The following is a 72,089-nucleotide window of genomic DNA, read 5'->3' as shown; positions in this document are numbered from 1 at the left end:
CGCAGAACCGCATATGATGGGCAGGGCCGCCATCAGGGCATTACTGGCATTACTGCCATTACTGGTGTATGGGGCCCGATGAGCAGAAGCAAAGAGGGGGGCTTGGACTCAGTGAGACACTGTATAAACAGCTTTGCAGACTGTGTGGTACATTGGGGTCTGGGCTAATTAATTTACTTTGCTTTTATAAGCCTCATGGCCCCTGTCTTTCACTGCCGCAGCAGCTTACATTGTAAGACAGCAGCTGAGTGGGTTGGCCGCATCTGACATCTGTACCAAAGCTGCCAGCGCCCTCGTGGCCATTGTGGCATATTATATACAGGAGTTGATGGCCCAAAATAAAATTAAAAATATACCTAAAAAGAGTATTAGGTATTTTAAGAATTGTTTAATAGCTTAGAGTAGGGCCCAGCCAAAAGAGTCTCATTGTCATGGTGGTGGCTTAAAAAATATTTTGGTATGTGATTTGGTGTTCGATGGGAACTGTCAATGTGTGATTGGTTAGGATGTGGTGCAGAAGTGGAGTTTTTCCAAAAGTAGGCAGTAGAACTGTAAAAATTTCAAGGGGTGGAGGTGGAACTGAGGTGGAGGAATTGCTGGGACAGAGCTTGAACTGAGTCTCAATGGATGCACCATTTCTGGGGCAGCTTAGTCTGGGAGGGGCCCATTTCCTTGGCCCTTTCTCAGCCTTAAAATTAGAGAGGAACCCATGTCATTTTATTGGGGGGGTCCCCTTTTTAATAACCAATAAAGACTACACAGACAGCTGTCTACTTTCCTTTAGTTGGTCAGTAAAAATAATGGAGATCCCACACCATTTTTTGGTTCATTTATTTATTACCTAAATACATGTACAGAAAGCTACACACGCACTGCACTAATTCTAGATCACAATGAGTTTTTTCTTACTATGCACAGGTGCTGGCTGGTGAATACTCTCATCAGTGACTCCTGCGCTTGCTGCTATCAGTGTGATCATGCGTATGCTGGTAAGAGTAGAACTCATCAGCTGATGACTGACCGGTGGTGACCCTGTCACTGCCAGTCACAGCTGCTGGCTGACACGCTGGGTGACAGAATTGGAATACAGCACTGTGACCGGCACTAACGTCAGTAAGGTTACCACCAATCAGAGTCGGTGTTTCCTGCACTGTTACACAGATGACAGCATGTTAACCGTTGGGTGTTCGGGCCCCTCATTCATTTGATTGGGGTCCGGGTTCAGGATCAAGTTTGTGATCAACTTTTTTATACAGTGCGGGGAACCCAAAGGACTCAAACAACTATGGATCCACCCATTCCTTATGAAGGACAGACTACTGAAAACCAATGAACATACTGCAGCCGTGTAAGTAAAGATGGGTGATTTTGAAGACAAAATAACCTCTATAAGTCACAACTTCCGTCAACTCAAGTTATCTTATTTCTGTTACCCAAGACGGATGTGTTGGAGAATACATTACAGAGGAACAATGTACAAGTGATAGGTACAGTGGGTACGAAAAGCATTCAGACCCCTTTAAATTTTTCACTCTTTGTTTCATTGCAGCCATTTGATAAATTCAAAAAAGTTCATTTTTTTCTCATTAATGTACACTCTGCACCCCATCTTGACTGAAAAAAACAGAAATGTATACATTTTTGCAAAGTTATTAAAAAAGAAAAGCTGAAATATCACATGGTCATAAGTATTCAGACCCTGTGCTCAGTATTGAGTAGAAGTGCCCTTTTAAACTAGTACAGCCATGAGTCTTCTTGGGAATGATGCAACATGTTTTTCACACCTGGATTTGGGGATCCTCTGTCATTCTTCCTTGAAGATCCTCTCCAGTTCCGTCGGTTTGGATGGTGAATGTTGGTGGACAGCCATTTTCAGGTCTCTCCAGAGATGCTCAATTGGGTTTAGGTCCAGCCTCTGGCTGCGCCAGTTAAGAATGATCACAGAGTTGTTCTGAAGCCTCTCCTTTGTTATTTTAGCTGTGCGCTTAGGGTCATTGTCTTGTTGGAAGGTGAAACTTCGGCCAAGTCTGAGGTCCAGAGCACTCTGGAAGAGGTTTTCATCCAGGATATCTCCATACTTGGCCGCATTCATGCTTCCTTCAATTGCAACCAGCCATCCTGTCCCTGCAGCTGAAAAACACCCCCATAGCATGATGCTGCCACCACCATGTTTCACTGTTGGGATTGTATTGGGCAGGTGATGAGCAGTGCCTGGTTTTCTCCACACATACCGCATAGAATTATCACCAAAAAGTTCTATCTTCATCTCATCAGAACAGAGAATCTTATTTCTCATAGTCTGGGAGTCCTTCATGTGTGTTGTTATGATGCCAGTGCAGGTTTCGACCTACGCGTCAGGGGTTAATGTCTTGAGCTCAGTGCAGGCTTTGACCTGCACGCCTGGGGTTAATTATTGTGGCCTCTCTTTGGTTCAATGAGAGCTTCTTATAGCCCTGGGAAACTCCAATCCCCGTCAGTTATACTTTTGCCTTTGGCCGAGTGTGGTGACCCCGGTGTGCCTGTGCCTTCTGATTGTCTTCTAGCTTGCTTATATGGTTCTGACCCGGTTCTGTTCCCTTTTGTGAGTTTGTCTCTTGATTCTGTACTGTGTATCTGCTTCTCTGGTTTCTGACTGCTGCTACGTCCTGACTATCTGTTCTGTCTAATCCTTTGGTATTGTCATGCTATCTCGTGCTTTGACCCCGGCCTGTTCTGTTTACGTCTCTGTCTATGCCCCTTGGTAACTTTATCCTGTAGTTACCTTTCTAGGAGTTTTCCTGCAGCTCCTATCTCTCTGGAGTTTAGGCCACACCCATAGTAGTCACGTGCTTCAGGTCCTGCTTGTCTGAAGCACGCATCTTCACTGCTGCTGCCCGCTCCACAGGTATCTTAGAGCACAGTTTATCTTACTCTGTACATGCGCACAGGGCTCTTTGCAGGCTTTCATATGTCTTGCACTGAGAAGAGGCTTCCATCGGGCCACTCTGCCATAAAGGCCCGACTGGTGGAGGGCTGCAGTGATAATTGACTTTGTGGAACTTTCTCCCTTCTCCCTACTGCATCTGTGGAGCTCAGCTACAGTGATCTTGGGGTTCTTTACCTCTCTCACCAGGGCTCTTCTTCCATGATTGCTCAGTTTGGCTGGACAGCCAGGTCTAGGAAGACTTCTGGTGGTCCCAAACTTCTTCCATTTAAGGATTATGGAGGCCACTGTGCTCTTAGGAACCTTGAGTACTACAGAAATTCTTTTGTAACCTTGGCCAGATCTGTGCCTTGCCACAATTCTGTCTCTGAGCTCCTTGGCCAGTTCCTTTGACCTCATGATTCACATTTGGTCAGACATGCACTGTGAGCTGTGAGGTCTTACAGTCATATGTTAAAGTTTGGGCACCCCTATTAATGTTAACCTTTTTTCTTTATAACAATTTTGGTTTTTGCAACAGCTATTTCAGTTTCATATATCTAATAACTGATGGACTCAGTTATATTTCTGGATTCAAATGAGGTTTATTGTACTAACAGAAAATGTGCAATCTGCATTTTAACAAAATTTGACTGGTGCAAAAGTATGGGCACCCTTATCATTTTCTTGATTTGAACACTCCTAACTACTTTTTACTGACTTCCTGAAGCACTAAATTGGTTTTGTAACCTTATTGAGCTTTGAACTTCATAGCCAGGTGTATCAAATCATGAGAAAAGGTATTTAAGGTGGCCACTTGCAAGTAGTTCTCCTATTTGATTCTCCTATGAAGAGTGGCATCATTGGCTCCGCAAAACAACTCTCAAATGACCTGAAAAGAAAGATTATTCAACATAGCTTTTCAGGGGAAGGATACAAAAAGTTGTCTCAGAGATTTAACCTGTCAGTTTCCACTGTGAGGAACATAGTAAGGAAATGGAAGAACACAGGTACAGTTCTTGTTAAGCCCAGAAGTGGCAAGCCAAGAAAAATATCAGAAAGGCAGAGAAGAAGAATGGTGAGAACAGTCAAGGACAAGCCACAGACCACCTCCAAAGACCTGCAGCATCATCTTGCTGCAGATGGTGTCACTGTGCATCGGTCAACAATACAGCACACTTTGCACAAGGAGAAGCTGTATGGGAGAGTGATGCGAAAGAAGCCATTTCTGCAAGCACGCCACAAACAGAGTCACCTGAGGTATGCAAAAGCACATTTGGACAAGCCAGTTACTTTTTGGAAGTAGGTCCTGTGGACTAATGAAACAAAGATTGAGTTGTTTGGTCATACAAAAAGGCATTATGCATAGAGGCTAGAAAACACAGCATTCCAAGAAAAACACTTGCTACCCACAGTAAAATTAGGTGGAGGTTCCATCATGCTTTGGGGCTGTGTGGCCAATGCCGGCACCGGGAATCTTGTTAAAGTTGAGGGTCGCATGGATTCAACTCAGTATCAGCAGATTCTTGACAATAATGTGCAAGAATCAGTGACGAAGTTGAAGTTACGCAGGGGATGGATATTTCAGCAAGACAATGATCCAAAACACCGCTCCAAATCTACTCAGGCATTCATGCAGAGGAACAATTACAATGTTCTGGAATGGCCATCCCAGTCCCCAGACCTGAATATCATTGAACATCTGTGGGATGATTTGAAGCGGGCTGTCCATGCTCGGCGACCATCAAACTTAACTGAACTGGAATTGTTTTGTAAACAGGAATGGTCACAAATACCTTCATCCAGGATCCAGGAACTCATTAATAGCTACAGGAAGCGACTAGAGGCTGTTATTTTTGCAAAAGGAGGATCTACGAAATATTAATGTCACTTTTATGTTGAGGTGCCCATACTTTTGCACCGGTCAAATTTTGTTTAAATGCAGATTGCACATTTTCTGTTAGTACAATAAACCTCATTTGAATCCAGAAATATAACTGAGTCTATCAGTTATTAGATATATGAAACTGAAATAGCTGTTGCAAAAATCAAAATTGTTATAAAGAAAAAAGGTTAACATTAATAGAGGTGCCCAAACTTTAACATATGACTGTATATAGACAGGTGTGTGCTTTTACAAATCGAGTCCTATCAGTTTAATTAAACACAGCTAGTCTCCAGTGAAGGAGTAGAACCATCTCAAGGAGGATCACAAGGAAATGGACAGCATGTGATTTAAATATGATTGTCTGAGCAAAGGGTCTGAATACTTATGACCATGCATGTGATATTTCAGATTTCATTTTTAATAAATTTGTAAAAATTTCTACATTTCTGTTTTTTCAGTCAAGATGGGGTGCAGAGTGTACATTAACCCCTTCACCCCCAAGGGTGGTTTGCACGTTCATGACCGGGCCAATTTTTACAATTCTGACCACTGTACCTTTATGAGGTCATAACTCTGGAACGCTTCCATGGATCCCGGTGATTCTGACATTGTTTTCTCGTGACATATTGTACTTCATGTTAGTGGTAAAATTTCATTCAAATAACTTGCGTTTATTTGTGAAAAAAATGGAAATTTGGCAAAAATTTTGAAAATTTCGCAATTTTCCAACTTTGAAGTTTTATGCCCTTAAATCACAGAGATACGGCACACAAAAAACTTGATAAGTAACATTTCCCACATGTTTACTTTACATCAGCACAATTTTGGAACCAAAATTTTTTTTTGTTAGGAAGTTATAAGGGTTAAAAGTTGACCAGCGATTTCTCATTTTTACAACACCATTTTATTTTTAGGACCACATCACATTTGAAGCCACTTTGAGGGGTCTATATGATAGAAAATACCCAAAAGTGACACCATTCTAAAAACTTCACCCCTTAAGGTGCTCAAAACCACATTCAAGAAGTTTATTAACCCTTTAGGTGCGTCACAGGAATTTTTTTGAATATTTAAAAAAAATGAACATCTAACTTTTTTTCATAAAAAAAATAATTCAGGTTCAATTTTTTTTATTTTACCAAGGGTAACAGGAGAAATTTGACTGCAAAAGTTATTGTGCAATTTGTCCTGAGTACGCAGATACCTGATATGTGGGGGGGAACGACTGTTTCGGCGCATGGCAGAGCTCAGAATGGAAGGAGCGCCGTTTGACTTTTTCAATGCAAAATTGGCTGGAATTCAGATTGGACGCCATGTCACGTTTGGAGAGTCCCTGATGTACCTAAACAGTGGAAACCCCCTACAAGTGACCCCATTTTGGAAACTAGACCCCCTAAGGAACTTATCTAGATGTGTGGTGAGAACTTTGAACCCCCATGGGCTTCACAGAAGTTTATAACATAAAGCCATACAATTAAAAAATCATATTTTTTCCACAAAAATGATCTTTTCACCCTCAATTCTTATTTTTCCAAGGGTAACAGGACCCTAAAAGTTATTGTGCAATTTGTCCTGAGTACGCTGATACCCCACATGTGGGGGTAAACCACTATTTGGGCGCATGGCAGAGCTCGGAAGGGAAGCAGCGCCATTTGACGTTTTGGGCTGGAATTGAGATCGGACTCCATGTCGCGTTTGGAAAACCCCTGATGTACCAAAACAGTGGAAACCCCCCACAAATGACACCATTTTGGAAACTAGACCCCCTAAGGAACTTATCTAGATGTGTGGTGAGAACTTTGAACCCCCATGGGCTTCACAGAAGTTTATAACATAAAGCCATACAATTAAAAAATCATATTTTTTCCACAAAAATGATCTTTTCACCCTCAATTCTTATTTTTCCAAGGGTAACAGGACCCTAAAAGTTATTGTGCAATTTGTCCTGAGTACGCTGATACCCCACATGTGGGGGTAAACCACTATTTGGGCGCATGGCAGAGCTCGGAAGGGAAGCAGCGCCATTTGACGTTTTTGGCTGGAATTGAGATCGGACACCATGTCGCGTTTGGAAAACCCCTGATGTACCAAAACAGTGGAAACCCCCGACAAATGACACCATTTTGGAAACTAGACCCCCTAAGGAACTTATCTAGATGTTTGGTGAGAACTTTGAACCCCCATGGGCTTCACAGAAGTTTATAACATAAAGCCATACAATTAAAAAATCATATTTTTTCCACAAAAATGATCTTTTCACCCTCAATTCTTATTTTTCCAAGGGTAACAGGACCCTAAAAGTTATTGTGCAATTTGTCCTGAGTACGCTGATACCCCACATGTGGGGGTAAACCACTATTTGGGCGAATGGCAGAGCTCGGAAGGGAAGCAGCGCCATTTGACGTTTTTGGCTGGAATTGAGATCGGACACCATGTCGCGTTTGGAAAACCCCTGATGTACCAAAACAGTGGAAACCCCCCACAAATGACACCATTTTGGAAACTAGACCCCCGAAGGAACTTATCTAGATGTGTGGTGAGCACTTTGAACCCCCCAGTGCTTCACAGAAGTTTATAACGCCGGGCGTGAAAATAAAAAATTTGTATTTTTTCCACAAACATGATCTTTTAGTCACCATTTTTTTATTTTCCCAAGGGTACCAGGAGAAATTGGACCTTAAAAGTTGTTGTCCAATTTGTCCTGAGTATGCTGATACCCCATATGTGGGAGAAAACTACTGTATTGGCACACGTCGGGGCTCGGAAGGGAAGTAGTGACGTTTTGGAATGCAGACTTTGATGGAATGGTCTGCGGGTGTCATGTTGCCTTTGGAGAGCCCCTAATGTACCTAAACAGTGGAAACCCCCCACAAATGACACCATTTTGTAAACTAGACTCCCCAAGGAACTTATCTACATGTGTGGTGAGCACTTTGAACCCCCCAGTGCTTCACAGAAGTTTATAATGCCCGGGCGTGAAAATAAAAAATTCGTATTTTTTCCACAAACATGATCTTTTAGTCACCATTTTTTTATTTTCCCAAGGGTACCAGGAGAAATTGGACCCCAAAAGTTGTTGTCCAATTTGTCCTGAGTATGCTGATACCCCATATGTGGGAGAAAACTACTGTATGGGCATACGTCGGGGCTCGGAAGGGAAGTAGTGACGTTTTGGAATGCAGACTTTGATGGAATGGTCTGCGGGTGTCATGTTGCCTTTGGAGAGCCCCTAATGTACCTAAACAGTGGAAACCCCCCACAAATGACCCCATTTTGAAAACTAGACCCACTAAGGAACTTATCTAGATGTGAGGTGAGCACTTTGAACCCCCAAGGGCTTCACTGAAGTTTATAATGCCAGGGCATGAAAATAAAAAAATCGTATTTTTTCCAGAAACATGATCAATTAGTCCCCAATTTTTCCATTTTCCCAAGGGTAACAGGAGAAATTGGACCCCAAAAGTTGTTTTCCAATTTGGCCTGAGTACGCTGACACCCCATATGTGGGAGAAAACTACTGTATGGACACACGTCTGGGCTCGGAAGGGAAGCAGTGACGTTTTGGAATGCAGACTTTGATGGAATGGTCTGCGGGTGTCATGTGCGTTTGGAGAGCCCCTGATGTACCTAAACTATTGAAACTCCCCACATGTGACCCCATTTTGGACACTAGACCCCCCACGGAACTTATCTAGATGTGTGGTGAGCACTTTGAACCCCCAAGTGTTTCACAGAAGTTTATAACACTCGGACGTGAAAATAAAAAAATCATTTTTTTCCACAAAAATGATATTTTTGCCCCCAATTTTTTATTTTCCTAAGGGTAACAGGAGAAATTGGACCCCAAAAATTGTTTTGCAATTTGTCCTGAGCAGGCTGATACCCTACATGTGGGGGTAAAACACTGTTTGGGCGCATGGCAGAGCTTGGAAGGGAAGGAGCACCATTTGACTTTTTCAACTCAGAATTGGCTGGAATTGAGATCAGACGCCATGTTGCATTTGGAGAGCCCCTGATGTGCCCAAACAGTGGAAACTCCCAATTATAACTCCAACCCTAACCCCAACACACCCCTAACCCTAATCTGAGCCCTAACCCTAGCCCTAACCCTAGCCCTAACCCTAGCCCTAACCCTAGCCCTAACCCTAGCCCTAACCCTAAGGCTGTGTGCACACGCTGCGGATTTTGCTGCGGTTCCGCAGCAGTTTTGGCCGCTGCGGACCAGCAGCAGTTTTTGCTGCGGTGTACAGTACCATGATTCCCTATGGGAATCAAAAACCGCAGTGCAGACGGTGCGGAATTTTCCGCGCGGATTATCTGCGGTTTTCAATCCGCAGAAAGAATTGACATGTCAATTCTTTCTGCGGATTCTCCTGCGGTTTGCCATCTCCTCTATTGAGGAGATGAAAAACCGCAGGACAAAACCGCAGAGCAATCCGCAGGTAAAACCGCAGGTCTTTTGACCTGCGGTTTCACCTGCGGATTTTACAAAATCTGCGCGGGTGAATCCGCACCTAATCCGCAGCGTGTGCACACAGCCTTACCCTAACGGGAAAATGGAGATAAATACTTTTTTTTTAGTTTTATTATTTTTCCCTAACTAAGGGGGTGATAACGGGGGGTTTGACTTACTATTTATGGCGGTTTTTATGTTTGGCGGCTGTCAGACGCTAAAAGACGCTTTTTATTGTAAAATAGTTTTTGCATCACCACATATTGAGAGCTATAATTTTTCCGTATTTTGACCCACTGAGTCATGTGAGGTCTTATTTTTTGCGGGACGAGTTGACGTTTTTATTGGTACCATTTTCGGGCACGTGACATTTTTTGATCGCTTTTTATTCCTATTTTTGGGACGCAGAATGAACAAAAACCAGCATTTCATGAATTTCTTTTGGGGGGGTGCGTTTACACCGTTCCGCGTGCGGTAAAATTGATAAAGCGGTTTTATTCTTCGGGTCAGTACGGTTACAGCGATACCTCATTTAGGTCATTTTTTTATGTTTTTGTCGGTTTTATGCAATGAAAACTATTTTATATAAAAAATAATTATTTTTGCATCGCTTTATTCTGTGAGCTATAACTTTTTTATTTTTTCGCTGATGATGCTGTATTGTGGCTCGTTTTTTGCGGGACAAGATGACGTTTTCAGCGGTACTATTGATATTTATATGCGTCTTTTTGATCGCGCGTTATTACACTTTTTGTTTGGCGGTATGATAATAAATCATTATTTTTTGCTTCGTTTTTTATTTTTATTTTTTAAGGGGTTCGCTTAAAAGGTTAACTAATGGGACAGTTTTATAGGGCTGGTCATTACGGACGCGGCGATACCTTATATGTGTACTTTTATTGTTTTTTTTTTTATTATTTCAAAAAAATGGATTTATTGGGGGAATTTTTTTTTTTTTTTCTAATTTATTTGGCGATTTTTTTTAATTTATTTTTACATTTTTTTTTAATTTTTTTTTTACTTTATTACATAGTCCCAGGTGGGACATCACTGTCCTGTGACAGATCGCTGATCTGTCACATCACAGATCACTGTGACAGATCAGCAATCTGTCACAGGCATTGAAGCAGACTTCCTCTTGCCTGCGCTTTGCAGGCACTAAGGAAGCCAGCTTCCTCAGGTCCCCGAAGGCCCCCGTCGCCATCTTGGATTCGGGGGCCTGGAGGATAGGAGCCCCCCGCAGCAGCGCTGCACTTTGCGCTGCCGTGGGGGGCTCAGGGAAGCACGGAGGGAGCCCCCTCCCTCCCGATGCTTCCCTTTAACTCCCGGTACACCGCGATCATGTTTGATCGCGGTGTGCAAGGGGTTAACGTGTCGGGGGCGGTCCGTGACCGCCCCTGACACATAGTGCCGGGTGTCAGCTGTGATAATCAGCTGACACCCGGCCGCGATCAGCGGCGCTCACCACGTGGGCGCCGCTGATCGCGGTAGACGTACTATCCCGTCCACGGTCATACGGGCCCGGGTACCGTGGACGGGATAGTACGTCGGATGTCAGGAAGGGGTTAATGACAAAAAAAATCAACTTTTTTGAATTTACCAAGTGGCTGCAATGAAACAGTGAAAAATGTAAAGGGGTCTGAATACTTTCCGTTACCACTGTATACCCGAGGAGAGTGAACAGAGCATCTCAACAGAGTAGTTTGAGACCTGGCTTAATAACACGTGCGCTATAGAGACTCTGTCCCCGTTGTATACAGTCGAAAGAGCACATAGAGTGCCTGCTTGTCTGCTAACTCCTGGGGCACTTTTGCATCCATTACTTTTAAAGCTGCTACATTATACAACCCAAGACGTTATCTTCCATGCAAGGTCGGTGTAACCACTCAGCGCACCTGGACAAATGTTGGGGCTCTAGGTGAACAGGGTGTCCACTCGTCGTCTGGGACACCAACACACTATGAGGCCCATGAGTCAGGGGAGTCCAGTGCCAGCGCTGGCACCACTCCTCTCTCCTCGTTCCCCACAGCTGCAGTGTCTTCAGCATCTTCTGACTCTCTGTGATGTATGGAGGACTAGGTGGTGCCCATAATACTGTATGAAGTACTGTACTGTCCGGTGTAAAAGGATGTCTGCAATCACTCTGTGTTGTGTGCTGCGAGTATTTGCTGGTTTCTGAGATATTGTAGAATTTACAACAGATATGAAGTAAATGAAATTTTTGGCATTGTACTATAACTACATTTCTTATCTGTGCATCATGAAGCATGGTATGTTTTAAAGGGGCCCACTGAGACTCTTTCACCAGGGGCCCACGAAAACCTGGAGCCGGCCCTGCATCCATGCAAGGAACAAGGATGACCTCTCCATCACCGGCCAGGAGATTACATTCTTTTCCAACTACTTCATGTAGGTCCAGAAGTGTAATTTCTGGATGTGAAATGATGATTGTGTAAACTACAAGTATCCTACACAAGACTGTATCCAGCAAAGTTCAAAATGATGGCCCTAGGAGACCTTCACTTCTTTGAGAGTCCCAAAGATGCTGCCTGCTGGACAGATCTCAACGAACTGTGGCTACGACTGGTGAACCAACAATGATTTTGTCCAAGCTAAGTGTTGTACACCTGGACACTATATAGTAAAGTGCTATTTTTGAATCTATTTATTGTGACCTTTTTGCCCAATAGTTATGTGTCACCTAGAGTCTCCGTAATATGGTGAGCCGATGGTTTGTGGGTGATTGTTCGTCTTGTGCTAGTTTAAGATTTTCTGCCCGTCTTCATGGAAAAGTAGTGCCCTAATCTGTCTGTTGCCTACAGGAATAACTACATATTTTAAGTTCTTAAGTTTATGTTCTCAGGAGAGTTACCTGCTTAACTTGCAAATGCTGGAGAGACTGTACAAGCAGCAGCAGGCGATAGTGGAGTTTCAGCTGCAGCACGCACCGGTGAGTTGCTCTGCGGAACAACATCACTTCACAACCAACGTGTGGGACTCCATGCAAGATGTGTGTGTCTGTTGCACTGGTCCGAGTACTCCACGAACATGGCCAGGGCTGATGACGCTAACATCAGCGTTACTATTCCACTTCTATGCCTCCTTAAAAAAATGCTTCAGGCGATGATGGATGAGATTGTGGCCCAGGAGGAAAAGAAGGAGGAACAGGGACCATTCACACCATTATCAGGCCAGTGGTCCACACATGGCTCGCAGGGTGGGTTCTTGTACCAACAGCAACCAGGTACACAACTGTCCAGCCAGGGGACAGTTTAGGAGGATAAGGAGGAGGAGAAGGAGAAACTGGGTTCACAGCAGGGAGGCACTCAAAGCAGCTCACTGGCATCACTGGTGCGTGGCTGGTGGGAAAACAGAGGACATGTATACATTACATCTCCCATCGAGGACAGCATGTCATTGCTTCTGGGCGCCCTGACACACATGTACAAATACATGCTGCAGTGCCTGCGCAATGACTGCCGAGTTGGCCAGATTGTTACCAGTGCTTATTAGTGGGTGGCCATCCTGTTGGATCCCCGCTACAAGCACAACATGCTGTCACTGGAGCGGTATCGGAAAATGCATGAATACAAGCTTAGGCTGGTAGATGTACTACTGACAGCATCCTCATTGGACAGAAGGGGATCAGTGAAAGCACAATGAAGAGGAGGAAGTCACCAACGCAACGGGGCCATCGGCACCAACTCAGTAGGAAGGGTTAGCATGACTAAAATGTGGAAAACCTTCCTCGGCACGTCAAAATATTTATAACCACCATCTGATGCAGTCCGTATTAGCAGGAGGCAGTGTTTCAACAACATGGTGGAAGAGTATGTGTCCAATTCGTCTCCATTTACTGAGTGATGGGTCTGCCCCATTTAGTTTCTGGATCTCCAAATTGGACACTTGGCCTGAGCTTTCCCCTTACATCTTGGTAATGCTGGCCTTCACTGCAGTAAATGAACTGTCGGAATGTGTGTTTAGCACGCCAGGGGGTGTGATCATAGAGAGGCGCATCCACCTGTCCACAGCCAACATGAGCAAGCTCACATTCATTAAAATGTACCAGGCGTGGATCTCACAGGACTTGTCCAGTGTTATACTCCACCACAGTTTGTTTGTTCTATTTGGCATTCCTAATGTTTTGAGGCCACTCCAAATTTTTTTTTAAAAAAAGAGCGTTGGCTACCTCCTCCTCTACTTACACCTCCACCGCAACCTCCTCCTCCACTTGGACCTCCGCCTCCTGGTTCAACATTATTGCTATCATTTTTATTTTATGTTATTTTAAGTCATTTAACATTTCAACAGTTGTTTGCAGGGCAATTGTCCTGCTCTTACCCCCATTTTGTAGCCCCTTAGCCCTTACTGCAACTATTTTACAGCACAAAAGTTTGGGTTCCTCGGTGACTTCTATGGGGTTCGGGTATAGTTCTCGTACCCGAATCGAACTTTGGACTTCAGTTAGGTCGAACCCCGAACATCAACAGGTCCGCTCAGCCCTAGTTGTAGAACTTCAATTACTATGTGCACTGTTGTGTATGTGCTAATGGTGCTTTTTTATTTGTATGATTGCACTGCCCTCTACTGATGGAAAGGCATATTACAGCTAATGTTAAATTCATGTCCAGAATTTGTCAATGACTCCCAGCAATACTGAGATCAGACAGTCTGAGGACAGGGCTCTGCGGCTCCATCCTGTATGGAGCAATGGTGTGCCTGGCATCCCCTCTATTCATTGTCTATGGACCTGTCATAAATAGCTGACTTCAGAAGCTTCATAGAGAATGATCCGATTTTCTTGGATGAGGAGAAGGTAGAAAAAAAAATTACTCCATCTTCTCCATTTTGTCAGTCCATGAAAATCGGACTCGACTCAGGTCTTCCGAGTGCAGTCCAATTGTTTTCACAGACTCATTTTGGACCGAAAATACACAAACCCTTTTAGGAACATATTTGAGGTGACACACTGTCGGGTCGCCCATCACTGCCCTATACTAACAGTGTGTGGTCAAGAGGTGGAGACTGAACTCTGTAGGGACATATGCCTAGTGGTACCACTGTCACTGAACCCTCTGGGCACCAATATACTGCAATATTTACACAGTATACAAATACTGCAATCAGGTGGAATACAGATTTTATCAAAATTGTAAAAAAAAAAAAAAAGTAAATCACATACACAAAGAGTTATTTCTCAAAATGTTTATTGATCAAAAAGTACAAACGTAGAAATTCACAGCATTTAATACTCTGTTTTTGGAAAGCACCAGACTCTTAGGTAAAATACACATACATTAATTAGATCATATAGTGTTTATTGTGACTATAAAATCTTATAATGGTGACTTCATACAGCAATAAGCAAAAGAGAACACACTAAAAGAAGGCTTATGTGACCTTTCAATTGGAGATTACTTTCATGTGTGCCTTCTATTTACAAGTTGGCCCCCAGTAAATGAGTCAGAGGCTCTTGTCAGAGTCATTCCTGGTGGAGCAAACTAGCACATTAATGAATAATATGATATCCTCTCAGTTCAAAGGTCTAAACCAGAGTTTCCCAATCTTCCGTCCTCCCCGCATCGGATCACTCTTTCAGGATTTCCCTAGTGTTGCACAGGTGAGAGATCCCATGGCAATTTCTGATGCCTTGTTAAAAATTCCATCATACAGTATGTGCAAAACTAGGGAAATACTGGAAACATGATCTGTTGAGGACTGTGAGGATTGGAGGTTGGAGGGCTGTGAGAACTGGAGGTTGGGAGGCAATGAGGACTGTAGGTTGGAGATCGGTGAGGACTGGAGGTTGGTGGACTGTGAGAACTGGAGATTGGGAGGCAATGAGGACTGGAGGTTGGGGATCAGTGAGGATTGGAGGTTGGGGCATGAAGGGCTGAAAGTTGGGGGGCTGCGAGGACTGGGGTTTGGAGGGTTGCAAGGACTGGAAGTTGGGGGGCTGTGTGGACTGGAGGTTGGGGGACTGTAAGGATGGGAAGATGGGGCTATGAGGACTAAAAGTTGGGGGACTATGAGGACTGGAGGTTGGGGGGCTGTGAGGAGTGGGGGTTGGTGGAACCCTGGTCTAAACAGTGGTAAAGAACAAACTAGACAAATCAGACAGATGCTGAGTTTTCATGTGCCTTTGGGACCTACGTTTTCATTCTTGGTTTGGAGAGGTTCCTAATTTTCTTTATTTATTATTGTGTATTTTAAGTCTATTTTTTATTCCTGGATAGACAATCTTGTTTCTGGACTGAAATATGTTGTGTTGGGGCAGAATTTGATGCTGGGGGCTGCTCCTCACTACGCCTCTCTTCTGGGAGTCTTCTTAGGTCACAGCTTCTAGTAGCAGCCAACCCCCTGACTATGTCTCCTTGTGTGCAGGCCAAGATGGGGGGTGTGGTCTGTAGCAGCCAGTCCCCTGATAATGTCTTCCTGTCTGCAGTCTGAGGATGAGGGGGCCTGGTCTGCTTCCTGCTAGTAGCCCTGCAGTGAAGGAGACATTATCAGGGGCTGGCTGCTACTAGATGTCGGGAGCAGGTCGCGCCCCCTGATCTATGATGTAATGTCCCAGAAGGGAAGGGGAGCAGTGAGGAGCAACACCAGTGTCTCACAGAATTGCAGGTACTGTCTGTGAGGGTTACTTTAAAGGGAACCGGTCACGTCATTTTTAGCAACTAAACTGTCCCCAGTGTGTAAGTGATGGAATGTGCAACACTAACACTTTGTATAGTTATATAGTCTCTCTTCATTCAGTCATAGGGGTGGTGCTTCATTTTATTTTAGTCACTGGCTCGTTATATTGTTGCCTTCCACACATTCTGCTTGATGTTCAGGGGTGTGCCAACGTCACAGGAATATGCTCTAAAATCCTGCGCTTGCGCGGTGTCGAGTGGCTCTTTGCATTTGTGCAGTGTCGTGTAGATCCCCACGCATGAGCAGTCACGAGTGCGTTCAGAGTCCGTGACTTGCAGTGGCTCCAGCACTTGTGCATACAGTAAGTGAAGCTTGGTACGTATACACAGATTCAGTGCATCTGCGCGGGGAGATACTCGTCACTATGCATGCGTTGGGAGACGCTCGACACGGTGCAAGTTCTCCAAACAATTTTATGATTATCGTAAAATTTGATATTCGAGAGGTCATGGTCAACATTCACAAATTGTAGGAGGTGTAGAAATCTATTTCCAATGTGCTTCCCTGGTGGCAGCAGCAGGCAACTAGAATTTCATAATTTATAAAGTTATTCACAAAAAAATAAATACACATTATTCTACCTGTCAGATAAGGAATAGCTTGATCACTTTAGATTTAAAGGATAACAATGAACCAATATTCATAGGTGAATATCCATTTTAAGGCTCTAAAAAGTGCACGTGCAGGATACACTCCGAAATCAAATCATTTGTGTCTGATTTATCCAGATCTGCATACCCTCACAATTCCCGGAAGGGGAAGATAAGGCTTATGTATACAGCTGACAGCGAGGCTTTAGTCTATGTTGTTATTATTCAACCAGCACAATACAGAGCATTGGACCAGTCATTACGATATGCAGCACTTGATCAGGATCCAGCTTATTTTACTGACTGATCGGCTCTAAAATATATTACAAAAATGTCCTATTTTACAGTTGCTGACTATACACTATACACTGACTATAGTCAGTGTCAGTCAAAGCTTACTATATACCACTTCTGTGCTATTTGTATACCAGCACATATCACCTCGTCATGGGTCTGGAACAATGGAAAGCTTTAAGGTTCGCTTACTGCAAAGTGTAATACTTAACCCCTAACTTCATTTGAGTGTAAATCTAAGTCAAATCTAAGTTTTTTTGACATCCAATAACTGCTTCTTAGTATTTTTATTCTGAAATGGGTTACGGGAAGTCATGGACAAGTCGCCTTAGTCCACGTTCACACGGTCAGTATTTTATATCAGTATTTAGAAGCCAAAATCAGGAGTGGAACAATCAGAGGAAAAGTATAATACTGTACAGGTAGGGTTTTCACTGAATCACTGTGGGGTCAGAGAAAACATGGTTTGAAAATCTGGTGGGACTATAGAGAGATGTGACTAGTCCAGTGCAGTCAATGGTTGGATTCTATCCATCTTGCTCCTGTTGATTGACAGGTGTATCCCATGTGTGTGTACATAGGGAGGAACCTATTAATCATCGGGAGAGGAGAAGCCGGCTGTTGGATCACCCTATGATCCCCGGCTGGCTTTTCAAGCTATATTTTCTCTGAAACTCTTTGGGATTTTAAAGAGAATCTGTCACGCTTTTTTTCCCCTATTAGCTGCCGGCATAGACATCGGGGGCTTATGTACAGCATTCTGTAGTGCTGTAGATAAGCCTCCGATGTAACCTGAAAGTGAAGAAAAACACGTTATATTATACTCACGGAGGTGGGCGGTCCGGTCCGATGGGTGTCGCCGTCCCGTCCGGCGCCTCCCTTCTTGCGATGTCGTCCTCTTCTCCCGTCCTGTAATGGCTGCGGCTGTTGAGGGCAGAGCAGAATTCTGCAGTGCGCAGGCGCCAGAACTCTCCCGACGCCTGCGCACTGCAGGACTCTGCTCTGCCCTCAACAGGCCAGAGCAGTGCGCTTGCGCCGGAGCCATTACAGGACGGGAGAAGAGGACGTCATCGCATGAAGAAGGGAGGCGCCGGACGGGACGGTAACACCCATCGGACCGGACCGCCCACCTCCGTGAGTATAATATAACGTGTTTTTCTTCACTTTCAGGTTACATCGGAGGCTTATCTACAGCATTACAGAATGCTGTAGATAAGCCCCCGATGTCTATGCTGGAAGCTAATAGGGGGAAAAAAGCGTGACAGATTCCCTTTAATACCTGGCTGCAATTGTGCACTCAGACTGATTCATGTTTCATGTGGTTCAGAAAGTATGAATTATAGATTGTTAGAGTTGGAAGGGACCTCCAGGGTCATCGTGTCCCACCCCCTGCTCAATGCAGGATTCACTACATCATCTCAGACAGATGTCTGTCCAGCCTCTGTTTGAAGACTTCCATTGAAGGAGAACTCACCACCTCTCGTGACAGCATGTTCCACTCATTGATCACCCTCACTGTCAAAAAGTCTTTAATTTCTCCCTTTCAGTTTCATTCCATTTCTTCTCATGTTTCCATGTGCAAATGAGAATAATGATGATTCCTCTACACTGTGACAACCCTTCAGATATTTGTAGACAACCATTAAGTCTCCTCTAAGCCTTCTTTTTTGCAAGCTATACATTCCCAGATCTTCTAAGGCTAGGTGCACACGTAGCAGAAAATTTCTGCTCAAAAACCTGACTCCCTTCCCAGAAACCGCATCTTTTTTGTCTGCGCGTTTTTTGCGCGTTTTTTTCCGGAGCGTTTTCAAAATGCATTGAACAAGCCAGAAACGCGGAAAAATCCGCAAAATTAATGAGCATGCTGCATTTTTTACCGCAATGCGGTTTTTTCACGGTAAGAAACGCATCAATGTGCACAAAAAGTGCAAAATGCATAGAAATGAATGGGAAGCATCTTTTTCACGTTTTTCCCACGGATTTTTTGGCAAATACGCGGGAAAAAACGCGAAAAAAAACGCTGTGTGTGAACACAGCCTAACCGTTCCTTGTAGGAAACACTTTGTAGTCCGCTCACCATCTTGATGGCTCTTCTCTCAACTTACTCCATGTACCAGTTAAGCATTAGAGCTGTTTAAATTCCCACCTGCATACTGACAACTTTCAGGCAACCTTAGCATGCTCTTTAATTAATTGTGGTGCCATTTACTGTAATGTGAAGAGCCTTTGGATCTTTAGCTGGACGCCAGGCTGTCAGTCTCCAACTTTTAGAAATTGTGATCCTACAACTCCAACCTCACACTAAATCGGAACTATAGGGTACTGCTACTAAACTCATACAGCCACCCAGGTTAGGCAGAATCAAAATCCGGAAGAACTGGTAGCACCTTTACTTTATTGCCTTTTACCTGCCTTTTGCCTTTGCCTTTGTATTTAAAGAAACACCACATCATTACATGTAGAAAATGTTTGTAGGCAAAATAGTTCTTTATTTTCAATTACTTAGTAAAAAAAAATAATAAAAATAGATGTGATCCACTCATTTCCAGGCAGTAATGACATAATTGTCACCACTGTTTAGGTTCCACTAAAATCTCCTTTAATCACAGGGCAAAGCACCTTTTTCCCCAGAATCTGCACCGATCATAAAACTCACATTATCATTATGGTTCTTTTACAAAAATCAATATAAAAGTACATTAGTGTTGTTCACAATATAGCAATAAAACACACTCCAAATAAACATCAGTAAACTAAATAGTCATTCACATTTTGACAATGAAGGTCTGAGGTACTTTGGAGAACACATGAAGCACCACTGACGTTGTCCGATCCACCATGGACAGATTTCACACAAAAAGCCACTCAGAACCCTAAAGGAGGAAATGTATGGGAATTATCGATAGGGGAACACAGATCAGCAAAGTGACCAACACTGACCTATAGCTCGTCCTCTGATGGGAGGACAGAATGCATAAAATCTAGCAAAGCATTTCTCTCTTTACCACCATGAATACAATATACTGTATATGTGTGTGTGTATATTATACAGTATATATATATAATGAATTTATTTTTCTGAGATCAGCCACAGATAAATAAGATGCACGCTTTCAGCTTTTCAGGGGTTTATTGTGTTTTCAGCTACATCCTTGTTCCTTCAGCTCCTTCGTTTGTTGATGCCGTGTCTTTATGTACTTAACATTGATGGAGCAAGATGCTGACTATCATTTAACTTACTTGGGGTTCCACTTCTTCTTGGGGATGGGCTACGGCTTCTAGATGCCTTGAAGAAGAAAAATAGAGAAGAAAAATTGAAAAACATTTGCTTAAAAATGTTCCACACATTTCTTCAAAATGTAGTTAAAATTAGTTTTAGACAGTTAATATTACAGTAAAGAGTAGACTTTAAAGGGCCGCGGCGAGTGATAAAGCCGATGATCCAGAAGTGATATCAGGATTGGCGCATATGCAAAAGGAAGTTGATTCCTCTGCCCAAAACAGGATACAACGTACTGTGCGTGCCCAGTGCTATGCTGTGATATGGAGATCACAAAAATAACCAAAGGTAGGTTGTTCACTTCAAAGAAAGTAACAGGGGCTGGCTGAGCTTGATCTCAACAGGCAGCTGTATAGCCTGTGGTGGACAATTCGGCATATGGCTCCGGAGGTCTGAAAACTACTTCTCTTAAAGGAGCATTCAGATGAGTTGATCTCAAGGTGATTGGCGCTTGTTTACTGGCCTGACTGAACAGGTGAAAAGGACTGATGGGATGTTTTAATAAAACCATTCTGTGTCCATGTTATTGACATCACACCGCCTGAGTACTGCCGGCAATAATGATTTGTATACCGATATAAATGATCCAATCGCTCAAGCATTGGGCGGGTTTACACATTCCAATAATTGGCAACGCAATTCCTACAAACACTCGTCCACCAATTCTCATCCTGTCTAACAGCAACTTAAAGGGACTATCAGCACAGAATGACTGTTCAAACCAAGTACAGGCGCTCAGTGCACCATGGCGGGGCCAATCATTTATATACACCTTCCCAACTGCTTGGTTTCCATCTGTCTCCACTCTTCTTTGCTCTATGAAGCTGGAGCTGTCCAGAGGAGAGGGAGGAGATAGAGCAAAAACAAGGTGGGAAGGTGTATATAAAGGTTTGGCCATGCCATGATGCGCAGAGTGGCGGGAATTAGTTTGAACAGTCATCCTCCGTTGACAGAATCCCTTTAAGTTATGCGGGTCTACTGTGCTTTAACTAACAGATGGTTTTAAAGCTGTTTTCAAGCTAGAAAGGGTGATGAGATCAAATTAATAACAGTTTATCAAGCACCAACCCTCCTTGCCCTTTCTTTGTCTCCAGCTTGGTGCCAATGCAGTAAATGAAAGAATGTAAAACAGAGTGTTTGTGAGAAAACACCATCTAACTAGTTTAAAGGGATTGTTTCCTTTCAATTAAATTTTTCCACAGTTTGCTATTAAAAAACAAACACACAAACAAACTGCGCTGTACTCACCTTCCCCAGGTCCACCAGCGCGTTTCTGCCACTAGCACTGGCTGCAGCGCTGATATCACAGCGACACAGCCAATAAGTGAGCTTTGCGTTTCTGCTGTGTCTTTTTACGTTTTCTCATTTATCTGATGGATTTTTGGTCTAGATTGGATGCACTTCTTGAAAGCATTTTTTTTAGTACAGAAAAGCTTTGATTTTGCACTTGAGATCGCAACTGTGTTTTAGATGCATTTTTTCAGGCTCCTCATTGAAGCCTACAGAAAAAAGACCCACCAAGACACGCACAGTTCAACAATGTCTTAAATGCATAATGGTCAGGAGTCCTCAAGAAATCACATCCACTTTTGCAGGGACAGATAAAACACAGCAGGTTTTTACACTATGTGGGAACATGGCCTTAGTGTCTGAAGACGTTAAGCAGTTTATCCATAGCAACTCATCTATGTGACATGAACATGAAGAATATCAACTTGGTCCAGTTACACAATGCATATGTTGTCTGAGGCATAATTGTAGGTGCCGTGACAAATTTTTACTCTTTACCCAAGAAAAATCTGATAAAATAAAAATGTAGGCGTCAGTATGCATGTCCCCAATGAACTGCAGGAATATTTGTGATGAAAATATTTAATATGGATCCTAAATACAGTTGTGTGTATGAGGACTAAGGAAATGCCAAATCTAAGCCACTTTATTGAGTGTCACTACATTTACCTTATACGTGGGAAGCTTTTCATTGTGACCAATGTCAGTATTATATTCTAGCAGTCACATTTCTTGAAGTTGTGATCTTGGATACTTACCAAGGTGTGGCCTGGGCTGACTGATCGAGAACGTAGAGGGCTGCAGCTCCTACTTCGGCTTTTGCGGGGGCTCCACTGAAAATTAATTATACAAGAAACTTCAATATTACATATGCTACATAGTTATACCCATGAAGTCTCACCATTTATGAATATGTATATGTCTTTATAATGAGCGTATTGGATTTTACACCATTTAGTGCAGTGCTATGGTCCAGATTCATTACGGCTTTTACTCCAGAAAACTGGTGGAAAATGTTTTGAAAGGTTTAAAAATTTCTGTGCAATACGATAATGAGCAGAAATTTTGCAACTTTTGCTGTTTCCTCACCAGTTTCGGCCAGCTCTAATTCATGGCCAAAACAAATTTTTTCTAATTGATAGAGAAAGATTTGTGGCGAAACACTATTACGACGCGCTTCATTTGTTAAGAGGCGTGCAACTTTCAATGAATCAGGCGCCCCTGACTCATGAATTCCCCTTCAGCAAGACTAATATGAACAATCCCGGCCTTGGTAAATTGAAGCCTAAATACCATAGGAGCATTATGTCCAATGATGTTTGGTATCTCACCGTATCATGGTGGAAGGAGCGGAGACCAATTTTGAAGAACTTTAGCCTTACCAGTGCACCTCTCTTTGTCACAGCTTCTCCCTTCATAACAACAATGTCATTTTCCATCAGAGACGGCCACACGTGGTAAAATACCAAAGGAGCAGTGAGCGCAGAGTCATATGTCCGACGATATCTAAATGCAAAAAAGTGTACTATAAAACTCTGCTCAGGGCCATAGCTATAAGGGGGCACAGACATAAAGAAATATAACAGGTCCTGGAGCTAGATGATCTCTGCCAGGAAAAAACGAAGAACCTGGTACACATATGGCATCTATAAGTATCTATACACAATAGGGGCGAATCATTAAGACTGACGTAGCGTATGCCGGCTTTAACGACTCACTCACTAGAGTACACTGCCCGGATGTAACTTAATGAATCGGGTGCGCCTGACACCCAGCGTGCGTCGTAACCAGAAAGGTATGCCAGCCGGGGGCTTACGTACATTTCTGGATTAAGTTACGCCACTTTAGTGTTGTAGCTTATAATGAATTTGAGAGCTGGACATCACCATGCCCTGTCCCACCCATGCTATGTCCATATTGATGCAGCTTGACCAGGACTGGCGGGTTAACGCCAAAAGTCGCAATATTTTTTAGCAATTGTCAAGTTGCACATCAATATTACTTATTAAGGTGTTTACACCAGATATCTGGTGTAAGCACCTTAATGATTTGCGCCCAATATCTACTGCATTATCTGAAGTGCAAGGACTGTTATTTGCCCTGAAGTGGGCATGTCATGTAGACAAACCATATTCAGTCAGATGGACATAAAATCACTTCAGATCCCCCTCTATGAGCCAGAACGTGGGCCTCTCTGTGAGGGCCCAGACAACCGTATAATTCAGACAAGGATCGCAAGGAAATGCTCGGACTGGCCATCCTATGCAGCTGTCACGTTCGGGTCGGGAGAGCTGATGGCCAGTCAGCTCATTGCGATCCTCATCCAAGTGATATGGCCCCATCTGACTGCTCCCTAAGACCAGTTCTTGCCCTGGCTGCCCATGTATGAAACAGGCTCCTTTCATCTGAATAGTCACCATGTACAGTAATGCTACAAATCTCTGGTTGTCCATAGCTACCCCTGACAAAATCAGTAGTTTGTCAAACTAGCGGGCAGCTCCTTTATTTGCTGCATGTGACTAAGATAGTGCTAGAATGCAGCTGTAAACTGAAATATGCACCCAGTGTCGTAGAATGACAGTGAGGCATGCTTAAGATTTCTCCTTACTTGGTTTCACTGAACAGCTCTCCATCAACAGCAAATGCAATGTCTAGTGGGGCCTCAAGGGTTTGCATGGCAAATGCAACCCGGCACACCTCCCGGATAAAGCCACTGATCAGAATGAAGTCCACCTCTGCTGGGAACGAGATTTTAGGATTGACATTCATAGTACCGATCACCTCCTAAAATAACAAAAATATACAAGATAAAAGTGAAGCGTCACCTTAGTTTATTCTAACATTACAGCATATGTAAAGTCTACTATGAATGTAAGACTTGTTTATATTATTTTCATTGTGTTTTACAATTTCAGCTTATTTTAAGTAACAGATCCAATATGGGAAAAAAAAAAAACAAAGGATACTTTACAAACGGAGCAAAAACAGGTGCAAAAAGGAAACAAAAATTTCCATTTTTGAATGGATCCATCTTTTTTAAAATGAGAAAATACATCTGTTTAGAAAAGGAAACTGTTTACCATTTTGCATCTGTATTTGTTCTGTTAGGAACAGATCCATTTTTACTAGAGGAGGTGTCACATAAAAAAAAAATCCATTAATGGATAAGATAATGAATGATCATCCGTTATGATCTGTTTCCCATAGACTTCAATGATGAAAAAAAAAAATATTTGCTATCACTTAACGTGGAAGGACAAAGCAGTTGGAGAATACTGGGGTAAAATACCTTTAAAAGTTGTGACCTTGTGTTTTCACGCTAGTTTGAAGCAGCATCGGGCAGGGCTATTCCCGCCTTCAAATACATTAAGGCTGTGTGTCCATGATGAGTTTTGGATGCTGTGTATTTTATTTATAGAAATGTAGGTTTTTAGGATTTCTAGAAATCTTATTTATTTTTTACTTAGCATAAACTCACCTGCGGTGTGGATTTCAAACCCACAATATGTCAATTTCTCTTGTGGGTATGTAAGGGTGCTGGACAATGGCTACTGTGTTCCTACCTCTGAAGACACCAATCGCATTATTGTTATGTTATGTGAACTGTGCTGAACAATGTATAGGGTGTAGTTATGTAATATATTATGAGAATTGTAATGTATTGTGATATTGTAATGCGTATGTTAGCAGTGTACAGTGTAGGATAGCATAGGATAAGACATAGGTTAGCATTTAGGACATAAAATAGGTAGGATAAGATAGTTAATATAGATAGGTAGTGACGTTAGGGCAAGTGTTAATATTCTGGACTAGCCCATAGATGGGCTTAGTGCTAGGCCTAGTGACTTCTTCCTGTAGGTAGTTAGATAGGGACAAGTTCAAGTATCAGTAGGTAGTTTCTATGAGAAGTGTTGCTGTTGGGTGAACTGCTAAGGAAAGAATAAGGAAATGAGGGAGTAGCGTGACCTGGAATTGACTGAAGAATTAGAGACCTTCAACTATAAAAGGGGTCCTTGGATAGGACGAAGTGTCACGAGAAACCCTGAGTTTGCTAAACGCTGAAGGTAAGGGACCTAAACAGGACTGAGTTCGTGAGACTAGTGGAGGTCCCGAGCTGTAGATCCGGTCGCGGAACCTCTGAGCAGGTAGAGAGATTTGCTGATCAGGACTGTGGCAATAAGCTAGCTGTGACAAAGTAGGGTGAAACAGTGTACTTCACCGGCCCTGGTGTAGACTACAGTGGAAGGAAAAGAAAAAGATGTGTGTGAAAATGTTTCACTGTGAAGGAAACGCCCAAATGTCTCTGTACCCCCCCTGTACATAACCCTTAGGCCAGGGTCACACTAGCAATGAATACGGATGAGTGCTTTGTGATAAAACATCGCATAGCACTCAGACCAGTATTCATCTATGGGGCAGCTCCCATCACCGTTTTTTTTTCTCGGCCGTATTCTACGTGCAAGTGAAATTGCAGCATGCTGCGATTGTCACCAACACTGGGCCGAGTCGCGGCTCACTCACACCCATATAGGTCTATGGGTGCGAGTGACACTGCGCACATCACTCGGATATCATCCGAGTGCTGTGCAATATACGCTGACCCCAGCAATGGAGGAGATGGAGAAATTACTTTCTCTGCCTCCTCCGCAGTTGTTCTCTGATCCTGTCTGTTCAAGAGGCTCGGAGCACAGTCGCATGACACTCGGCTCCTGCTCGCAGCAGAGCAGGAGCCGAGGGTCATTAGCATATTGCATCCGATGCCATGTGCTAGTGTGACCCCGGCCTTATCGAGTTACTATTCAGTAAAGACTGTTTTAGAATGGGATTCTCCTTTATTGAACTTTGAAACCTATGGTCCTGACCGGCCAACAGTATCGGCTACAGGCAGCCTGCACGGTTGTAAGGCCCTCACAGCACCAACACAAATACCCAGCCAGGACCCACTGTTTCATGTAGCACGCCGGGGCATCATAGGAGAAGACCAGTGTCTCGCCCGCGGCTACCACCCCGCGCTACCCTCCAGGTACACTTAATTTTATGTACAAACATAAAAATCAAGGTTTGGGTTTTTTGCAACATTTTTTTAAATTGTGGCCAAGCACACATGGCTATAAACTAGTGTTAAGGTCCCATTCACATGTTTGTATTTCATGTCTATAGCCATATCCACATGCCTGTTTTAGGGATTTTTTTCTGACTGTCTGGAAAAAAATAAAACACATATCTATATTTGACCTGAAATTCAGATCACTCTTGCCCATTCAAGTCTATGGGTCCGAGAAAAATCTGATGCCACACAGATTGTAAAAAAAGAAACACAGACCACAATTGGCTGCAAATTGGACGCAGCATGCTGATAAATAAAAAATATGTCTGAATGAGGTGTTATCTGGTCTTAATAACTATAATATGTAAGAAATAGAAACAAAAATAAGATGCATCACATTGCAGTGAATGAGACTGAAAACTAAATCTGTAGTGGGGCTTCTGATCTCCTGGCAACTTAAAGGCACTCTGTCAGCAGGTTTTTGCTATGTTATCTGAATACAGCATGATGTTGGGTGTTAACACGCAGATTTCAGTGATGCCTTGCTTATCAAACTAGTGGGTTTTTTGCCTGTAATTATTGTTTTAGCACCAGGCGCTTATTATTGCTGGGACACAGCAGGCCTATCTCCTGGTCCAGCAACGCCCCCCCTCCTGTGATAAGCAGCTCACTGTCTATGGACATTGTATATATAGAACCTGGTGTAGGCGGGGTTATCTTCCTCAGCTCTGCTTCACTGTGTGAGAATGGCTGCACCCAGTAACCAAAGTGATACATCGTTGGATTCAGCTTCTCTTTGCCTACATCAGACTGCTCTCAGATGAGGTAGAAAAAGCTGCTTACAGATGCCATTTAAGGCTGGATTCACACATTCATGTTTCACAGTCAGGAGACGGGCCTTGATTTTCCTGACCCAAACTTAACAGCCTCATCTATGACAAACAAGCTGTCAAGTTTGGGTCACAAAACCTGAGTTCGGTCTTTGTATTGTGGTCTGTACTCGGACCACAAAACACAGATGTGTAAATCCGGCATAGTGCTGAGTAAGACAGGCCATTATCAACCAAGAAGTTGAAAAAAACCTCTGGAAGAGGTCGAAGCCGCTAAGAAATATTCAGATATCTTACAGAAAAGTCCTTTCTGCAAAATGCTCAACATTTATTACTAGTGCACACCAGTTTTTAGGTGTAACATACTGGTGTAAAGTATGCAACCCATGAGAAAATCGAGCCTAACGTGTGCCAGATCTATCAAACACACCATGGTGATAGATTGGGCGCACCTTCTCAATGTCTCCTCTGCGAATATTACACGCGAATAGTAAATCTGCCCCAATGTTTAGTCAGTCAGAAATAGATATATTTTGGGGGTATATCCTCAATGCCTTATTATTAAAAGGAAAACATACATTAACACTGGACTGCACATCGTAGAGATCCAGATTGCGGACAATGTAGTCAATCACAGCATCCTCCAGAGATTCTGGTCCCATGTGAGACGGAGACAACGACTTTCGTACTCTTAGCTTAAACTGTCTGAACGCCATCTTGGCAGCATGGAAGGATTCCTTTATGCAACAGAAATAGAAGAAATGTGGTATAATAAAAAATACTGTTTTTTATCACAATATTAAAGATATGTGCACAGATTAGATGGTGGTTTTGAGTGATGCAGCCCAACCACGAGTGATCGCACATGCAGAGCCTCTGTACCCTTGGTGACAAGTACTAGAATCCAGGACTTTTCATTTACATATAAAACCTACAAGAGAAAAAGTGAGCAAAAACCCTGCTGTAAATAAGTAAATAAAAAGCAAAAAGTGCATTTAAATAACATAGTTTTTAGTAACTTTTTTTTTTTATCAAAAAATAGCATAAAAGCCATCCCACAAAGACAAGGTAAATCTGATCAGGACAGTCCTACACTGTCTAATATTAAAATCTTACCATGTGTCAATGTTGACGTCAGTGTGTGAATAAGTGCAGACAAAAGGACCAGGCCCAACCAGTGAAACACCAGTCTGGTGAAGCCTTATATAAAGTTTCCAGCTCAGGAGAGGGAGCGTTTATATTCTGCATGTATACCAACTTAAGTCAGGCTCAATTTTTGTGTTTTTTCCTTGTATTATTGCATTCTGTGCAAGCCGGGGTGTGGCCTCCCTCTCCTGAGCTGGAAATTGTATATAGGGCTTCACCAGACTGGTGTTCACTGGTTGGGCCCAGTCCTTTTGTCTGCCCTTATTTACACACTGACACATGGTAAGGTTTTAATATTAGACAGTGTAGGACTGTCCTGATCAGAGTTACCTTGTCGTGGTGGGATAGCTTTTATGTTGTTTTTTGATCAAAAAAGTATTACTAAAAACTGTTATTTAAATGCACTCTTTGCTTTTTATTTACTTAGCTACAGCAGGGTTTATTCGGACTCCCATGACAGCACCACGAGAGAGGGGATCCGCCCTTCAGGAACAGGAAACCTACAGATACAAAAGGGCAGCACCTCTCCCACGCATCTGTTGGTTTCCTGTTCCTGAGGGGACAGGATCCAACAGATGAAATTCCAGATGCCCAGGCCGGCTCCTGGAAGACGCCACGGTGGTCCTGGATGGGTGCACGGTGGTGGCATGGATGGCAGGGAGCAGCGTCCGGAGGATGGCTGTCTCCAGTCAAGATACCGGCACCGCCGGTGAGTATGCCCTCCGGGTCCCCCGGTCAGCGGCGCGGTCGCAGGGTCGGTGGGCGGCGTGGCTGCATGGTGCTGGGCGGGGAGCGCTGTGTAAGGATCGCCTGGGTGTCCCGCGTCACTTCCGGTCACGTGCAGGGGTCGCGGTGACGTCGGGGGCGGAACCTGGCAGCGCTTCCGGGTCGTGGCGCTACTGCGCAGGCGCGGAGGCCCAAGATGGCGGCGCCCAACAGGAAGGGCGCCGGTAAGCGCTGGACCACCGACCGGTGGCTGGGCAAGCTGGGAGGGGGCCCAATTAAGGGGGGTGCGGCTGGTAGCTGCTATCCGAAGGAGGAGGGGTATATAAGCAGGCCCCTACATGGGTTCCGTGCTTTGGCCACATTATTGCACGCAGTAATGGAGAGCAATCAGGAGAAGCAGCAGCAACGACAATCATTGCTGCCCCTTGAGGACCTTCGGCAGGTCAAACAGAAGAAAAAGGAGTCCTGCGACAGTAAGGAGCGTGCGGGACGAAGTGACCAACACAGTCATAAAAGCTCCTCTAGACAGACAGGAGCAGCGACTGAGAAAAACCCCCTTCATTCTCCGGTACTTAATTGCGGCACTGGTAAGTGATCTTCGTGAATGTTCACTAAGTGACGAGGCCTCCTTCTGTGTTTTATTCTAGGGAAAGAAAGCTACGAGTAAAAACAAACACAGGGAATGCGCACTCTGTGCATGCCCGTTACCAGACTCATGCCCCAAAAGGTTGTGTCCCCCCTGTATCCAGCAGACAGTGGCGGAGGAGTCGCCTGCGGTAGCTGCGACTTTAAAGGACATAGGGCAGAGATGAAGGAAACTCTGAAATCCATGTCCCAACCAGAAAGTCTAAGGGGTTGGGACCCTGTGGAGCCTGATTCTTCGGCAGAATGGAGGAGAAGCAAGGGCTCCCATGTTTCATCTCCCTCGTCCTCCTCAGAAGATGAGGACTCGGGTCGGTTTTGCCTGCCGCTTGACCGAGTAGACAAGCTAGTAAAAGCAGTCAGAGGGACAATGGAAGTGGAGGAGCCTAAGCCCCAGTTATCCATGCAGGATGTCATGTTCGGGGGGCTGGAGCAGAGGAAGCGAAGAGTCTTCCCACTGAATGAAAAAATTCAGGATCTGATCCGCAGAGAGTGGAAAAAAACAGATAAAAGAGGGTCGCTACCACCAGCCCTCAAGCGTAGATATCCCTTTGACGATCCGACAGTGAATACTTGGGACAAGGCCCCCAAATTAGATGCAGCCATTGCGAAGGCATCAAAAAGGTCCTCACTACCCTTTGAGGACATGGGGTCCCTTAAAGATCTTCTAGACAGGAAGGCATTAGATGTTAGGAGATGCTTACTTAAATATTTATCAGCCACGGATCCTTGGAAAAAGGAGAATGCATTATTCTATCCTTCCAAGGTCCCAGGAAAGGTTGTAGAGTATCAAAACGCACGTTAGCAAGGTGGATTAGGGAGGCTATCTCTCTTGCCTTCACAGCAGGTGGCGGTCCGGCTCCACAGAATTTGAAGGCGCATTCCACTCGTGCCATGGCATCATCTTGGGCAGAGAGATCGGGAGTGTCAATTGACCAGATATGTAAGGCGGCCACCTGGTCATCTCCTTCCACCTTTTTTAACCACTATCGGTTAGACATGGGTGCCTCCTCAGATCTCACCTTTGGGCTAAGGGTGCTGCAGGCTGTAGTCCCTCCCTAAATTAGTTTTACATCTCTGTAATTCTCTCGTGGTGCTGTCATGGGAGTCCGAATAAAGTATTAAGTTACGTACCGGTAGCGGTATTTTTCGGAAGCCCATGACAGCACCCTTAGTTCCCTCCCTTTTTCACATATAGGGGTGCACTCCTTTAGAAGTTTGTTCACGAAATTATCTTATGTGGGAGATGGTGTAAAAAAAAAAAAAAAAATGATTTGGTAAATAGGATAGGTTGTATATATTATATGCTGGGTACTAACCATGGTAGCCTCTCAAGCTCTGTAATCCAACTGATGCGTGGGAGAGGTGCCGCCCTTTTGTATCTGTAGGTTTCCTGTTCCTGAAGGGCGGATCCCCTCTCTCGTGGTGCTGTCATGGGCTTCCGAAAAATACCGTTACCGGTATGTAACTTAATACTTTTTGCTCCCTTATTTTCTTGTAGGTTTTATATATTTTGTGGCCAGTGTGAACATGCGTTTATTTTCTGCATGAGTACCAACTTAAGTCAGGCTCAATTTTTGTATTTTTACATTACATTTACAGTAGATATTACTAAGAGGTTAAATAAAGGAGAGACTGGGGCATTTACATTGCAGAATTGCTGCAGTTAAGCAACATGTTTCAAGGCAAATCTGCAGCAAAAATTGATATTTATTGGATTTCATACTCACAATGTGGGTCAAATTATGCTGCTGATATTCTCTGCATACAACTCTGCTACCGTAAGACATAGTCACCACATAGAAAGGTTTGTCATAAGTACTGATCACAAATCCTGAGGCATCACTAAAATGTCACTTACCACAGTCGCAATAAAAATGATCCTCTGCACCATCTCTAAGTCTTCGATGTAACGTCTCAGCAGGTTCTGAGCATCTAGACGGTCATTGGCGTAGACGTCATTGAAGCGGGATATCAACCGGCTGTGGCGAGAGGCATTGGTGAGTTGTGCAGCAGTAGGTGACTCGCTTCTGGTGAATGGACTGGTCGATCTGCTGGAGTGGTGGATTGGACTCGGAGAACGGCTTCTGGAAAGTCTGTAAGAAGGTATACACACAAATAATGACTACATGGCAATGTAGAGCTGTTCATTTATAAAAATGGTGACAGATACTGAATTTCTTCTCAATCTAGCGGTGTCATATGATAATTCTGTTTTCCGTATAGGATCCTATATCTGATGACTAATTCTGATCTCCACTATGATTTTGTTATAGTTCTCAATCTGTGCTGTTCCATGCATGTTTCTAGTTAAAGAAATGTATTTATGTTTTTTCGCTTGTCTCTGCTGCCATCTACTGGCCAGACCATTTAGTTCCTCGGTCTTTCCTTGTTCAGCCTATGGGGAGGGGCTTCTCTTCAGCCTCTTCTCTTCCTGTTTGCTCAGTCATCGGCAGACATCTTACCTGAGAGAACTGTTCTCCCTCATGAGCTGAGGAAGCAAAGTCTTTTGACCCGCAAGTAGCGACTCCAGAGACAAGCTCCATGCAAGAGACTCAGTGTAATGTTTGAATCGTTATCTACGGAATAAACCAACATTGTTCTTCATCACAACGCGTGTATGCTTATCTGAGAAGCTGCTAAGGGTCATGTCTGCCTCGCTTATTGGATACACAAAGGTAGGAACTTCTCTCACTTACATGTCTGCATACCTTTAATCGCCATTAAGTGGGGACAGAACAGTCAAAAGACTAGCTTGTCGGCCCATACAAGTCAGAAGACTACTTTTAAAGCTCATAAGCAGCTAGAAAACCTCCTTATAGCCCAGCACCCCAGCTACAGATCTCCATCTGCCCCGTCTCCCTATGTGTAATCTGCCCAGCAACAAGCCTCGCACACCAGTCTGCCTGCAGCAGTGCACGTCTGGACAAGCCTAGAAGTAGCTCCACCACCTGCCACATCTTGCAATAACTCTGCTCGTACTGTTAATGAGGACTGTCTATGCACCTGCTGTTTCCTTCTGGCCACATCGCTCCTAAAGGCCTGCAGTACTCCATACCTCATTACCGCGCATCAGCGATCCGCGAACCCCCAAGTTTCGCCAAAGCCACTCTGGGAATCTCATCCGGGACCTCCCGCAGAGCCGCACAGCGATTTTCGGACCCCGATTCAAAAGTTGAATTTTTTAAAGAGACAGTACACCTTTATTCAAAATGGCCGAAAAAGACCTCGGACAGGTCCCTACTGATGAAACAGTGCAAATACAACCTGATACCGTCCACGATGAAGCCCAGGAGGCAGACCCCACATCTCAAGCAGACCAAGTCACCCGACCAAAACGTTCTGCCAAACCAACTATAAAGGTGCTTGAAAACTATCACAATATGAAAGATGAGCTATGTGATCACCTGGAAGAACAGTGGGAATGCGTCACCTCTTATATGTCAAGACTCGAATCCTCATCAGGCAACGCCGCAAGCTTGCAATCCGTCATGGAGCGGCTGAACACCACCCGTGAAAGGTACAAGAGACTATCAGCAAAGTACATCGCTCTTCTAAAAGATTTTAATTCTGATGAAGCTCTTCCAGACCTCAGTGAGGCGCTAGAGACGGACAAGGAGAGAGACGCCAAGGTCCAACATGCCATAAACAAGGCTGAACACCGTATCTCTCACCTGCAAGAAACCAGGTCACACCGATCGACCTCATCTAAACGTTCCTCTCGGTCATCCAGGGCATCGTCCTCAAGAAGTTCAACCATGAGCGACAGGATACTAGAGGCCCGCATAAAGGCAGAGGAATCCAGAGTGAGACGTTCTTTCACTGAGAGAGAAGCTAAGGCAGAGGCAAAAAGGGCAGAAGCAGACATGGAAGCAAAAAGGGCAGAAGTGGAAGCAAAAAGGGCAGAAGTGGAAGCCAAGAGAGCAGAAGCAGAAGCGGAGGCTCAGCTGAAGATTCTTCGGTCACAGATGGAAGAGGAGGTCGCACTAGCTAAAGTGAGACTACTTGAGCAGGCGTTGATCCAAGGTCCTGATGCAGCTAACTTGCCACCACTGGAATCAGACGATCCAGTCAATCGCACGAAAGACTATGTACTAAACCAGCTACCTGTAGCAACCCCGGTCTACAGTACCGTCCAAGTCGACGACACCAAAACCTCCAACGTACTCCCAGAGATACCTTCTCAAACACAGTCACCACAAGATGGCAACCAAGTGTTTCCTGACCCACCTTTACAGCTCAAGCGGTATTCGTCAGATTCTTCAAGGGCTAAACCACAGCTCAACCCTGCAGCAACATCATTCTATCCGGGAACAGCTCATTCATTCACACCAGGCGGCCCATACGCCCCAGGGGCATCACGAGTCGTCGTGGCAACGAGTGGTGAGAAGTCGGATATGTCCGAGTTCGCCAGGTTCATGGTGAGCAGAGAGCTAATCAACACCAGTCTTACGTGATGATCGTGCAGAGAGCTACAGGGCCTGGAAAGCAACCTTTAAGGCAGCCATCGCCAATCTCAACCTAACTGAAGAACAGGAACTTGACCTCCTGATAAAGTGGTTAGGTCCAAGCTCTTCAACCCGCGTCAGGAGCCTCAGAGCGGTCCACGTGGGACAAGCAGAAGCAGGTCTCGCTGCCGCATGGCAAAGGCTGGAACGCACCTTTGGCAGCGCAGAGGCAATAGAGAAAGCCCTATTCAAGAGACTGCAGGATTTCCAAAAGATCAACCTTAAAGACGTCCACAAGCTGCAAGACCTAAGTGACCTGCTAATGGAGCTGGAGCTCGCCAAAAGAGACCCTCGTCTGTCTGGGCTGTGCTATCTGGATTCAGCCCATGGAGTAAACCCGATCGTGGTGAAGCTGCCATACAGCCTGCAGGAAAAGTGGGCAATGTCAGTATCAAGATACAAAGGAGTGAACGACGTTACCTTCCCTCCATTCATCCACTTCTGCAGGTTCATCGATGAACAGGCCCAGATGAGGAATGACCCCAGCCTCGACTTCCTAGAGTCCAACGCTTCGACAGCCGCACCAACTCCTGCGCCAAGGTATGAAAACACCACAAACAAACGCAGAGACACTAAGAGAGCTGTGAGCGTTAGGAAGACCGAGCTACCGTCACCTGCAACGCCCACAGACGAACAGAACATCGTCTCAACACGAGATAAATCCTTTAATCGTGAATGTCCCATCCACAAGAAGCCACACTCGTTGACCAAGTGCAAAGGGTTTAGATCCAAAACCCTACAGGAGCGCAAGGAGATCCTCACAGAGCTCGGGGTTTGCTTCAAATGCTGCGCATCACTTGAGCACATGGCCAAGGACTGCAAATCCACAGTCAAGTGTGGGGAGTGCCACAGCGAAAAGCATGTTTCAGCCATGCACTCAACCCGAATAGCTAGAGACACACCGGCTGCAGTCACCACTGCTCCCGCTCCAAGTCATGGCGGGGAGCCACAGAATCAGACCGACACCGCCACAACTGTCTCCTGCTCATGCTCAGAAGTATGTGGAGAGGGCCGCATGGAGAAATGTTGCGCCCGAATATGCCTCATCAAGGTTTACCCCGAAGGACATCCAGAAAAGGCAATGAAGGTGTATGCCATCATAGACGACCAAAGCAACCGGTCCCTGGCAGGAGCCAAATTCTTTGAAGCCTTCGGAATTAGTGGACCATCAGAGCCCTACACCTTGAACACCTGCTCAGGCCGCATAGAGACTAGCGGCAGAAGAGCCCAGGGATTCATCGCTTCTCCTATCAACGGGAAGACTGAAATACCTCTGCCAACGCTAGTTGAATGTAACCAAATACCCAGCCATAGGAGTGAAATTCCTACCCCAGAAGCTGTACTTCATCAGCCGCACCTGAAGCACCTCGCAAGCGTCATCCCACCTATGGACAACAACGCGGAGATTCTACTCCTGCTCGGCAGAGACAACCTGAGGGTACACAAGGTGCGACAACAGTGCAACGGACCTGACTACGCACCATACGCCCAGAGACTGGACCTCGGATGGGTAGTCATAGGAAACGTGTGCGTTGATCGATCAGAAATCGACTCCTTCAGGACCTACGTCCATGGAGACGGACGCACAACCTGCCTAAGGCCATGTCCTCATCACTATGAAGTGAAAGAGAAGCCCCCAGACTCAATACAGCTGCCTGACATCGCTTCTTCTCTGCGTACCGACAACTTGGGAAGATCAGTCTTTCACATCACCAAGGACGACGATAAAGTAGCCTTGTCAGTGGAGGACAGAGAATTCATCGACATAATGGACCGTGAGTTCTCTAAGGACAAAACCGACCACTGGGTCTCTCCATTACCCTTCCGATCCACCAGGGTAAGACTGCCAAACAACCGAGACCAAGCTCAGAACAGATTCAACTCTCTTCAACGTTCAATGAACCACAAACCTGAAATGAGGGAGCACATTGTCGCCTTTATGGACAGAATATTTCGCAACAACCACGCGGAACCCGCTCCTCCCGTGAAGAAGAACGAAGAGTGCTGGTATCTGCCTTCATTTGGTGTCTACCACCCACGGAAACCGAACCAAATCAGGGTTGTCTTTGACTCCAGCGCCAAACATGGAGGCGTATCACTCAACGATGTCCTCCTCACAGGTCCCAACCTGACGAACAACTTAGTAGGAGTGTTGCTGAGGTTCAGGAAAGAACTCGTCGCCATCACTGCCGATATCGAACAGATGTTCCACTGTTTCCTAGTCAGGGAGGACCACCGGAACTTCCTCAGATTACTGTGGTTCAAGGACAACGACACCAACAAAGAGAAAAAATGGGAAACTTGGAAACAGTCATTGTGCGGATTGAACAATATTCACATCCCGAGATGCTACACCAAAATCTCCCTTGCCTCTAGCGGAAGGAAAGAACTCCACATCTTTTCAGACGCCTCCACAGAAGCCATAGCGGCACCTGAAGGTGATGGACGCCAGCGGGCAAAGCTACGTCGGATTGGTGTTCGGCAAGGCGAAGCTAGCCCCGAAGCCCGACCACACCATCCCCAGACTCGAACTCTGTGGAGCCGTCTTGGCAGTGGAAATTGCTGACTTCATACTACAAGAACTGTGTATCGAAATAGATGAGGTCCAATTCTACACCGACAGCAAGGTCGTTTTGGGTTACATCTACAATACATCGAGACGATTCTACGTGTATGTCAGTAACCGCATCGAAAGGATCAGGAGATCCTCCAAACCGGAACAATGGCGTTACGTACCATCGGAGCTGAATCCAGCAGATCTTGCAACCAGACCCATGTCTATATCTTCTTTCGTTAACTCTTCTTGGCTTACAGGTCCAGAGTTCCTGCTGAGACGGTCAGAAGAAGGTGTCCAGGAAGACTTCAGCATCCTAGATCCAGACAACGATCCAGATGTCCGAACTGAGGTCCATACCCTGACCACCAGTGCTGAGAAAACATCCTACCTCGGCTGCCAACGTTTTGAACATTTCTCCAGCTGGTTAAGACTCGTCAGGACTGTTGCCAGGTTAGTGCACATCGCCAGATGTTATCGTGCAGACTTTAAAGACAAGGACTGTCATCGCTGGCATGTATGCCACAGACCTCTTTCTGCTGAGGACATCTCCCGTAGTGAGTCCCTCATTATACGCCACCTCCAACAGAGCGAATTCGCCACCGAATGGAAGTGCTTAAATAACAAACAGCAGATTCCATTAAGAAGCCCCCTCGCCAATTTAAACCCAGTAATGGACAGCTTCGGCTTACTGAGGGTTGGCGGTCGTTTAAGCCAGGCTCGTTTCGGTGTCGCAGAGCAAAATCCTCTCATCATTCCCAACAAACACCACGTTACAGTCTTACTGATCCGTCATCATAATGAAAGGGCTGAACACCAAGGCAGGCAAATTACAGAGGGCACTCTACGGTCTGCAGGCCTCTGGATTGTCGGGATGAAGAGACGTGTAGCACAAATACTTCACGATTGTGTGCACTGTCGCAAAGTGAGAGGAAAGCAACTGTGCCAACAAATGGCCGACCTACCTACAGATAGACTTTCCATGGAACCACCTTTCACCTATGTGGGCCTAGACGTTTTCGGACCATGGATGGTATCCACACGCAGAACACGTAGCAGCCGTGCGGACAGTAAGCGGTGGGCTGTGCTATTCACCTGCTTGAGCATCCGAGCCGTTCACATCGAGGTGTTAGAGTCCATGGATACCTCCTGCCTGATTAACGCCTTGAGAAGATTCCTCGCCATCAGAGGACCAGTAAAGCAGCTGAGGTCCGACCGCGGCAGCAACTTCGTCGGTGCATGTAGAGAGCTGAACATCGACACCAAGCCAATCCAAGACCAGCTGGCAGACAAGGGTTGCACCTGGATCTTCAATTCTCCTCACAGTTCTCACATGGGAGGCTCCTGGGAGAGGATGATCGGAATCTCACGCAACATCCTGAACTCCATGCTAAAGGACGTCAACTCCTCGAGACTCACGCACGAGACTCTAGTGACTCTTTTAGCCGAAGTCTCAGCCATCATCAACTCGAGACCCCTTGTGCCGGTGTCAATGGATCCAGAGGTACCAACCATGTTGACTCCCAACATCCTTCTTACTCAGAAGATCGACAACGCGGTAATTCCCAGCGGAGACTTCACTCATGCCAACACCTACCAAAGACACTGGAAACGAGTCCAATATTTGGCCGACTACTTCTGGAACCGATGGAGGAAGGAATACCTTACCATTCTTCAAGGGAGAAGGAAGTGGCGACATCCCAAGCCGAATATCAAGGAAGGAGATCTGGTCCTCATGAAAGACCAGACCACTGAAAGGACTGACTGGCCTCTGGGACTTGTTACCAGGACACTGCCTAGCCAGGACGGCAACGTGCGGAAGGTGGAGCTGAGGGTCTTTAGGAAGGGTGAGACGAAGATCTTTGCGAGGCCAATCCATGAACTTGTCCTCTTACTGCCTATCGAGAGCGCCACTACGGGATGAGCGTTCTGCACCCGAAGTTTGGCCGTTTTTCTGATTTTTTGAACTTTAATTGTTGCATTTAACATGCCCTTTCTTTTAGGTTTATTATTATTATGGACAATAGTGGAATCCCCATAGTGAATTCCAGACGGGGAGTGTGCTGTTCCATGCATGTTTCTAGTTAAAGAAATGTATTTATGTTTTTTCGCTTGTCTCTGCTGCCATCTACTGGCCAGACCATTTAGTTCCTCGGTCTTTCCTTGTTCAGCCTATGGGGAGGGGCTTCTCTTCAGCCTCTTCTCTTCCTGTTTGCTCAGTCATCGGCAGACATCTTACCTGAGAGAACTGTTCTCCCTCATGAGCTGAGGAAGCAAAGTCTTTTGACCCGCAAGTAGCGACTCCAGAGACAAGCTCCATGCAAGAGACTCAGTGTTAATGTTTAATGTTATCTATGGAATAAACCAACATTGTTCTTCATCACAACGCGTGTATGCTTATCTGAGAAGCTGCTAAGGGTCATGTCTGCCTCGCTTATTGGATACACAAAGGTAGGAACTTCTCTCACTTACATGTCTGCATACCTTTAATCGCCATTAAGTGGGGACAGAACACAATCAATAGGTCAAATTGGATTGCTAAAATATGTAGATAAGTGCCACTTTTTTGGGGGGACATAAGAAGCTCCTCGATACTGTATTTTGATATTAATAGAAAACTATTCAGTGTATTATTTGTGAAGTGTTAGAAGATAGACAGCACAATACTTTTTTCTGGCATTAAACACATTAACTTCTAGGAAACTTGACAGAGGATACATGGTGCATGATCCATGGAGTGCATGTATGTATGATCTCAGCCAGGAATGTGTGACGGAGGCGCCGCGGCATTTCAGATAAATATCTACTTTAAAAGCCACCGGACACAGAGCTGCATGGGTGACCAGTCGGACAGGAGGGTGCCCGGCGACTTCTCTGACTGCTGGGAGAAGCCGCCAGGGACCACCGGCTTTTCTGACATGTGTCCCGTGCGGCTCGGTATCAGTGACTCTTAAAGTACGTTTTTCTCAGTTAAACGTACCTGGCTGAAGTCATACAGCCAGTGTCTGATACATGCTGCCCGTGAATTGGGCAGCAAATATCAGCTGCCAGGTTCCCTTTAAGAGCATGGATTCTTTTAAGTTGAATTTTTCTGGCTGAAAGAAAAAGTTTGTGTGTGTTTTTTAATGTAGCTTTAGGAATTTTTATTTTTTTTAAAGAGAACCTGACAGAATCCGTGGCCTGCATGTATCAGGCACTGGATATACAATCTCACCCATGTATGTTTTACTCTGAAACACTACAGCTTTTAGGGGAAAAAAAAAACTACTTTTATTAGCTGCCGGGGACTGGTCTGACAGGTGGGCCCCAGGTGGCTTTTCCCCGCTCCCTGCCCTGGATAGGCAGATCTCTGCTTACATAAGCGCATAGGCAGAGACCTATCAGTCATTGTCAGGGGGTGGGGAGAAGCCACCAGGGACCCATGTGTCCAATGCGGAATACCATACCCTATCCTACTCACCTCCTTTGCAGTATACTGGAAAATGACGCCATCCTACTCACCTCCCATGCAGTATACTCTTCTCAGCTGATAGGATTGAGATCTCATCCTTCAGTAGACGTATTTGGCGCTGATAATCATCCTCTGATACTAGGTTCCTCAGTTCTATTTTTTCGTGAGCCGCCCTTAAACTTTGATCATCCAAAAGAAAAAAAAAAAAACGCATCTGTAATTTCCCATTATGACAAAAAAAAAAAAAAAAAAAAAATGGAAAACATCAAAAGTACCCAAACTAAGTAGACAAAACTCAGCCAAACAAGCTAATTTGGGGGAGATCTAATTTGTAATAAGGACAAAAACTCTTCTAGCAGCATAAATAATTAGTACATTGGATATCATGACCTTTAGTTCCCCCCCCCCCCAGCAACTTATTTTGCCATTGCAAAAAGTATGTACACTTTGTTAATGGGGGATATGAAATATATATCTTTTATTTAATGTGTATTCTCAACTTTAATCCCTTTGATAATAAATGTCATGGTCAGATGCTGGTTACAAGACCATGATGTACATTTCTCTAGGTTGATGTCATAGGTACTGTCATATCAGTGGCAGAAGGCTGTAAGAGGGCATAACGCAAAGCTCATTTGGATAACTGTCAGTTTTACACGGATAGACCTAATGCACTCAAAAAAGTAACTGGGAATAATGGGATTTATGATAATGATGTAGACCAGCCAGCTATGCTGTTTCTATAGCTCCAATTAATTTCTATGGAAGTTTTGGAAACTCCAGAGCTCAAACACCGTTTACTTACTCCGTCATGAATGGCTGAGATGGAAATAACCCTTTAGATCACTTTCTACTCCCATGCTTTGGTATCAGTGGTCCCTGCTCCAGCGGACCCCACCTGTCCACTTAATGCATAGATGGCTACTAACCTTGGTAGGAGTTTTGCAATCTAGACCTGTGACGATGAACGGATCACCAGGCCTGCCATTTTTAAGAAGAGTTCACCATGGTATGAAGATGGTCAGACGAGCGTATTAATCAAATTGAGATCAGAATGCAGTGCATGGACTGACTGACGACTCTCCCTACCCAAGTGTGAGGGCTGCATAGAAGCTGTCACACTCGGGCCGGGAGAGCTGCCAATCTGTGCACTGCGTTCTGATCTCAGTCCTCTTTTTATGGCCGTCTGACTGCGCTCTTAGGCCGGGGTCACACTGGCGAGGAATACGGCCGAGTGAGAGGCGCTAAAAGCACGCATTAGGCACGGACCAATGATTCTCTATGGGGCAGCTCTCAGCCGTATATTTCTCGTCCATATTCTACGGTCCGTGCCAATCGCAGCATGCTGCGATTGTCAGCGTACTACGGCCGTAGTACGCCAATGCAAGTCTATGGGTGCGCAAAAAATACGGATTACACACGGACCAGATGTGTGACTTGCGAGAAATACGCACCCGGTGTCTTTTAGCAAAGCCGGCAATTCAGTGCGCGATACAGTAAAATCACACTGACAGGTTTAATAAAGAAAAGAAAGAATAGATATAGACACATAAAATATATATATATATATATATTTTATGTGTCTATATCTATTCTTTCATTTCTTTATTAAAACTGTCATAGGGCTCCATTATATGTCCATTTTGCAAGGTGACGAGAAAATCTCACCATACGGATGCCATACGGATTACATACGGATGCTGACATGCGCAAAATACGCGACCACACCTTGATTACGGATGACATACGGAGCACTGTTTAGGGGCCATTGATCCGTATTACGCATGTAAGATACTGACCGTATTTTGCGTTGGTTAGTGTGACCCCGGCCTTAGACAACCCTTTTTAATCCAATAGTTCAACTGTATAGGGACTCCACACACAGAAAGTTAAAAGATTGACCGAATGAATCAATATTTTGAAGTGTCCCCTTACTCTGCTCTCAGCTGCAGTATCTCATCCTCGGTGGCTAGGAGGGTAGTTGCCGATTTGGTTTTTGTTTCCTCCAGTTCCATTTGAGCTTCAAGAAGGCTGTATGTAAAGAGGAAGAAATCTCTGTTGTCTCTGCATCTCATGAGAATATGTAATGAATGGTTCTCCAACCCATGAATGGCTTTTTCAATCAGATGACAATGGTAGAAAATATCAAACTATGTAATTACTATGATCTCTGCTTACTGGGCTTCAGTGGTGATAATATGTGAGCTCTGCAGTCACTGACTTGCAGCTACTGAGGTCACCACTGCAGCTAGTGACTGGCTGCAGCTGTGACTTCGTGCTGCCACACGATCACCGGTGCTGAGTGAAGAGAGACTGGGAACCAAGTAAATGGTAGGAATGTGATGGATTGTCATAAAAGAAAAAAAAACACAATTGATAACTTACTCTTGTCTCACAGAGTTGAGTTCCACACGTGTAGATGCCAACTGCGATTCCAGCTTGTGCAGCTCTTTCTCCTGAGAGGATGACAATTGTCTCATTCGTTTGTCTCTTTCCAGAGAGTCCTGAAATTTAGTGTTATATTTACTTACTCTCCTAAGCTCATTTCTCTATATATAAAGAATCTGTCTCTTTTTAGTTTGTACCATAAGTTACAGAGGTCAAAAATAACTTTGGCTAATGTAGACGGCATAAGCTGCTGAGCCCAGTGATTGCCAGCAGTGGCTACAAGTGTTTGAGACATGACTTCACCTCTACAGCAAATCAATAAAGGCCGGAGGCATGGCAGAGCGTTAGCACTGGACCTGGGGAGGTTGATTAAGTGGGCTGTCTGGCCTAAAATAATAAAGTCTGCAGTACTCTATGTGACTGCAGACTTGTGAAACCTCCCAGCACCCACAGTGTGCACTGTGAAGATCCTCCGGTGTCACCATTTGGAGCGGCGGTCACGTGACCACGAGTATGTGCTATGCATACCACTGGCCAGAATCCGATTAGACTGTTTCCAAAGAGCTCAATGCAAGTGTATTACGCTGGGCCAAAAACGGTCTGGTCGGCTCTGGCATGGAGTATCCATATCATATACTCGTGGTCGCATGACCACCGTTCCAGGCGCTGACACCTGAGAATCCTGACAGCGCACAGTGCAGGCGCTGTGAGGATTTACAAGTCTGCAGTCATATAGAGTACAAAGTTTGTAATTTAAGCCAGACAACCTGTGAAGAATATTGGAGATATAATTCCATGTCAATCATCTGTATCCTAATAGGCATGGAATGGAATGAAAAACCCTTTCAGCATGACATGACACCTGGCCAGCTTCAAACAACGGATTCACACCACCACCAGCTGGCAAGTATGCAACCCCTGAGGATCCAAGCCATGTGGCCTGAGTCCTTTGTTCGGCCTTAGGCCAGGGTCAGACTTGCGAGAAACTCAGACGAGTCTCGCACCTCAATACCCGGTGGCAGTGCCGGGTATTGAGGTGCGAGACTCGTCTGAGTTTCTGGCAAGTCTGACCCCAGCCTTATAGTTAGAGCTACTAAAGCTCTTTGTTGATGTGTCCACATGGAAACTGCTTAGCTCTTTTTTTATCCATATTTATGACTTACAAAAACGCTAGATAAGGATAAAGCACAGCTCTTTCTAATAAAACACAAATGCCTATTTCTGTGGACATTGCTCAGTGGTTAGCACTGTTGCTTTGCAGCGCTGGGATCCTGGGTATGAATCCCTCCAAGAACAACATCTACCAGGAGTTTGCGTGGGTTTCCTCCGGGTTCTCCAGTTTCCTCCCACACTCCAAACACATACTGATGAGAATCTAGATTGCGAGCCCCAATGGGGACAGTGCTGCAGAATATAGCGGTGCTATATAAGCAAACATAATAAATGTAAACAAAAATCTGAAATTTCTCAAATAGTGGTACAAAATGTACAACTGCTCATAGCAGGAACGAAAAGAATGACAACCCATCTGACAATTCCAAGATGATGCATTCAGAAGTCTGCACCTTTTATAGTAAAATAGATGAGAATTCTCGACAATTAACCTCTAAAGTTTTACTGCTGCAAAATATATGATTAATTGTGGATAAATCTGGCCACATATTAGAACCACAATCTGATGCAATCTAATATGCAAGTGAGTAAAATATATAAGGAATTTAGATTGTGAGCCCTATTGGAGACAGCGCCAATAATGTCTGTAAAGCGCTGTGGAATTAATGGCGCTATATACCATAAATGAGTAAAATAAATAAATTGCAATTATTAGTGAATCATCTAGAGCATTACATATACCTCCAATGGAGGACTGACACAGTGTCATGATTCGGCCTTTGATTATCATAGTATATATAAAAAAACACATAGCATTTTGTTTGTTTATGGGGTTTTTATACGTTATCCTCCAGTATGTCCAGCACTCGTATGTGCTGATTTCTTCTGCACCTGTGGAGATTCAGGTGTTGTACCTGGAGGAGAGAGAAGCTGCTGTCTGCACAGGAGGAGTTGGAGAAGCAGGTGCCCAGCCATGGCAGAAAGCGACTCTTAAGTGTTTCAACTCCGGCATACTGACCACCTTTAAAATAATAAAAAATATAGATGTTTATAAAACACACTCACTGCACATATAAAAATGAGTGATAACTTCATAAATATTGATTGGAAATGCAAAATCATGTGATAAGTAGTTAGATGATAATATGTATAAGGTTCACACAACTGATTTCTTCACGTGAAAAATGCTTTGATTATTCTGATGAGTGCCATCAATTTTTCTAGTTTCCGCCTTTGAACTGACTCGAACTTCTGAATATCATTTTTAAAATGTGGGGCCCAAACATTGATCCCATATTATAGATGTGGTCTCACAAGCGATTTATAAAGGGGTTATCGCGGGATTTTCTCTCTTTTTATGCACCCTAAAATCTTGTTTGCTTTTGCGGCTGCTGCTTGACATTGAGCACTGCTGCTTAACTTTCTTGTAACCAGAATACCCAAGTCCTTCTCCTGTTCTGTAGTCCCGAGTATACTCCAGTTTACTGTATATGCAACAATAGGATTACTCCATCTTAGGTGCATTACTGTACATTTGTCTACATTAAACCTTATTTGCCAAGTGTTTTCCCATTCAGTCATCTTGTCTAGATTGTTTTGCAAAATTGTATTGTTAAGATCCGATTTTAGTATCCTACATAGTTTGGTGTCATCAGCAAAGACTGACTCTCAATCCCATCCATCAGGCATTATTAAAGAGATTAAAAGTTAACATATATTATTTATATATATATATATATATATATATATATATATATTGTTTTGCCACCAAGTCCAAGAGCAGCATAATGTAGTGACGGTGTCATGATCCATGCTGGATCATGACAGATATAATGCACTAGTAACCTTTTTTTTTCCTTAAGCTGTGGTGCTTAACCCCTTACCTACAAATGACGTAATATTCCGTCCATGTGACCATGGACCTAATTACCATGGACGGAATATTACATCATCGCGATCAGCAGCGCCCACGTGGTGAGCGCCGCTGATCGCGGCCGAGTGTCAGCTAATTATCATAGCTGACACCCGGCACAATGTGTCAGGGGCGGTCACGGACCGCCCCCGACACGTTAACCCCTTGCACACCGTGATCAAACACGATCGCGGTGTACCGGGGGTTAAAGGGAAGCATCGGCAGGGAGGGGGCTCCCTCCTTGCTTCCCTGAGCCCCCCACGGCAGCGCAATGTGCAGCGCTGCTGCGGGGGACTCCTTTCCTGCAGGTCCCCGGATCCAATATGGCGACGGGGACCTCCGGGGGCCTGCAGGAAGCTGGCTTCCTCAGTGCCTGCAAAGCGCAGGCATGAGGAAGCTTGTGCAGTGCCTGTGACAGATCGCTGATCTGTCACAGTGATCTGTGATGTGACAGATCAGCGATCTGTCACAGGACAGTGATGTCCCCCCTGGGACATTGTAATAAAGTAAAAAAAAATAAAAAAAAGTGTAAAAATAATTTTAAAAAAATCGCCAAATAAATTAAAAAAAATAAAAATATTCCCCCAATAAATTCATTTTTTGGAAATAAAAAAAAAAAAACAATAAAAGTACACATATTTGGTATCGCCGCGTCCGTAACAACCCGCCCTATAAAACTGTCCCAATAGTTAACCCCTTAAGCGAACCCCTTAAAAAATAAAAATAAAAAACAAAGCAAAAATGATTTATTATCATACCGCCGAACAAAAAGTGCAATAACGCGCGATCAAAAAGACGCATATAAATATCCATGGTACCGCTGAAAACGTCATCTTGTCCTGCAAAAAACGAGCCACCATACAGCATCATCAGAGAAAAAATAAAAAAGTTATAGCTCGCAGAATAAAGAGATGCAAAAATAATTATTTTTTATATAAAATTGTTTTCATTGCATAAAAGCGCCAAAACATAAAAAAAACGACCTAAATGAGGTATCGCTGCAACCGTACTGACCCGAAGAATAAAACCGCCTTATAAATTTTACCGCACCCGGAACGGCGTAAATGTACCAACCAAAAGAAATTCATGAAACGCTGGTTTTTGTAAATTCTGCGTCCCAAAAAACGAAATAAAAAGCGATCAAAAAATGTCACATGCCCGAACATGATACCAATAAAAGCGTCAACTCGTCCCGCAAAAAATAAGACCTCACATGACTCGGTGGGTCAAAATATGGAAAAATTATAGCTCTCAATATGTGGTGATGCAAAAACTATTTTTACAATAAAAAGCGTCTTTTAGCGTGCGACAGCTGCCAAATATAAAAACCGCCATAAATAGTAAATCAAACCCCCCATTATCACCCCCTTAGTTAGGGAAAAATAATAAAATTAAAAAAATGTATTTATTTCCATTTTCCCGTTAGGGCTAGGGTTAGGGTTAGGGTTAGAATTGGGGGTTTCCACTATTTGCGCACATCAGGTGCTCTCCAAACGCAACATGGCATCTGATCTCAATTCCAGCCAATTCTGCGTTGAAAAAGTCAAATGGTGCTCCTTCCCTTCCAAACTCTGCCATGCACCCAGCGTTTTACCCCCTCATATGGGGTATCAGCCTACTCAGGACAATTTGCAAAACAACTTTTGGGGTCCTATTTCTCCTGTTGCCCTTAAGAAAATAAAAATTTTGGGGCAAAAATATCATTTTTGTGGAAAAAAAATTTTTTGTTATTTTCACGCCTGGGCGTTATAAACTTCTGTGAAGCACTTGGGGGTTCACAGTTCTCACCACACATCTAGATAAGTTCCTTGGGGGGTCTAGTTTCCAAAATGGGGTCATTTGTGGGGGGTTTCCACTGTTTTGGTACATCAGGGGCTTTCCAAACGTGACATGGTGTCTGATCTCAATTCCAGCCAAAAAAGTCAAATGGTGCTGCTTGCCTTCCGAGCTCTGCCATGTGCCCAAATAGTCATTTACACCCACATATGGGGTATCAGCGTACTCAGGACAAATTGCACAATAACTTTTAGGGTCCTGTTACCCTTGGGAAAATAAAAATTGGGGGTGAAAAGATCATTTTGTGGAAAAAATATGATTTTTTAATTGTACCGCTGTACATTATAAACTTCTGTGAAGCCCTTGTGGGTTCAAAGTTCTCACCACATATCTAGATAAGTTCCTTAGGGGGTCTAGTTTCAAAAATGGGGTCACTTGTGGGGGGTTTCCACTGTTTAGGTACATCAGGGGCTCTCCAAACGCGACATGGCGTCCGATCAGAATTCCAGCCAATTTTGCATTGAAAAAGTCAAACGGCGCTCCTTCCCTTCTGAGCTCTGCCATGCGCCGAAACAGTGGTTCCCCCCCACATATCAGGTATCAGCGTGCTCAGGACAAATTGCACAATAATTTTTGCAGTCCAATTTCTCCTGTTACACTTGGTAAAATAAAAAAAATTGAACCTGAAGTAATTTTTTTTGTGAAAAAAAGTTAAATGTTAATTTTTTTTAAATATTCAAAAAATTCCTGTGACGCACCTGAAGGGTTAATGAACTCCTTGAATGTGGTTTTAAGCACCTTAAGGGGTGCAGTTTTTAGAATGGTGTCACTTTTGGGTATTTTCTATCATATAAACCCCTCAAAGTGGCTTCAAATGTGATGTGGTCCGTAAAAATAAAATGGTGTTGCAAAAATGAGAGATCGCTGGTCAACTTTTAACCCTTATATCTTACTAACAAATAAAAATTTTGGTTCCAAAATTGTGCTGATGTAAAGTAAACATGTGGGAAATGTTACTTATTAACTTTTTTGTGTGCCATATCTGTGATTTAAGGGCATAAAAATTCAAAAGTTCAAAGTTGGAAAATTGCGGAATTTTCAAAATTTTCGCCAAATTTCCGTTTTTCTCATAAATAAACGCAAATTATATGAATGAAATTTTACCACTAACATGAAGTACAATATGTCACGAGAAAACAATGTCAGAATCACCGGGATCCACGGAAGCGTTTCAGAGTTATGACCTCATAAAGGGACAGTGGTCAGAATTGTAAAAATTGGCCCAGTAGTTAACGTGCAAACCACCCTTGGTAGTGAAGGGGTTAAAGATAGTTTTGCCCCCAGTGGCCATTAGGGTCATTGCACTGTGGTGGGTTCAGTTCGAGTTTTGCCCCCGGTGGCCGTTAGGATCATTGCACTCTGGTTTCTTTAGTTTAGTGCATGTTATTATAAAGCAGGTGTGATTGCTCTGGCTCTGCTATAAAAGTGTCAGGTGTTGCAATCAGGGTTGGTGATATTGCTCATTTCCAACCAAGTCTGGTGACGGAAGGAGAGAGAGTTCCTGGCAGCTCAGTCAGAGTCCTGGTGTGGAAGGAGTCAGAGAGGGAGGATTTCCTTGCAGCTCTGACAGAGCTTGGTGGCAGCCATTCAGGAGGAAAGCTGCATTCTGGTGGTGGACTCTGTTGCTGGGAGCAAGAGCAAAGCTAAGTGGTGTTTCCCCGTTTGTATTTTTCCTTGGTGTGTATTAGTACAGCGGTGGGGCCAGTGCCTGCACCACCCAGCTCCCTAGCAAGGGATAGGTGTAGGGTGTGCTAGGGTGACAGGTTCCGGCTCGGCGACAGGTGAGGAGCCTGTATAGGGAACGATAGGAGTGTGAGGGACACTGACTCAGGGGAGTGTAGGAGGTCTCCACATCCCCGTTCCCTATCGCAGGGTCCACCGTTGTAACTGTTTTCCCTTCCCCCGTGTCTTGTCGTTTTAGATACTGGCCTGTTATGAATGAGTCACCGTAGGAGGCAAAAGCAGAAATACAAGTCCAGAAAACCAGAGAAGTTGGCAACTATCAGATTGCAGACTCCTGAACCTATCAACACAACTAGCAGTAGCCGTGGGGGGTTCCTACGAAGCCCTAGACCCCTCGATCACAGCCGGAGAATTACATAGGCCTAAAGAAAGGGGAAATCTAAACTGCCCCAGAGCAGACCCCAAAGCAATAGGCAGCCCCCAACATATAATGACGGTGAAGCAAGATGAAAATACTAACACAGACAGAAAGATAGACTGAGCAAAGACGGGGCCCGCAACTATCTAGATAGGAAAGGACAGGAAGGCTGCTGTCTGCAATCTGCCAAAACCCTATCAAAGACATAAGCCAACAAGCTGATATGAAAAAGGCCCTGAAGCAGCTAGGCTTCAAAAACTAAATCAGCACTCAGGTATTTTCAGAAGACAGAGCTAAATGAATTCAGCACACCCCAGCAGGGAATGGCAGAAATCCAGAAAAACAAAGCAAAACAAAGTCAAAGCACAAAAGCAAAAGGCCAAGCAGCAAACTTAGCTTTAGAGGAGCAGGAATTCAGACTGGTCTCCAAGGATCCCACAGAGAAATCACCCGCAGGGCAGAAGGGCGTCGGCAGCCTTATATCCAGTCCGTAACTCCACTCAGCCAGTCATCATCATCAGCCTCAGGTGTTTGATAATCAGGCTCACTACCTTTCTTTACCAGAAGAGGGAGTTCCTCGGGCCTCAGTAATGAAGGGGAAAATGAACTCACAACACCGGCCTGCGGGTCGTGTCACACAGGACAGTTACACATGCCGTGTCTTGTTGTCTTAGTTACCGGCCTGCAGGTCATGTCACACAGGACGGGTCCATGTGACAGACAGAGACCCTGATTCCAGCTTTACAATTTTGAGAAAATGTTTTATCAGGAGGAGATTATCCCTGGAGGAATAATAAACTTGCTATGGGGTACTCCTCCATAATCATGAGCTCTGTATAACCCTTCCCCCACCACTGATTGTCAGCTTTCTGTGTACACTGTGCATAGGCAGAAAGCTGTCAGTGATATGGGTGGAGTCATTTTTGAATGACCAGGATGGAGAAAGGATAGACAAGTGTAACAATGGACAATGGTGTGAGGCGGCCCCTGGAGAGGGGACCCATTTTCCTTTCTGCTATGGGACTTTTCCCACTTGATAAATGGTACATAGATGCACAGATGGATAGATGCAGAACAGTAAATTGTAAAGATTGTGTCCATGTGATGAGAGCTTGCACCAATATTGACTCTTACCTTCTCTTGCTGTGACATTAAGGATGGTGAATAGCTGTCCTTGGATTTTTGAATTCAACTCCAAAAGCTCGCAGCAAATATTCAGATTTTGATCACAAGAATTAATCTATGAGTGCAAAAAAATACATTTAAGCATGAGGCTGACAAGCACAATAGAGAAGCTGCGGAGGAACAAGTTGCACAGTAACCATTGAATTAAACTAGAAACTTCTAATACAATAGTGCTCAAAAGTTTACATACCCCGGCAGAATCAGAATAGAGTGAAACCCAACCATAGCGTGAAGTCGGCCATGTGGTCGCCGACCCGAGGGCCAAAGCCGGATTTCCCAGAATGCTTGCACGTGACTCTTTTCGCCACTGAGGAAGGACGTACACTGTGGGCAACTAGATGACATGTGCAGCGTAGAGAGAGAGCTTTCGAGCACTTTAAAAAAGCGGTCCGGCATGTAGGTGTGTTTCCTGTCCTCCACTCCCTGCCGACTTTGCTTCCCCATTGACTTGCATTGGGTTTCGTGTTTCAGTCGGACCTTTGACTTTTCACGATAGTCGGCCGATTTCGTTCGACTCGACTTTTTAGAACATCGGGTTCATGAAACCCGACTTGACCCTAAAAAAGGCAAAGTCGCTCATCTCTAGTGGTGACGTGTATTCTGCATGCACTGTTCATTCTGTAGGGGTTTTACCAACTCGCAAAATTGGGGTAAAGTGTCGACCATAGCTGTTAAGTGACCACCGATCAGCTACACACGAGCTAATCAGCGTTCTTTTAATGACCTGCTTACATTTCCATGCACATAGAACAATTGCTAATACATCATGCTTTTGGGTTGCCCTCCCAGGGCTGTGGGGTACTTGGTACCGGGCCGGTGTCTGGGGAGTGTGTCACAGCAGCGGTGACCCAGTCCATGGCCCTGGGCGCCCAAGTAATGGGGGAAATTTAGTTAATGGAATAGTTCGTGACGCCACCTGTGGTGCTCGGCAAGGGAGGTGTTAAGCCGACGCTGCAGACAGATCCTCTGGGACAGATGGTATGGTGCAGCGGTGATGGTATAGCCCTCCACAGGCAGGGCTATAGTCCCAGGGCAGTGTAGTTGTAATGGTTGTGGAAAGGCGCAGGCAGTGTAAAGAATGGTACCCAGATGTAGCGATGCTGAGCAGGTTGGCGCAAGAATGAATGGAGGACACCGAGGCTTGCAGTTCCAAAGCTTTTACTCAGTCTGCGGTACACAAGGGTGCCTGCCTGCGGGCCGTGTCCTCCGGGTCAGAGACTCAGCCAACCTCCAGGCCAGATGGAAAGCTCCTCTCCAACACTCCGCCAACATGTACCTTTCCTGAACGACTCCTCTATTACGCCTTAAAGTGTGAAGATCTCCAGTACCCTGGAGTTCCTCCTGTCAGGTGTTCCCAAAAACTCTACTCGTATGGCAGACAGCTGTAGCCTGCTTCGGGGACTCCCTTTTCCTGAGTCCCGGCTCTCTATCCGTGTTGCTGTTGTGCCCCAAGTCTTAGATGGGAGTAGTGCATTTACAGCCAACTACTCCATTGGTGTCTGATGCAGAACCATAAGTGTCCATACAACCTCGGGGACCGGGCCCCGGTCTTGCGCTGAGAACCTATAGGCAGGGTTCCTCTTCCAACCCACGTCCTCTCTGTTCTCCTACTCCTTTGTTCCGTACTGATCTTTCTCTCTTATGGAAGCTTAGGTTGCAGTTCTACGTCTTTCTCCTTCTTTTCCTTTCCTGTGCCAGCTGGCTCAGATCACTGAGGCAGCTGCAGCACTCCTTCCTCCAGGGGTTCCCACTCCTCCCGAGTGGCTTCCTTCCTCACTGACCTTCCGTCAGACTGAACCCTTAATCCTACACTTCCCACTCTTATATATCTCAACTCCACCCACCTCCCAGCACATCTAGTGTTCCAAGCAGGGAACCACCAGAGGTGCTCTGCTACTCTCCAAGCACTGAGCCGCATTGTGGTTGTGCAGAACTACCCTGTTGTGTGGGGTGCGAGTGTTGGAGCGTGGAAAGGAGTTCCCACCTTACTTGGATGGTGGGGTACCACATCTTTAAAGAGAGAGGAAGGTGCAGTACCTCTGTGGCAACCGAGCCTCAGGGGCGCCACACTTTGCTCATAGAATAACACTGTCCTCGGCAGAACATCTTCTGTTTAAGCAAGGACAATTGGCTGCCGAGAATGATGATTTTTACACTGGCTAAAATATCCCCACATCCAAGCAATGTTCATCAGGTGAACGCTCACGCCGGTGTGTTTAGACCCATTGAGAATGGGCTTGTGGTTGGGTTCCTCAATTATCCCCCCTGTCTAAAAGCAGTATAACTGTAGTTGTAACACCAGGCCGCCGGCACTAAGGTGGGACTTGCGGGATCACTCCAAGTCCCATCATCTCCACATCATTTTCTGGTGCCGGGTAACCTCTTTGAATACTTTTCCTGCCCATGTTTACACTTCTGCCTAACGCGGTTTTTGCTAACTTGCTTTGCCAGTGCATTATATTACACGGCAACCATTTTCACTTGACAGATCATTAATATAATGTGGGAGGAAATCGGCGCTATCTGTGTGTACAGTCAGTGAACAATCATCAGATCAAAAGCAACCGCAGCGGCTGCAAGTCTATTCATGTCAGCAAGCGTGAAACACGCAGAAAATACTCAGACTCCATTTACTATAAGCTCAGCTTCCTTATAGGAAGAAATGTGAGCAGTGCACTGATAAGCTGGCCATACACAGATCGCTGTCGGTAAGAGCCATTTTTTTACCACCACCATAAGCATACACGCTTCGCCTTGCGAGCAGGTTTTTTCTTTAATGGTAGGGGGTATAAGTTTCTTAAGAGACTAAAGGCCCAAGGATCCTTCATAAGAATACTAAGAAATGTGATAATAGGCAATAGCTAACAATCTCTATGGCACTGTAGGATCGTGTGCCAACTGGGGGGTGGTCCCTTTCGGCGGCGGAACAGACTGGAGCCATAAACAGATGAACGTTCAATCAGGTCCTCTTTATTGGCTGTCTTCTCCGGCATTCACAGCAATACGGCAGCTCCTGCACGCTGGCCTGGGTACCTGTCACCTCCTCCTTCTCCTGTCTGCAACGGCCCTCTAGGTTCTTTCACTGTGGCTGCCGTTAGGCCCACAGCCACAGCGCTTCCCCCTCGCCGAGTCCGTCCGGTACCCCAGGCATCCTCTCTATGCAGCTGTTCTGTCAGGGCCACCCCCGACTGTCCTGACATCCCTGGGACTCTCCCTCCTTTTATTCCTTCTCCCTGTAATTCCTTTTCTCAGGCCTGTGACTCCGCCCACCATGACTCTGCGTTTCCTAGCTTCAGCTGTCCTATGTCTCCCTCTAGTGGCCACAACCCAGTACTACACCGTCTCTCACTAATTCTAGTTGTTTTCCCACACACATATACAAATTACAATAAAGCATGGTCCACTGCACATTTTACATTTTATCTTTCTCCATCAGACAGGTCCACATATCAGTCCACCCTCCTACAGCACAGATAGAGGGGCTTGTGTGCATTACCGTATTATCGGGGTGGTCTTGGCAGCTGCCAATAAATGATAAAAGAAATCTGTCCTGTAAAGTGACACTGTCGATTAAATCACTTCCATGGGTTGGGTTTGACTACTATATACTATACTCCAAGTCCAGATTGTGGGGTCAGAAATCTGTACTTATTTTGGAACTAAATTGCAGGTGTCGTCTGTGTCACTGAAGAGCAGGGTGACCTTGGAAATACATTTTATGTAGATTTGCAAATTGCTTAAAGGGGTTAAATGGCTTCTGAAAACTCCTGTCCTCCAGCTGTCAGTTTGTTTTAGAGAAACAAAGTGTCCTCTGCTCACCCTACCCGGGTCCAGAGCTGAATCTCCACCGTTGCTCCCAGTGACTGTTATTGTGTGCAGTGCCAATCATGGAGCTTAGTCACTCATGCTGTCGACTCAGGCAGAGCCGCTGAGATCCGTTATTGGCTTCAGCACTATCAATAGGATGTCAGCGCTGCAGACAGTAACATACAACGGTAGCTAAAGCAGAGACACAGCGCTGGACCAGGAGAGGGCGAGTAAAGCACAGTTCATTTTTTAAAACAGATGTCGGACAGGAGTTTTCCAAAACTGGAAACCTCTTTAGCTTGACTTTGCTTATTTTATCTTCACTTACAGCAGAATATTCACAGCTCAATTCCCAAAGGTACAACCCTACAAACACCAGCATTTGCTAATGACTTAAGGCCAAAACCACTGGGCTAACAATAACCCATTTCACTATATCTGTAGGATCGGCCAACAACCTAAAGTTTAATCTCTCCTCCAGCAGAGACATTGGATGAGAGAAGAATCCAGCATGTTTGATTTCCGATGGCCAGTGCTTTTTGGCTCTAGGAAATAAGTCACCGCCAGGGGTCTGGCAGTGGCTTTTTCATAGAGAACATAGGAGCACTAGAAAGAGTGTTTCTGTGTATGGTGGACTCTGGAGAGAACTTTTGGAAAAACAATTTGGCAGATGGTTATTTATCTGATGTATTATTTCTATAGTTATGTCATTTTTATGTTACTATCACACTTCAGTAACCCAAATAGCTGTCAACTGATACTCACTTTCTTAAGGTGGCCATACAGCTTACATAGCTGCCGGTTGAGTATTCATTTGACTGACAACATTCTCTCCTGGCTGCACCATACACAGTATTGTATATATTGATGGATTTTAAATGGAGAGAGCAGAATAAGCCGCTGCCAGAGCTCTTGGGAAATCCTCTCATGAAGAAATAAATGTATTAGGCACTGTAAATGGACAACTGGTATGCATGTATGGTCAATTGGTTTGGTTTTTGCTACCTCATCTGAGAGCAGAATTATGTAGATAATAAAACCCTGAATCCAATGATGTATCACTTAGATTACTTTGTGCAGGAGTTCTGACACAGTTCTTAGCTGCAGCATGAAGCAGAGCTGAGAAAGCTGCCCCTGCCCCCCCAGGCTCTCAGGACCTTATCACAGGAGGGGGCATTACTAGACTAGTCGGCAATGATAATCTCCTAGTGATAAATCCTTCACAGTTAGTAAACAGCAGCACTTTGACAAGTGACACATCCCTGAATTCTGTGTTTCAGCCTCCATCTCCTGCTGTCTTCAGATTACACAGCAAAAACCTGCTGACAGATTCCTTTTACTCTATTATGTATTGTGATTTTAAATGGGTTACCCACTATTGGACAATGGGTAAAGCGAGATTATAAAAAATAATTGCTACTAAGCCCCCGCACAGCTGCATCACCCGCCATCCTGCTGGAAACAACAACCGCCAGGGAGCGAAAGACCATTTATTCTATTCAGACAAAATGTAGACTCTACAGCCGATTGTCGGCAGCTAATGGGCTGCACTACTCAGATAATGGTCGCGTAGGAGGTTGATCCCATGAGGATTGCTGGCGAGGTAGTGCTGAGTATGCACTGAACACAACTTAAGTTTTGCAATGCATGTGTCACTACCATGGAACATTAAAGAAGCAGTACCAACAAGAATTGTGTCCCCTAATCCTTTCTACATATACAGTGGGTACAGAAAGTATTCAGACCCTTTTAAATATTTCACTCTTTGTTTCATTGCAGCCATTTTGTAAATTCAAAAAAGTTCATTTTTTTCCTACATTAATGTACATTCTGCACCACATCTTGACTGGAAAAAAAAAACAGAAATAAAGAAAGTTTTGCAAATTTATTAAAAAAGAAAAACTGAAATATCACATGATCATAAGTATTCAGACCCTTTGCTCAGACACTCATATATAAGTCACATACTTTCCATTTCCTTGTGATCCTCTTGAGATGGTTCGATTCCTTCATTGGAGTCCAGCTGTGGTTAATTAAACTGATAGGACGTGATTTGTAAAGGCACACACCTGTCTATATAAGACCTCACAGTGCATGTCAGACCAAATCAGAATCATGAGGTCAAAGGTACTGGCCACGGAGCTCAGAGACAGAAGTGTGGCAAGGCACAGATCTTGCCAATGTTACAAATGAATGTCTGCAGTACTCATGGTTCCTAAGAGCACAGTGGCCTCTATAATCCTTAAATGGAAATAGTTTGAGACCACCAGAAGTCTTCCTAGACCTGGCCGTCCAGCCAAACTGAGCAATCATGGGAGAAGAGCCTTGGTGAGAGGTAAAGAAGAACCCCAAGATCACTGTGGCTGAGCTCCACAGATTCAGCAGGGAGATGGGAGAAAGTTCCACAAAGTCAACTATCACTGCAGCCCTCCACCAGTCGGGCCTTTATGGTAGAGTGGCCCGACAATAGCCTCTTCTCAGTGCCAGACATATGAAAGCCCGCATAGAGTTTGCTAAAAAGAACACATGAAGGACTCCCAGACTATGAGGAATAAGATTCTCTGGTCTGATGAGACGAAGATGGAACTTTTTGGTGAAAATGCTAAGCGGTATGTGTGGAGAAAACCAGGTAATGCTCATCACCTGCGCAATACAATCCCAACACTGAAACATGGTGGTGTTTTTCAGCTGCAGGGACAGGACGACTGGTTGCAATTGAAGGAAACATGAATGCGGCCAAGTACAGAGATATCCTGGAGGAAAACCTCTTCCAGAGTGCTCTGGACCTCAGACTTGGCCGAAGGTTCACCTTCCAACAAGACAATGACCCTAAGCACACAGCTAAAATAACAAAGGAGTGGTTTCAGAACAACTCTGTGACCATTCTTGACTGGCCCAGCCAGAGCCCTGACCTAAACCCAATTGAGCATCTCTGGAGAGACCTGAAAATGTCTGTCGACCAGGCCCGGATTGGCAATATAACCAACCGGGCATTTTCCCGCTGGGCCGCTGTCACGTGGGCCGCGGGCGGCAGCGCCCAATCATCTGGCCGCTTGCCAGCTGCTGCGGCCACTGTTTCTCCTGCCGCCGGCCCTCTGCGGGCACGGCGGTGATAGTTTCCAAGTTCCTCCCGCACTGCAGGGAGATAAGCCGCCACGCCCCCTCCCCCATCCTCGCCCTAGCATTAGACCCCCTCCCCCCCAGCCACTCACAGCGTCGCACTCGCTTGCCTGCTGGCTCTGTTCGCAGGACCTGTGATGAGGTCACAGGAGGGGAGGAGTCAGGGGGTCACATGATCAGGAGCCTTTGTCCAGACCCCCGAACATGTCACCCCTGACTCCGCCCCTCCTGTGACCTCATCACAGGTCCTGTGCGCTCAGCCTTGCCTCTACCGTCTGCAAGACTCTGCTTTGCTGTTGTCATGGTGCTGGTTGAGGTAAGTATGTGTGGGGTCAGGATTTACAGTGTGGATGTAGCAGAGCCGTGTGTGCGAGGTGTACGGAGCGGAGCCGCGTGTGTACGAGGTGTACGGAGCGGAGCCGCGTGTGTACGGAGCGGAGCCGCGTGTGTACGAGGTGTACGGAGCGGAGCCGCGTGTGTGCGAGGTGTACGGAGCGGAGCCGCGCGTGTGCGAGGTGTACGGAGCGGAGCCGCGCGTGTGCGAGGTGTACGGAGAGGAGCCGCGCGTGTGCGAGGTGTACGGAGCGGAGCCGCGCGTGTGCGAGGTGTACGGAGCGGAGCCGCGCGTGTGCGAGGTGTACGGAGCGGAGCCGCGCGTGTGCGAGGTGTACGGAGCGGAGCCGCGCGTGTGCGAGGTGTACGGAGCGGAGCCGCGCGTGTGCGAGGTGTACGGAGCGGAGCCGCGCGTGTACGAGGTGTACGGAGCGGAGCCGCGCGTGTGCGAGGTGTACGGAGCGGAGCCGCACGTGTGCGAGGTGTTCGGAGAGGAGCCGCGCGTGTGCGAGGTGTACGGAGCGGAGCCGCGCGTGTGCGAGGTGTACGGAGCGGAGCCGCGCGTGTGCGAGGTGTACGGAGCGGAGCCGCGCGTGTGCGAGGTGTACGGAGCGGAGCCGCGCGTGTGCGAGGTGTACGGAGCGGAGCCGCGCGTGTGCGAGGTGTACGGAGCGGAGCCGCGCGTGTGCGAGGTGTACGGAGCGGAGCCGCGCGTGTGCGAGGTGTACGGAGAGGAGCCGCGCGTGTGCGAGGTGTACGGAGAGGAGCCGCGCGTGTGCGAGGTGTACGGAGAGGAGCCGCGCGTGTGCGAGGTGGACAGAGTGGAGCCGCGCGTGTGCGAGGTGGACAGAGTGGAGCCGTGTGTGTATGGAGTGGAGCCATATGTGTACGGGATGTACGGAGCGGAGCCAAGTGTGTACAAAGCATACAAAGCGTGCTTTTCCCACGGACACAGGAGTACACGGCGGAGCCCCGAGGAGCATTTTAAAAGACACACATGACGTTCCACCTGAAGTGATGTGCTGGAAGCTGACCGGAAATGAGATAATTTCTTGAGGAGATTGTGACGGAACTAGGAATGCTTCAGATCCATCACCGTGTCCTCCTCCGACAGCGCAGACAGCAGGATCGCCTTGGAATCGGGGATGCCGGCCATGTGAGCGGATCATGATAGGTCCTGCACCGGGAGGCTCAGGTGGGCACTACAATGGGAGCCGGGCTGCTATAGTATCTTTGTAGATTCTTTCTTTATTTCTTTCTCTCTTTTTCTTTCTCTCTCTGTTCTTTCTTTCCCTCTTTCTTTCTTTTTCTTTCCTCTCTTTCTCTCTGTTCTTTCTTTCTTTTCTTTACTTATTTCTTTCTCTCTCTGTTCTTTCTCTGTCTCTCTCTGTTCTTTCTTTCTTTCCCCTCTTTCTTTCTCTCTCTGTTCTTTCTCTGTCTCTCTCTGTTCTTTCTTTGTCTCTCTCTGTTCTTTCTTTCTTTCCCCTTTCTTTCTCGCTCTATCCGTTTTCTTTTTTCTCTCTCTCTGTTTTCTCTCTTCCTTAGTGCCAGTCAGTGTGCCCATAATGCCAGCCACTGTGCCCTCAGTACCAGTCAGTGTGATCAGCAGTGCTAAATGGGTGCGATTAGGTGTGCACATGGGTGTGACTAGTTGTGAAATGGGTGTGGCTGGGCGTGGCCAAAATTTGCAGCAGCGCGCCGCAATCTTTGTCAGTCTTTCCCTTCTTCAAAAGTTGGGAGGTATGATAGGGGCGGCTATGACCAGGGGGTCTGGTTGCCCAATAGAGAGCAGTTCTGCCAGGAATTCTGTAATGATGCATACAAAAGGGGACAGAGATTTGGGAGGAGTACTGTACCTAAAAGCAATAAATAGGACTGAGCTGAAATACTGGGCACAGCTATGACTACATGTTATATAGTCGTGTTAATCACCTCTCACTTCTTGTAAACTACAAGTGTACAAAGATATTATATAGTCACCATGTGACTAGTGGGCCTGTGTAACTTCAAATGCCAGGGCTGAATTTTAGTCCCAGTCCGGCCCTGCTGTCGACCAACGTTCACCATCCTGCCTGACGGAACTGGAGAGGATCTGCAAGGAAGAATGGCAGAGGATCCCCAAATCCAAGTATGAAAAACTTGTTGCATCATTCCCAAGAAGACTCCATGTGATATTTCAGTTTCTTTTTTAATAAATTTGCAAAAATTTCTATATTTCTGTTTTTTTTCAGTCAAGATGGGGTGCAGAGTGTACATTAATGAGAAAAAAAAAGGAACTTTAGAATTTACCAAATGGCTGCAATAAAACAAAGAGTGAAAAATTTAAAGGGGTCTAAATTTAAGAAGCATAATTGTCAGAAGCTCCCTGTCCCAGGGGCGTAACTACCGGGGTAGCAGCCGAAGCGGTTGATTTGGGGCCCGGCCCATATAGGGGCCCGGGTCCCCAGCTCCCGACCACGCTGGCAGCCCCGGTCCGCGCTAGGGCCTCCCTACATTTTATTCAGGCGTCTGCTTTGCAGCTTTATTTTCAATGAATACCCAGCGCCTGCTGCCCCCCCCCCCCCCCCGCACCATGGCCCAGCCAGCTTTGCAATCCCCCCCTGCACAATGGTCCAGCCACAGCACCGCCCTCACCTGATGTCACACACTGCTCTGCTCCACTTCCTCATTCGGTCAGTGTGTGCCACGTGGGACTGGGAGAGGGACGGCCAGGTAACAAGAATTTTTTTTCTTTTTTTGGGGCAGAATGCCGGGGGCCTGAGCCAGAATGCTGGACATGGGGCAGAATGCTGGACACGATGGGGCAGAATGCTGGACACGATGGGGCCAGAATGCTGGACACGATGGGGCCAGAATGCTGGACACGATGGGGCCAGAATGCTGGACACGATGGGGCAGAATGCTGGACACGATGGGGGCAGAATGCTGGACACGATGGGGGCAGAATGCTGGACACGATGGGGGCAGAATGCTGGACACGATGGGGGCAGATTGCTGGACACGATGGGGGCAGAATGCTGGACACGATGGGGGCAGAATGCTGGACACGATGGGGGCAGAATGCTGGACACAATGGGGGCAGAATGCTGGACACAATGGGGGCAGAATGCTGGACACGATGGGGGCAGAATGCTGGACACGATGGGGGCAGATTGCTGGACACGATGGGGGCAGATTGCTGGACACGATGGGGGCAGATTGCTGGACACGATGGGGGCAGATTGCTGGACACGATGGGGGCAGATTGCTGGACACGATGGGGGCAGATTGCTGGACACGATGGGGGCAGAATGCTGGACACGATGGGGGCAGAATGCTGGACACGATGGGGGCAGAATGCTGGACACGATGGGGGCAGAATGCTGGACACGATGGGGGCAGAATGCTGGACACGATGGGGCAGAATGTGACAGTGAGACACAGGAGGGGGCAGAATGTGAGGCACGGGGCAGAATGTGACAGTGAGACACAGGAAGGGGCACAATGAGAGACAGGGCGGCATGACTGGAGACACTGGGGGGAGGATTGGAGAGAGATGGGGCAGGGTTGGAGACAGATCGTGCAGGATCATGGAGCAGGATGGATACGGTGGAGACAGATGGGGAGATCATGTGGGGCAGAATGGATACTTATGAGGGCGGTATGGGAGAACGGGCTGAAGCCAGGAATGAGACACACGGGGGTCAGGATGGGGAATATTATTACCACAGGGTCTAATTAAGGGATATTATTACTGCAGTGATGTATTTATTTTATTTTTTGAGTATACTGTTTTAAATGGGGGGACGGTCCTGTAACTGTGTAGAGTGACACTATGTCGCCTTTTTTTCTTCATGTGATGTAATGTAGAAGTTGGGAAAAATAAGTAATGTGTTATTTCCTGCAGAGACGAGCCCTGGCTGGAAGACATGATGGCGATCTGTGCTGGATGAAAGATGAAAAACAAAGATTAAGGACTTCACCTAGAGACGTCACTGGTGAGTTAGTGTGTTACCTGTACACTGACACTATACACTGTATAGAGGCCCTGTGTATAATGTCATTGATCACTGTATTACCTGTACACAGACACTGCATACTAAGCACAGATCTCCTGTGTATAATGGCACTTATGGCGATAGTATCGTGTTTTTTTTATTACTGATCAGTATTGTAGTGTTCAGTCACTGTGGTGGTAATATGTGGTCTGGTCATGGTGCAGTGGTGTTCCTTGTATGTGATATTATTCGGTCACTGTGGTGGTAATATATGGTCTGGCGGTATTTGTTCCTTGTGTGTGGTATTATAGGTCACTATGTGGTCTGGACATGGTGTGGCGGTATTTTTCCCTTGTATGTGATATTATTGGTCATTTTAAAAATTGAAAAATAAAAAAATCCTAAACTGTATCACATATTTTAACAAATATTTAATAGGTTACAGTAGAGTAGGGCTCAGCCAAAAGAGTCTACCGTGTTATGGTGGCGGCTTAAAAAATCTTTTGGCCAAAACCAAAGCTGCCGGCTATATGTGTGATCTGGTAATGGGAACTGTTAATGTGTGATTGGTGAGAAGTGGAGTTTTTCCAAGAGAGAGCGGTGGGGCTTTGGACAGTTCGAGGGGTGGAGGCGAGGCAGGGGTGGAGCTTGGGCGGAGTCTCAAGGGGGCCCTGAAAATTTTACCAGTATGGGGTCCCGAAATTCCTAGTGGCAGCCCTGAGTGCAATTAAGTACATTACTGCGGCGCTCCAGCGGGTGCTGTGGCCAACGCTGTCTTGGGGGCCCGCCGGCCCGGTGTGTGTAGGGGATCAGGGGCCCCGGCGGAAAAAATGTACACTATGATTTCACAGCCTACGCTGCATTTCTGTGCCTGCTGTGCGGAGTGAAGCACATATTGGGCCCGCCTCCCTGCCTGCAGCCAGTGTATTGCTTCAGTTCAGTCCCGCCCCTTCCCTGAGCCCTCACGTCTTGAAGAGGGTGTGTCTTGAAGGGGGTGTGTCTTGAAGGGGGCCCCGTTTAAAAGTTTGCTATGGGGCCCAATCAGTTCTAGTTACGCCCCTGCCCTGTCCTCTCCAACAGCTACAGGAACCTTTCCTTGCAACCAGAAAAATGTAAAACCTGTTCATTTATAATGACCACGGAGAAGATAAAGATTCGAAACTCACATCAGGACTACAAGATCCCAGGTAGGTTCAGCTGTATCACATCTAATGTGAACAAGGATGAATTCTCATCGTCACACAATAAGAGAAAAAAGAATGGATCTACCTGTGGCAAAACATTTTTGCATCCCTGGTCATAGCATGATGGACATTAAATTAAGGGCCTGTCACACTAAGCGATATCGCTAGCAATATTGCTATAACGTCACTGGTTTTTGTGACGTTATAGCGATATTGCTTGCGACATCGCTGTGTCTGATACTTACCTACGACCCGCTCCCCTGCTGATTATCGCTGATCACGCGAGAACGTCCTGAACCGTTTCTCGTCGTCAGCTTCCTGCTGGGCTTCCTGCTGTGACGACGAGCAACGCGTGGACGCGGGCGGGAGGACTTCTGGATCGCATCGTCTGACAGGTAAGTAGCGACCCCCGACCCCTGCGATGTCGCTGGTGAGATCTGCCTGTGTGGCAGCTCACTAGCGACCACTTAGCGATGTACCAGCTATCCTGACCGCGTCATATCGCTGGTCGGGATCGCTGGTACATCGCTAAGTGTGACAGTACCTTTACTTGTATTAAAAGGTAACTTCAAGTCTCAGAGAGAGAAGAATCTCTGAGTACAAATTTATGAAAACTTTCTACACATTCAGTGCAGGTAAGAATGTAAGAATGTGTCGCATGGATTTATGTCTTTTCACATCAATTAAGGAATTTGCTCCTCAGACCTTCTGGGGTCATCACAACACAGAACAAGATCCCAATCAGAGGGCAATAAAACCTTCACACTGCTTAACTATGAACTGCTCCAATATTTATGCCTATCCCTCTCCCATAATGACTATTCCGCTTCACATCACTTGTCTTAGCTATTGCGTTATTTCTGTGCTGTCTTGTGTATAAATATGTGATTCTTCAGATTTTGTATTAGTCTAGCCTGATGAAGAGACCTGAGTAGTCTTGAAAGCTTGCAATTTGTTACCAACTTTTCAGTTAGCCATTAAAAGGTATCAACCACTGAGGACTCTCAATTCTAAGCATATATCATAACATCCTCCCTATGATTGTTCACTGGAGGTGTGAAAAATTGATCATTTATAACCTATCAACTCCTGCCTTCCCGTCTAAGCACTGTTTCAGTACTCGGATCTACATGGCGACTGGTGGTTTTATCTGTTATTCACAGGCATTGTTTAGGTCACTAAGGCAACAAGAAGCAGAAAAAGAAGAGACAAGGAATCCTGCAGCTTCAGTATATAACACATAGAAGGGTACGGGCAGGAGTAAGACCGATTCTTAGTAATGTGGCATCTAGCCAATAAGGAGGATAAAGGAGAGCAGAAGAACAATCAGTGTGATCAGGTCAGGTCAGGTCAATTATACTGTGGAAATACATTGGATCTAACGTGTGAAAGGAGTTGTTCCTATATAACCTTTATGGTATAGTAATATTGGACGGCCACCAATTCTGGAACAGAGGAGTTTGTTCTCCGTAGAGAAGTGGCTACAGATATAAAAGATTTTATTGTAGAATCGACTAACCATGTTATGTGCAGGATGCCCTCGGCCATAGCTCAAGTTTGGGAAGAGAATTCAAAAGCCCAATCCTTTTGTTCTCTGGTAAGATAGGTCACTGCCAGAGGTGTCTGACAACAACTTAGGCCTCTTTCACACTTAAGTTATTTGCATCAGTTAAAATCCGCCAAAAAGGCAGGCAAGCGGATCCGTTCTCGACTGAAAATGAGGAAATTTAAAGGAACCGCTGGCCAGGAAAGAGAGAGAGATATTTTGGGGTTAATTCAGTGTCTGGAGGATCCGCCGGCCAAAAAAACGTTGCAAGCTCCGTTTGGAAATCTTTGAGGATGTTGACGGACACTAACATGCCCGGCAGCCATCTTGCCCGACTCCGCTATTCAGAGGAACCGTCAGCTCGGGCGAACACTCCTAGGTTCTTTATGAAAGAGCTGCTGCCAGACTCCTCTTATCAACAGGGAGAACATTGAAACACGCGTCGGGGCACTGTGCAGTGTGGTCTTTACACATGATGGCACATGGTGGGTGTACATCTTAGGTTGTACTTTACTCAATATGAGTGCTATTGCAGGGGGTCTCCCATCTCTCTAAGTGTTACATGATTGGTTATTTTCAGCATTGGTACTTTATATTTTCAGGGACTAGTTGTTCTATTGCACGGACACTCTAATCCTTGTCTCTGAAATGTGATTACTATATCACTATTTTGGATAATATTTATTTTTTGCATCTTATTTAAGTATTTTGGTGGTAGGTATAGGATTATGCATTGTTTGTTTGGTACCCCCAGAATTTAGTTTAATTAAGTAAGTCAGTGTTGAATATGGTCTGAACAGGAGTGGAACAATCAGAGGAAAAGTAGAATAGAAACACGTCAATACTTCTGCATTTTTCACCCACTCCTGGTTTGGCTTACAAATACTGAAGGAAAATACTGACCAAATACTGAACATGTGTACGTGGCCTAAGGATTCAGACTTCTAAATCTTTACTGTGCGCGCACACCACACAATATCATGATTCTCAGGTTTTCCTGCCCCATAGCAGGTGGTCACGTGATCGCAAGTGTGGGATCCCCCTTGCTTAATTCACTTGTATTGAGCTAGGCCGAGGAAGTCCAAGAATGTGGCCGTGAGTAAGCAAATTGCTGCAATACTGGAGAATCCTGACAGTGTGTGGCATGCGCTAAAAGGATTCAGAAGTCTTCGGTCAAAGTGACTGCAGACTTTAAGTGGAATACCAGACCAGACAACCCCTTTAAAGTGTATGAACTCCTTCAGTGATCCCAGAGATAACCATGGGGCTGCTCATCACAGCAGCACAGCCCCTTCCTGCTCGGATCTCCATGATCAGTGTAGAACTAGGCTAAGTTCACACAAGTGTAAGAAGAACCATCTGCTCTCCAATGAGAAAAAGCTAATGATTTTCTATCCATATACTATCCAGTTGCCACCTGTAGCTCATTTTATATACCGATATGCCATCCAATTGGCGCATTTTTTTATGCATCTATGATTAAAAAATTATACAAGGCCAAAAACAGTTTCATATGTTAATAATTGAAAAGGATCCATTAATACCGGATGACATACATATGATACCCATACAGCATCCTCTTTTTTGAGCACTCGTTGAAATCCATGGGCTAGTCTCATCCGAAAAACATATGGGAAGTACCGCATGGATTAACACTGGTCCATGTGATGTCTGGGCGCCATTTTCTACACGGACGGCTGAAATAAAGTTTGTGTGGCAGAACCTGAAGAGGGCGCTACCAGGAGAGGTGAGTCACCCAGTAGCCCCCAGGTAAGAAATGTGCTCTTTTCTCTACCTTAGACCATCAGGAATGCAGATTTAACCATTTCACTGTCTTACGGTACAATATAATCCTGACATTAACCCCTTCACTGCCCTAAATCATCATTTGATCAAATGATTAAAGATGTTGTTCACTACTTTTACAATCTAAAGGAGAGGTCAACCATGTCTGATCGTCCAGGGTCCGAGATCTGGCACCCCCGCAGATCAGCTGTTATCGGTGTTGATAGCCACCAGCCGAAAGTACTCACTTGCCGAGCCGCTCCACCTACTTGTAGTGGCCGCGGCAGGGTCTTAGGGTGTGTGAACACGCTGCGGATTCTGCTGCGGATCCACAGCGGTTTTGGTGTACGGTACCATAATATCCTATGGATATCAAAAACCGCAGTGCAGACGGTGCAGATTTTTCTGCGCGGATTTGCTGCGGTTTCTAAACCGCAGAAAGAATTGACATGTCAATTCTTTCTGCGGATTCCGCTGCGGTTTACCATCTCCTCCATTGTAGAGATAATAAACCGCAGGGCAAAACCACAGGCTAATCCGCAGGTAAAACCGCAGGTCTTTTGACCTGCGAATTTTACAAAATCCGCGCGGCCAAATCCGCAGAGCATTCCGCAGCGTGTGCACACACCCATACACCTTCTATTGATTTCAATAGGAGGCGGATGTGCAGTACCCAGCCCTGGTCACTACAGGAAGATGGAGCAACCCGGCAAGTGACTTCTTCCGGCCAGCGGCTGTCAACACCGATAACGGCTGATCTGCGGGAGTGCTGGGTATAAGACCCCAGCCAATAAAACAATGATAGATCATCAATGTAAAAGTAGCGGACAACTTCTTTAATCATTTGCTTTAACCGGCGAATGTTCGCAGCTGTTCAAAACGTTGGTTGGGAAGTGTTCAATTTTTTCAGCCAGTGATCAGCATTGGCTGCATCAGAGACCAAAATAGATCTAATATTGGCCGACATAGCATGTGATCTACTTTGGGACAATGGGATCGTTCATTTAACCAACAAACAATAGTCCACCGGCCCATTTTCATCTAATGTGCATGGCAGCCTTAACTCCTTCATGGCCTTGGGCCACTAAACCCTTTCACTAGGGTCATAACTATTGTGGAGGCAGGGGATGTAAATGCACCAGGGCCTAGGAGCCCAAAAGGTCCTTTTGGCTCATGTGAAACCAATTATATTAAGACCCATGATCGTGTGGGCCCTATTTGAGATTTTACATTGGGGCCCACAAGCTTCTTGTGACGCCACAGTTCACTCAGGGAGGCAGAGGTAGGACAAGCTAAACTTTTGCACTAGGGACCATGAGTCGTGTGCAGAGGTGGAATAAAAAAAAAAAAAAACAAAATCACTCGTCACACTACAACAAGGCTCAACACCGGGTCTAATGATCATGTACCCCAAGAAAAACGACTTTACTGCCCAATATAAAAAATTCCCATAACACATAATGGTAGAGCAGTCTGCATATGTTATGTACTCTCAGATTGGTGGGTGGGAAGGGGGATGAATGAGGATGGATGGCCCAAGTCAGTGGAATGCCATGTTAGGAGGTTACCATAGCAACGGACACCGACCTGGGGACTAAACTACATAACGATTCCGCACACTTTATATTCCTTACAAAAATCTGATCCCATAAAAGGAGATTGTTCACATAGTTCTAACTGGACAGATAATGCTAAGGCTACTTTCACACATCAGTTTTTTGCCGTCAGGCAGGATCCGGCTGTTTTTTGCTGGATCCGTCTCTGTTCCTGGCGGCTGGCCAATTGGATCTGAGCATGCGCAGACTTAAAAAAACCGGATCCGGTGGCTGGATCCGTCTTTTTCTGGATCCGGCGCATTCCGGCGCCCATAGACTTTCATTGTAGCAAAAAGCTGGAAGCGCCGGATCCGGCGCTTCCGGCTTTTTCGCCGGAGACAAAAAACGTTACAGTAGCCGTTTTTTCCAGACGCCGGAATGAGACAAGTTGCCGGATCCGGCAAAAAACGGATGAAACGCAATGCCATCCGGCACGATCCGGCGCTAATGCAAGTCAATGGGGAAAAACCGGATCCGGCATTGCATTTTGCCGGATCCGGTTTTACAAAAAAAAGCCGGATCGCGCCTGAAGGCAAAAAACTGATGTGTGAAAGAGGCCTTACATTGAACTTTACAAAAAATGCTAAATTAATACAAAAAAGTTTTAAAAAAATATTTAATAAAAATACTAAAATAGTAATAAAAGTTATATCAGCCCTTCTTCACACAACGTAAATAAAATCTAAAAAATAAAAATATAGGTGGTATTGCTGAACGGATAATATATCATAATATTTATCCTGTACAGTAGGAAATGAAAAAGAGAAACTGAAATGGCAGAGTCCAGGTATTTTGTTCATTTCGCTTTCCTAAAAGAGAATAGAAATAGAACAGATCACAAAAAAATAGAGCTCGTACCGCAAAACGCAACCTGGATGCAGCGCTAAAAATCAAATAAAGTTATAGCTCCTAGAAGGAGAGGAGGAGACACTGAAAGCACAGTGGAGCCCAACGGGACACTGCACAGAGAAATGTGCAAAAGATGCAAGAGTCAAAGAAAGACCAGCTGCAACGTCCACGGAAATCACTGTATGGAGCCGAAATCTACGCATCACGTCCTATATGTAGCAGTATTGGGCTCATTTGTGTTGTGTTAGATTTGGTCATCTCTTATGCATGTCCGCAGTCACTACGGTGTGCAGCATGGGGCAGGTACAGACAGGCACAGAATGGAGCAGGCACAGGGTGGGCAGGCGCAGGGCAGGTAGGCACAGGGCAGGCACAGCATGGAGCAGGCACAGGGTAAACACAGCGCAGGGCAGGTAGGCACAGCGCAGGGCAGGTAGGCGCAGGGCAGGTAGGCACAGCGCAGGGCAGGTAGGCACAGCGCAGGGCAGGTAGGCACAGGGAAGGCACAGCATGGAGCAGGCACAGGGTAAACACAGTGCAGGGCAGGTAGGCACGGCATGGAGCAGGCACAGGGCAGGTAGGCACAGAGCAGGGCAGGCACAGGGCAGGTAGGCACAGCATGGAGCAGGCACAGGGTAAACACAGTGCAGGGCAGGTAGGCACGGCATGGAGCAGGCACAGGGCAGGTAGGCACAGAGCAGGGCAGGCACAGGGTAGGTAGGCACAGCACTGGGCAGGCACATTGTAGGGCTGGTAGGCACAGCACAAGGCCGGCAGGCACAGCACTGAGCAGGCACAGCGCAGGGCAGGTAGGCACAGGGCAGGCACAGCAGTGTGGCGCTGACACAGACGCTGCCGCCGCAGTTCCTGGCACTGGTTTCTGCCATGGATGGGCTGCCTGTCTCCATGACAACCAGCGTCCTTGGTTACCGCTTTCTGTCAGGCCGGGGTACATCGCCCAGACACAGTAATGCTGTGATATAAGAGGGGGCTCAGCACTAATCCCCTCGCCGCACATGTAGCAGATGTGTGCGCGCTCCGTCACCAGCAGTAATCCGCTGATATTACAGTATGGAGGACACTGGCTATATAAAGTGACGGGTGGCACTCACATGGTAGTCCTTGTACCAGTCCTCCAGCTTGTCCTGCAGCAGTTTGCACGTCTCGCTGTTGCTGAGCCTCCTCAGGGTGTCTGCCATGATTGTGCGATCTGGTCGGCTTCCAGGGATTAAATGTCGCTGGCGTGTGAGCTGCGCCTTTTATTTGGAGGGGCGAGTCCTGCAATCAGTGCGGCGCCGTGGTTGCTCTGCTCGGGTGTCAGGGACGCCGGTGCATCAGCCCCGAGGCTTTTTAGTTGTAGCAACGGCTTTCATCCATCCTCCTCCTGCCCGGCCCTCATCCAGTCCTCCTCCTCCTGGCAGCAGTAGTGGGGGCAGACCTGGTGCACAGTCCTGTCTGTGGTTCACCCAGTCCTCCTCCTGGCAGAGGTAGTGGGGGGCAGGCAGGGTGCACAGGGGGCTGCAGACAGCTGGGGGGGTCCTGTGTGTGGCCCACCCAAGCCTCCTTCTGGCAGCAGTAGTGGGGGCAGACCTGGTGCACAGGGGCTGCAGACAGCTGGGGGGGTCCTGTGTGTGGCCCACCCAAGCCTCCTTCTGGCAGCAGTAGTGGGGGCAGACCTGGTGCACAGGGGGCTGCAGACAACTGGGGGGGTCCTGTGTGTGGCTCACCCAAGCCTCCTTCTGGCAGCAGTAGAGGGGGCAGGCAGGGTGCACAGGGGGCTGCAGACAGCTGGGGGGTCCTGTCTGTGTCCTCACACTAAACTTGTACAGGAATTGCATGAGAGCCAGGACCTTTTTCCTATTTTACAGTAGAGTGAAATAATTAAAATAAAATTGGAATTCCGACATTATTGTTTGAGCTTTGTTCTCATTGTGCAGCAGCAATGTCCTGACAGTTTCTCCAGGTCAGGAGGGTTAGAATCATGGAATCGTAGAGTTGGAAGGGACCTCCTGGGCCATCTGGTCCAACCCCCTGCTCAAAGCAGGATTCGCTAAATCATCCCAGTCAGATGTCTGTCCAGCCTCTGTTTGAAGACTTCCATTGATGGAGAACTCACCACTTCTCGTGGCAGCTTGTTCCACTCATTGATCACTCTGTCAAAAAGTTTTTTCTAATATCTAATATGTGTCTCCTCCCATTCAGTTTCATCCCATTGCTTCTAGTCTTTCCTTGTGCAAATGAGAATAAAGATGATCCTTCTACAATGTGACAGCTCTTTAGATATTTGTAGACAGCTATTAAGTCTCCTCTCAATTTTCTCTTTTGCAAACTAAACATTCCCAAATCCTGCAACCTTTCCTCATAAGACAGGGTTTGCAGACCGGTCACCATTCTGGTCGCTCTTTTCTGAACTTGCTCCAGTTTGTTGATGTCTTTTTTAAAATGTGGTGGTCAAAACTGGACACAATATTCCAGATGAGGTCTGACCAAAGAGGAGTAGAGGGAAATAATGACTTCACGTGATCTAGACTGTATGCTTCTGTTAATACATCCTAGAATTGCATTTGCCTTTTTTGCTGCTGCATCACACTGTTGACTCATATTCAGTCTGTGATCTATTAGTATACCCAAGTCTTTTTCACATGTGCTGTTGCTTAGGCCTATTCCTCCCATTCTGTATAAGCTTTTTTCATTTTTATTGCCCAGATGTAGTACTTTGCATTTTTCCCTGTTAAAAACCATTCTGTTAGTTGCTGCCCACTTCTCCAGTTTATTTATATCTTTTTGAATCCTCTCTCTCTTCTCTAGTATTAGCTATCCCTCCTAGCTTTGTGTCTTCAGCAAATTTAATCAGTTTACCCTCAATTCCTTCATCTAAATCATTGATAAAGATGTTGAACAATACAGGGCCCAGGACAGAGCCCTGTGGTACCCCACTTGAGACATTCTTCCAACTGGATGTGCAGCCATTTACGACCACTCTTTGCGTCCGATCACTAAGCCAGTTATGAATCCACTTAACAGTTGCCTTGTCCATTTATGGTTATGGTGATACCGAGCT

At 45.7% G+C, this 72,089-nt stretch overlaps 1 protein-coding gene across 3 annotated transcripts; it reads right to left on the bottom strand.

Moving 5' to 3' along the window:
* Positions 1-19,291: 19,291 nt before the first annotated feature.
* Positions 19,292-70,521, bottom strand: SPATA18 (spermatogenesis associated 18). Of its 3 annotated transcripts, XM_073583522.1 has the most exons (13): positions 70,141-70,516; positions 50,782-50,887; positions 44,713-44,819; positions 42,683-42,801; positions 42,233-42,328; positions 40,348-40,476; positions 31,646-31,880; positions 27,849-28,007; positions 24,002-24,177; positions 22,776-22,899; positions 22,152-22,226; positions 20,064-20,109; positions 19,292-19,696 (listed from the first exon to the last, which is right to left on the bottom strand). In XM_073583522.1, exons 1-13 carry the CDS (start codon positions 70,225-70,227, stop codon positions 19,689-19,691), a joined length of 1,467 nt encoding a protein of 488 aa, XP_073439623.1. In that variant the 5' UTR covers positions 70,228-70,516; the 3' UTR covers positions 19,292-19,688. The 3 variants fall into 3 exon arrangements, with proteins under 3 accessions (XP_073439623.1, XP_073439624.1, XP_073439622.1); XM_073583523.1 differs by lacking the exon at positions 19,292-19,696 and having other exon boundaries at positions 19,703-20,109; positions 42,683-42,753; positions 70,141-70,521; XM_073583521.1 differs by lacking the exon at positions 19,292-19,696 and having other exon boundaries at positions 19,703-20,109; positions 70,141-70,518.
* Positions 70,522-72,089: the final 1,568 nt, after the last annotated feature.

Source organism: Dendrobates tinctorius, unplaced genomic scaffold, assembly GCF_039654945.1.
Source record: "Dendrobates tinctorius isolate UK_male_01 unplaced genomic scaffold, ASM3965494v1 ptg000079l, whole genome shotgun sequence".
Taxonomy (NCBI): Eukaryota; Metazoa; Chordata; class Amphibia; order Anura; family Dendrobatidae; genus Dendrobates; species Dendrobates tinctorius.
Note: the sequence above shows the minus strand (reverse complement) of the source record. Positions and strands in the feature narration are given on the sequence as shown.

Bases quoted from the DNA above. Each gene is read 5' to 3' on its own strand.
- SPATA18 (XM_073583521.1), bottom strand. From the start codon at position 70,227: ATGGCAGACACCCTGAGGAGGCTCAGCAACAGCGAGACGTGCAAACTG. The intron at 42,329-42,682 runs GTAAGTTATCAA...CTTTACATACAG, and splicing joins CTCAACTCTGTGAGACAAGA to CCTTCTTGAAGCTCAAATGG. The intron at 22,227-22,775 runs GTAAGGCTAAAG...ATTAATTTTCAG, and splicing joins TGACAAAGAGAGGTGCACTG to TGGAGCCCCCGCAAAAGCCG.